This window comes from Mixophyes fleayi, chromosome 1, assembly GCF_038048845.1.
Source record: "Mixophyes fleayi isolate aMixFle1 chromosome 1, aMixFle1.hap1, whole genome shotgun sequence".
In the NCBI taxonomy this organism is placed as follows: Eukaryota; Metazoa; Chordata; class Amphibia; order Anura; family Limnodynastidae; genus Mixophyes; species Mixophyes fleayi.
The window spans coordinates 364,632,892-364,704,980 of record NC_134402.1 but is presented as its reverse complement, the minus strand read 5'-3'; positions in this window follow the sequence as shown (position 1 = coordinate 364,704,980).

The window sequence follows — 72,089 nt, the reverse complement described above, 5'->3', positions numbered from 1 at the left end:
CAAGATCCTTTGAGAGAAATCTAAAAACAACTCCAATTAGTGAGGAGGATGGAATCCAAATATATAAATGACAGTGTTTTGGCCCGAACTTTTCACATTTGAAAACATAAAAACAATGTAGTTGCAGAACACAATGTTCAGGGAATACAAAGTAGGATCAAACAAATAAGCATATACAGTACATATAAATAGATTTTCTTTTTAGACATATAAGCATTGTGGCAACTCTGACTTAAATTAATAGATGGAAATAAGAAAATAGATATGGTTCATTTAACTTTAAAAATTCCCTAGAAGACTCTACTTCTTTATAACAAAAAAGGCTGACAGAGTATTAATAAAAATGGATATTTTAGTCAATATATGATACATTAGGACAGTATTGGGGAACTGATATGGCAAATACCTGATAAATATTATATAGAGGTCACTGTTATCAACATGGGACACTCATTTTATAAAGCATTTGTTCATAGTAAGGTTTTCCTTGGAACTGAATACAGGACTGTTGCTTTTCAGGGTCATTCCTCAGCATCTAGTCTACAAGAGCAGATGCTGTTGCTGACTCTCTCCCTGCTTTCCTGCTTGTGTATATTGTTTTGTGTTGTGAACTTTTTTGTCTGTTAATAAGTTCAACTTCTATCAGTTCCCAGCTGGTGCATTTTGTGGTATTGCCTTTGTCACCAGCCTGTTTTTATTGCACTATGCTTTTGACCTTGTGTCTGACCTCTTTGTGCCTTCTGCCTTAGTCATAGTCTTGATCTCAGCCCTTGTCTGTCCCAATTAAGTCTGTCTTCTGTATACTGTTATCTTGCCCAATTGTGTATCAGGACGCCTTTCTTGCTTTGTAAGTTTTATTTGCTTTCTTTTGTCTCAATATTGGGCCATATTTGCCTGCACCGACAATTGGAAAGTGTACCTGGAGATAATCGTCAATGACTCTTGCACCAGGACAGTGCTTTATCGTGCTACTTTCCAGCCTCTCAGTTACCCCAATACAGTGGACATGGGAAACATTTTCTACATAAAGGCAAATATATGATAACAGTAATTGGAGTTTATTAACCCACCATTTCACAGCAGAGCTATGATGAACAATTAACCATCACACTTCAATAACGTAACACATTAATACAATCGAACAGAACCAGCTTAAATGCATACAACATATGGCCAATATCTTTCCAGGGTTCCATTGTTCACCAGTTTTTATCCTTCACTCAGGGATCTAGCCTAATAACACTCCCTTTTCAGTAGGCTCAAACTACAGTGTAGATCTGTAAAGTTCCTCCAGGTACAGAAGGCACAACAGTCCCGTTGACGTCCTCTTGGATTCTGGAGGCCAACTATCCACTTCTAATCATAACATAATCAAAGTTACCTTTTATTGCCCCTCTGGTTCCCACTCTGTGGGTACTGGGTAATGGGAAGGTAGCCTGTCTGAATGGTGCCTCTAATCTTATAGGGCTGGATAGGTGTTCAGTCTCTGCTCTTTGCTGTATGAAGACGGCTTCCAATCATCATCTGCTAATGCCTGACCTGCCACCTTAGCTTGCAGTCCCTGTTACTTGCTTCCATTTACAATAGTGTGTGCTTCAGACAGCTTTGGCTGGAAGAGTCTACCCCAGGGATGACAAGCTCTTTGCATAGCATTGCACACAGTTTAAACAATCACATTTACAACACCAGAGCCACATAGCTCTATTTCAAAACTGCATGGAAGTGCCACTGATATTCTTTAAGTATTAATTCGGTTCTCATGACATCTTGTTCTGTTTTTACCTTGTCAGCCTTTCTCCAGTCATGGAGCATTGCAGCAGTGGTGACAACACAATAATTCCCAGAGACTGGTCTGCAGCACAATAATTATTACCTATTTTCACAAATGCGCCTTATGGATTACCTAGTGCATTCATACAGTTGGTGCATGCTCCAATACCAATATTTCCAACATGCCTGCAAAATAAATCTGCTCTTAGTTATGTTGGATTGCAGACCTGAATGTAAATGATCATGGTGGAAAAAAATCTCTTCAAAGTCCTGCCCGCTTCCACTTTAGGACAACCGTCTTCATGAATTTCTTACACGTTTCTCTTAAAATAATATTTGGTTCTTATTTATGTTATTAATTATTCATTAAAGTGAGGGGGCATTAGAACTAGAGATGGGCGGGCTCAGTTCCTCGAGAACCGAACAAACCCGAACTTTGCCTATACGCTCGTTACTCTCCCGCCCGCTCGGAATCCAAATCGAGGCCGAACGTCATCGTGACTTCGTCGGTTCTCGGGGCTCAGTTCTCGCGATAATTGAAAACCATAAACACCTGCCTCCACAGCAATCCATCGCCATTTGACATAGGGACAGAGCAGGGTGTAGTCACAGGCCGATTAGAGCAGGGACAGAGAATATACCTTATTCTTCATCAAATTCTGATAACAATTCTGATAACAATTGATAGAGAAGAGAGGAGGATAGAGAAGTCTTTTTTTTCAATATATGGCACTCCAAGTGCTTTGGGGTGTCCCCCATTCTTTTGCATTAATATTTCTGGCTGTCAAAAGTCCTGTTTGTCAGCAGTCTCAAAAAATAATATTTAGCACTCCCAAGTGCTTTTGGTGTGCCCACCATTCTTTTGCATTAATATTTCTGGCTGTCGAAAGTCCTATTTGTCAGCAGTCTCCAAAAATAATATTTAGCACTCCCAAGTGCTTTTGGGGTGTCCCCCATTCTTTTGCATTAATATTTCTGGCTGTCAAAAGTCCTGTTTGTCAGCAGTCTGAAAAATAATTTTTAGCACTCCCAAGTGCTTTTGGGGTGTCCCCCATTATTTTGCATTAATATTTCTGGCTGTCAAAAGTACTATTTTTCAGCAGTCTCCAAAAATAATATTTAGCACTCCAAGTGCTTTTGGTGTGTCCACCATTCTTTTGCATTAATATTTCTGGCTGTCAAAAGTCCTATTTGTCAGCAGTCTCCAAAAATAATATTTAGTACTCCAAGTGCTTTTGGTGTGTCCACCATTAGTTTGCATTAATATTTCTGGCTGTCAAAAGTCCTATTTGTCAGCAGTCTCCAAAAATAATATTTAGCACTCCCAAGTGCTTTTGGGGTGTCCCCCATTCTTTTGCATTAATATTTCTGGCTGTCAAAAGTCCTATTTGTCAGCAGTATCTAAAACAATTTATAGCACTACAAGTGCGTTGGGCTCATAATGGATTCAAAGCAGTCCACATATGAGCAGAATGAGCAACCAGGTTCTGTCACCAGTCCTGATGGTAGTGTTTCCAGCACGTCATTTGGGAAAGGCGATGTCAAACTACACAGTCTTTTGAAATCAGTCAAAAAAACACTGTGTTGAAGGGAAAAAGAAGTGTAACTGAGAAAAAGTTAACTGACGATAAAAAAAAAATTGCCAACATGCCATTCTACACACACAGTGGCAAAGAAAGAATGAGGCCTTCGCCTTTCTCTATTAGTGGCAGATCAAAAAATGTAACTGAGCCTTCTTCTTGTACGGACACTCGTGACAAAACAAAAAGTAATTTGGAGTCTAAAAGTGGTGCACAAGTACTGTTACGCGTGAAAGCCAAGCTGCAAGAAAACAGTAAGGCATTAGAGGATAATGTATGCTCTGAATCAGAAATGACACCAATCCCTGTGGAGAGTCCATCCACCAGTGGTATGTCTAATCGTGAGCATTCTGTTAGTGACAGTGTACCCATAAAGAAGGTTCCTTACAGCAGTTCTGCTGATGTGGGCCTTAACAGCCCGAGTGTAGTCGGTGATACACCAATTGAGGATGCCACTTTGGAATTAGAAGAGGATGAGGGGGAGATTTGTGTAGGCGACGAGGGCACTAATGACGATGTTGATGATTATGATGCAGACAGATACCAAATTGCCTTTCACAATTTCTATTTATATTCTAGACTCTATAAAGTCTGAATAGTTTTCTAATTTACTCCTAGTGGAGAGGGGGTCTGATGCAGACAGATACCAAACTACCTTGGTCCATTTATTTTTACTTTCCAATTCCACAGTCTATGCAGGCTGCTTTTTTTCTATTCAATTTCAAGTGGAGGGGGGGGGGGGTGGGGGCATAGATAGCCACCAAACTACCTTGGTCCATTTATTTTTACTTTCTAATTCCACAGTCTATGCAGGCAGCTTTTTCTCTATTCAACTACAAGTGGAGGGTGTATTAAACACCCAAAGACGATGGCTACATTGCCAATAATCAAAGATGGAGGAGGTAGACAACCAGGTTTGTTTGTACAATTTGCAGGCAAGTGTTCGTGATAAGGACGGCCTACCAGGGATTAAACTACTTTTTTCATAATCTATTAGCTTTAGAATTACCTCACTTATCCAAGAAACTAGTGGAGCACTAAATTAGGTTATTTTAGACCAAAAAAATGTTATTTTTTTCAAAAATGGCAAAACAAAACCAAAACCAAAACACGCCAGTGCTGGTTTGGCAAAACCAAAACACGATGGTAATCCAGATCCAAAACCAAAACCAAAACACGGGGGTCAGTGAGCATCTCTAATTAGAACTCTTATAAAACCAGAGTACTTATAAAATTAAAGTCCTTTTGCAAACAGAGAAATGATCTGCGACTCCTGCTGAACGGATAAAATCTCCAAAATGTGTTCTCTCATTCCTTTGATCTAATAAAAAAAAAAAATTCTCACCAACCAAAATCTGCTTTGTGCATGTGAGTGCATAGGCATAGCCAACAATTAAAGGCAATGATTGCCTTTAATCATTTCAGCTTCTTCTATTAGAAGTAGCTAAATTTTGCACCCTCTATTGCCAAATACTTCCAAGTCCCCTCTCTTGTTAGTTTAGATGCCCACCAGTTATTGTGGATAACAAAAACTCTCTCTTAAAATCAGTTTTAACTGGATAAGACTCAACCTAAGTACAATTTACATTAGCTGTTCTGCATGACTAAGTCTGAACATTATTTTAACAATTTCTGTGATTTTCCAAGGGACTTTGATTCCTCAAAATGATAACTTACAGGAACTGAGATTCCACTGCAGCAGGGAACCAGCAACATAAAATAAATGTGTTTCCATCTGGAGAAAACTATTGATGAATAAGAACTGAATAGAAAAATCTATAAAGTGTGTTTGATCCTATAAGCACAACTTTATAAGACCCGCTATCAAGCTTTGAGTCTGCTGAGTGATCAAAGGTTAAGGAGAAAAGCTTTATTATGTTTTGAGTATCATAAGTGATTGAGGCAGAATGAATCAAATCATGTACAGCTCAACAATCATTTAACATTAGCTGGCGGCAAAGTTCTGACGCTTCTCATGTTATGGAAATTACTGGAATTTTGTCAGGGTGATCCAGGGTAGAGGATGCAAGGGAAACATACCTGCGGGTACAACAGCAGATTTGAACAAATGACAGTTGTAAATACTTGAACAAAAATTACATGGGGCATAAACCACCAATATTCAGCTTATATAACATAGAGTTGTGCTGTACTTCATAATTGGACTGATGTACATGTATAATATTAACCCTGTTTATGCTGAATAATACACTCCCTTCTATTGTTGTTTACAACGCTACACACACTCTCATTTGTACTGGACAATACTGGATTTGCAGCTGGTAACAATTGCAGATCTGAAGAGGAGTTGTGTTGAATGCATAAATATCAAACATTATAGAGACTAATAAGTTAATAGTCCAAAATATTTATCTCAGTGGAACAGAAGGTTATATAATGTAATAGTTTTGCCCTCCCAATAAACATGTTTGTGTCTATGCTTTGCCATTTAACACCTGTTTACTTAAAGCTGCACTACCAGGTAGTGTGAGAAAAATCACCCTACCCACTGCTCCTCTCACCTGAGCCCTGTGGGCTGCTCTAAGCAGCATTTTTCTCAGTGGCTCATCATTCATCTCACAGCCTTGACTGAAAGACAGAGATTGCAGCTTCTTATTGGCAGCAGGTAAGTAAAATTACTGATTAACTGGAAGTGTTGCTTTAAAGGTAGAGATTTTAATTGAGTGATATGTATAATGTATTTACCTATACATTTAGACTAAAAGGTGTTATTTATGAAGTGTTTTGCCAGTAACCACCTTCAGTATCACAAGCAAATGGAATTTAGTCACTCAAGGTGTAGCTGCTGGTCTTTGCCTCTATAATGATGAAGAACAGAACGTGAAACTAAAGGAGGTTAAAGGTGTATGTGTGCAGAAGAGGTTGGAATGTCTACAGTCACTACTGTTTGTGTAATGTGTGACATCTATCACTTAATCATACATAGAAAGTTATTTAAAGGGCCACTAAACCCCATCATAGAAATTTTCAGATTTTAACCATGAAGGTAAAGTACATTCCTAAGACATTCCACTGTAGCTATAGTAAAAAGTAAATTGTTATCTTCCCACTCCATTAAAGCTGCAATGGCTTTAATTGTTTTTAATAAGACATAAGCACAAATGCAGTAAACCAGTACAACTAATAAGACACTTGCTTTTATAGTCTAGCTTGCACTATTGATAAAAGCAAAGTGTTGTTTGTTTAATTGCACTGTTGCTTTTATATTAATAAATAACCTCCAAGTGTGTAATGTACACTTTGGGGTAGAGATGGTCACTGACCCCCGTGTTTTGGTTTTGGATTCGGTTTTGGATCTGGATTACCGTCGTGTTTTGGTTTTGGTTTTGGTTTTGCAAAACCGCCATTGCGTGTTTTGGTTTTGGTTTTGGTTTTGTTTGGTTTTGTTTTGCAATTTGTTATAAAAATTACATTTATTGGTGCTAAAATAACATAATTTAGGTATTATTTTGTAGCTACATTATTATTAACCTCAGTAACACTAATTTTCAGTCATTTTTTATTCAATTTTGAACACCTCCTATGTCACAATATGATTTTCATACACTTGAAAAGAAAAATTGCTGCAGTTCTTGCCAGTGATAACAAAAAGGCCATTGTCATGCCTGGGCATAAGACCAAAAATCCACCTCTTAAGTGTGGAATTATTTTTACACGAATCCTGGCAAGAGTTGTCTATCCATTTGTAACATTTTGAAAGCCACACTCAGTAGAGGTAGGGACCTTAACCATCTGGGATCCTCATCCATGTTTCGTCATTTTTCAGCGAGTTATTGGCAAACTGTTGGGAAAATCAGAAACTTTGGTTAAAAAAAAATTAACAACAAGCATTCCAGCATAATCTACCTCCCTTCTCTCATCTACATCCCAGCACCTGCAATCTTCCCCCCCAACAATTGGCAAGTAAACAATCCTCTGCAAGAGGAAGCAAGAATGAAACCTGTCACCCAGTCGCAAAGCGGATCACAGACGCCCTGGGTACTATGCTAGCGTTAGATCTGTGTCCAATGTCCACTATTAATACAGTTGGTTTAAGACATTTAATTGAGGTGTTATGTCCCTGTTAGCAAATGTCATCACTATACCATTTTACTAGAAAAGCTTATTCTCTCCTGTACCGGAAAGTTCCTAAAAATGTCATTATTGGGTGACAAAATGGTATTCTACCCACTGTACACTTAACCACAGATATGTGTACAAGCGGAACTGGGCAAACAAAAGATTATATGACTGTGAAAGCCCACTGGGTTGGTCTTTCGCCTTCCCCAGCATGGACAGCAGCAGCATGTACCCAGGTGCATCACATTTTTGAGAAGTAGGCTACTCTGTGTATCAGCAGCTTCACTAAGAGGCATACAGCTGACAAACTGTTCCAAAAACTAAGGGATGTCATTGAAAGATGGCTAATCCTGCTTGGAGTCTCCTGAGGATATGTCATTTCTGATTACGACCCCAATATTGGTCCAGCATTACAGCGGGGCTGAATTCCATCACATTTCCTGTTTTGCACACACTATCAACTTGGTGTTACAGAACTTTTGAAAAATGACATGCAGGAGATGCTGTTTGTGTCCATAAACATTTAGGGTCAATTTGTGGTTTCTGCAACAGCATGTAGGAGAATACAGCAGCTGCAAGAAGACTAGCATTTGAGGGGAATATACTTTAGTCCAGCGAAGTAGTTACCTGTGAAGAAAGTGCAGACACAGTTAGCTTGAGTCAAGTGATTGCCTTAATAATAGATTTTGAAAAGGTGCTACATAAAATTATAGTGTGCAATAAAACAAAGTAAATGTGCTAACTATATTTTAATTGTAGATGAAATACTTAATTTTCTTTGCAAGGATCCCAGACTTATCAACATCTTGTTGGGACGTCTTCTCCTTCAGTTTCTCTGGCAACTGCTTGTAATAAAAGAAATTGCTTTCCCAAGACACCCAGTGGTGATGCAGATGAGTCCGCTAAACATTTTGATATTTGCTGTGCTGTAAAAGAATTGCCCAAAAACCGTGACAGCTCTGCCCTAAAATCAACTAGTCATTCCCTTTGGAAGGCCATTATCAGCAATTACATCATACTACACAGACTTCTATGATATTGGGATATTGGGATGAATTAGTATTGTTGGAGGAAGATTATCACTAAACCCTGCCACCTCTCCAGTTTCGCAATGAGCTATGGTACAATAAAATGTAACTGCAGATTTAGACCAAGACTGTCAGCCCTATTATTTCTATTTCAGCAATTACAATTAGCAATGGAGCAATGGAGCTCTTCTCTTTGGGTGTTACCTATATAACGCAGCACAATTTGCCTGCAAATTCTACAGACAAGCCTGCTTGTCTTCCTCTCCATCAATGACTCTTAGCAATTGAGCACTCGTCTTTGGGTGTATATTACACCCAAACATTATTAGTGAAAATTATGAAAAATACAGTTTAATCCCTGATAGGCCCTCCACCATCCTTTGCATGTTAATAGTAGGATTGGTTGGAATTATGGTCAAGGTCACACATTTTTTTGACAAATCCTTCAAACCAGCCCAGATGTCAAACTGTTGTGGTCTGCCCCCTGCGTCATCCCTGCTTGTGTTTGGAAAGTGCATATTGGTGCCAGAACCTCACATGCCAGAACTGCTCCCACTGGTGCCACACTGCTGCAGGACTTACACAATCAACCGCATCCTCATCGTCGGATACCCAAATCTCCCCCACATCCTCTTCTAAAGACAAAGTGTCATCCTCACTTGGTGTATCACCGGCTACACTCGGGCTGTTCAGGCACACATCAGCAGAACTGCTGAAAGGGCCCTTCTTTATGGGTAGACTAACAGAATGGTCACGATTAGACATCCCACTGTTGGATGGACTCTCCACAGGGATTGTTGTCATTTGTGAATCAGAGCAAATATTCTCCTGTAATGCCTCACTGTTATCTTGCAGCTCGGCTTTGACGCGTAACAGTAGTTGTGCACCAATTGTAGGCTGGGTAACTTTTTGGGATCTGCCACTAATAGCCAAAGGTGAAGGCCTCATTCTCTCTTTGCCACTGCGTGTGTAGAATGGCATGCTTGCAATTTTTTTTTTATCGTCACTTAACTTTTGCTCAGTTACACTTCTTTTTCGCTTCAATACAGTAAAATTTTTTTGGGTTTTTGTTTTTTGCACTAATTTGAAAACACTCTGTTGTTTGACATCGCCTTGGCCAGATGACGTACTGGGAACACTAACATCAGGACTGGTGACAGAACCTGGTTGCTCATTTAGATCATATGTGGACTGCTTTGAATCCATTCTGAGCGCAAACCACTGGGGAGTGCTAAAAATTATTTAGTAGATTCTGCTGACAGTTATGACTTTTGACAGCCAGAAATATTAATGCACAATTAGGGAGGACACCCCAAAAACACTGAGGTGTGCTACAAATTATTTAGTAGATACTGCTGACAGATATGACTTTTGACAGCCAGAAATATTAATGCACAATTAGGGAGGACACCCCAAAAACACTGAGGTGTGCTACAAATTATTTAGTAGATACTGCTGACAGATATGACTTTTGACAGCCAGAAATATTAATGCACAATTAGGGAGGACACCCCAAAAACACTGAGGAGTGCTAAAAATTATTGAGTAGATACTGCTGACAGATATGACTTTTGACAGCCAGAAATATTAATGCACAATTAGGGAGGACACCCCAAAAACACTGAGGTGTGCTACAAATTATTTAGTAGATACTGCTGACAGATATGACTTTTGACAGCCAGAAATATTAATGCACAATTAGGGAGGACACCCCAAAAACACTGAGGTGTGCTACAAATTATTTAGTAGATACTGCTGACAGATATGACTTTTGACAGCCAGAAATATTAATGCACAATTAGGGAGGACACCCCAAAAACACTGAGGTGTGCTACAAATTATTGAGTAGATACTGCTGACAGATATGACTTTTGACAGCCAGAAATATTAATGCACAATTAGGGAGGACACCCCAAAAACACTGAGGAGTGCTAAAAATTATTGAGTAGATACTGCTGACAGATATGACTTTTGACAGCCAGAAATATTAATGCACAATTAGGGAGGACACCCCAAAAACACTGAGGAGTGCTACAAATTATTGAGTAGATACTGCTGACAGATATGACTTTTGACAGCCAGAAATATTAATGCACAATTAGGGAGGACACCCCAAAAACACTGAGGAGTGCTAAAAATTATTGAGTAGATACTGCTGACAGATATGACTTTTGACAGCCAGAAATATTAATGCACAATTAGGGAGGACACCCCAAAAACACTGAGGAGTGCTACAAATTATTGAGTAGATACTGCTGACAGATATGACTTTTGACAGCCAGAAATATTAATGCACAATTAGGGAGGACACCCCAAAAACACTGAGGAGTGCTAAAAATTATTGAGTAGATACTGCTGACAGATATGACTTTTGACAGCCAGAAATATTAATGCACAATTAGGGAGGACACCCCAAAAACACTGAGGTGTGCTACAAATTATTTAGTAGATAATGCTGACAGATATGACTTTTGACAGCCAGAAATATTAATGCACAATTATGGGGGACACCCCAAAAGCGCTGGGGAGTGCCAAATATGAAGAAAAAATAATAAACCTCTATCCTCCTCTCTGCACTAGCGATTTTGGTTAGAGCAATTGCAAGAACAATATGGTATTCTCTGTCCCTGCTCTAATTAGCCTATGACTACACCCTGCTCTCTCCCTCTGTCAAATGGCGATGGATTGCTGTGGAGGCGTGTATTTATAAAGTTGAAGTATCGCGAGAACCGAGTCCCGAGATCCGACGACGTCACAATGACGTTCGGCCTCGATTTGGATTCGGAATGGGCGGGAGAGTACCGAGCTGCTCAGCTCGGTACTCGGATACCCAAAGTTCGGGTGGGTTCGGTTCTCGGAGAACCGGACCCGCCCATCTCTACTTTGGGGTTCATATAGATTTGGATGTATTTGCTTGTCTCTATTCCCCTCTCCATATTATGATACTGCCCTTGTCACATGCAGCTGTGTCCTCATTTACACAATCACATGAATGCTCATAGCCTTCCATAAGATTAGCACAGTCATGCCCTGGTATAGTCAGTGCTGCTGTGAGCATTCTGAAGCTCTGATTGACTACAGTTTTTTTTCTATCCCCACTTCGAAACTGGGAACACAAATAGTTTCTAAGATCCTGAACAAATTCAACTGTGACATCATTATGGAGTCTATGGGGTAAATTTATCAAGCTGCAGGTTGGAAAAAGTGGAGATGTTGCCTATAGCAACCAATCAGGTTCTAGCTGTCATTTTGTGTACTGTACTAAATAAATAATTAGAGTCTGATTGGTTGCTATAGGCAACATCTTCACTTTTTCAAACTCGCAGCTTGATAAATTTACCCCTTGGAGTGGTACAAGCACACCCAGAGTTGAAGGAACAACTTCACAAAATGTGCTCTACATACATTTACTTATGTTTACTTCCCCCCACACAAAACACACATAATACACACACACACACACACACACACACACACACATTTAAGGTACCCATTATAGAAAGCATTCCTATATGTAAAATGACCTGTGGTAGCGCCTCACATGTGCACACTATCCTCTTATTCTGTTCTCAGATACACTCGTTATAAAACTCGCACTTTTATGCACTTTTCCTTACACAATGTTGCCTTACTCAGTCTTTTGATCACACTAAATAACACTTAAGCTTCACAGAATTATTTATCCAATAACTACTGTATCTCAGCAGTACATCACAGTATATATTCGTTATAAATAACAAATACTCACAACATATGTATGTATTTAAATCAAAGTATTTTACTGATAACACAGAAAGACTTGTATTCACAGTTCACACATATATCATAACTTTGTTCAACATAACATAGTATATCAATATACAATTAACCCTAGGTTCACCACCGTTATTTGCACTTTGAACAATGCATGAAATGGCTTGAGAATCATATCATAGGAGAAGATTCTTCAACACTATACTTCAAATATAATGCTATTTTAGGCTAAACTACAATACACCTATTGGGCCGGATTCATTGAAGAAAGTAAAGCCAAAAAAAAAAAAAAAGAGTAACTTTGCAACTTGGCAAAGTCATGTTGCATTGGAAGGGAGGAAAATTTAAAATGCGATGGCAGATTTATAGTTGGGGTAAAGCATGTTCTAGATCAACTTTAAATTTCAGTGTACTAATATAGCTACCAAGTATTTGTGTGCTACATGAAAAAGCAGCGATTATTTATTTTATGTGCAAAATATTAATCTAATTTGCACCCCTTGCATTGTAACATGGTTTGTCCAGGAGAAAACATACTCAATTTTTTGCCTTACTTTCCTTAATGAATCAGGCCCAATCAGTGTATTGTAGTCTAGCCTAAAATAGCATGTCCTTATCATATGAGCCAACTTTTGATTGGGGTGCTCAAGTTACCCCCCATATGGCTAAAAATGCCACGCACAAGCATGATTAGTGGCAACAGCAGCAGCACAATTTAGGGGGTGGTGTATTTAATATTAATGGAAATCAGTATAATTTACAACTTGGCCAAATAAAATTGAACATTTAATATCACCTGTACATGTTCTATCCAGTACATATAATGCTTTTATGTACTTTCAGTGTATCTAGCTTGTTTGACATATGTATTTCATATTAAATGGTTGTCTTCTAGAGTACATTGTGTTCAGCTTGCTTCTATTTCTGTTTATTCTGTAGATACACAATACAAAAGGGAGTCAATTGGACACAACTGTGTCTCTACTTGGAAAAAGGATAAAATAAATTCAGCACTCTGGATAGCTAGTTACATCTGTAATTATTTAGTTCAGTGCTGCCCTAGTATTTTCTGTAAAGTGGAATGCATCCTTGTTATAACTATTAGCTGCGAGCCAAAAACTATTTAATAATAAATGTCACCCAGCAGAGTGAATGGAGGATTCAAGGAAGCAAAAAACACTGTGACCCACAGACTGCCAGTTAGAGAACACTGCTTTAGACCATTGGTTTAGGTGGTACATTCGATCTACAGCAGGATGTTAATTAATACAGATTATATACAGTAAAGCCTACACCTAGGTTTGACTCACAGTTTAATCTATCCTCAGGAACTGTAGTTTAGCCTATTAAAGACTATGGAGGTCAATAACAAAGCGTAAAAGAGCCGAGAAACAGTGCAAGCTTCTTTTTGATCCCATATTAATCAACAAAATAACTGTAAGCAATACATGTGAACACTACAAAAGTATTTTGCATTGAGTGTCAAATTAATGTTTTAGGATTGTCATAATGAATATGATTTTATATGAAGAATACATTGTAAATGCTTTTAACTCCATTGGTAAATTTCCCCTTTTAGTGGATATGACAAAGCAGAGCACAGAAAATTGAATTTAGTAGAAAGCTTATGTAAATTGTTTGGTTTTGCGACACCATTTATTAACATTTATTGCTAAGTAAAAATGTATTTATCACATTCACATTTGAGAATGTGCTGCCATCTGGTTATCATATGTTTATGTTATATATTAATGGTATCTCCACTGGTAAAATTATATGTTTTTAGTACTACACAGAAGGTGTCAGACAGATTTCTAACTAACCAAATATTACTGATACTACTTTTTCTCATCCTGTAACTCACCAAACACAAATGTTTACGTGTGTGCAACACAAAGACCCATGTGTAGTGTAGCTGATTGTAGCTTACAATTATTATACGTTGCAGCTTTCTCTTTGTCACTCCACAGAGCCATTGGTGTAGCACATATATATGTATATATATATATATGTATATAGATATAGATATAAATATAGATATAGATATCCATTTTGTTTGCCAGTAGTTGCTGCCATATTGATTTCTGGCAAAGAAGTGCTTCTGTAAGGCATATATAATAATACTTATTTTGTCTGGGCGAAGTGAAAGGAACTACTCTAGTTGGTATTTGCAGGTGATATAGACAAATCCACTGCTATTCAAAAAGCAGCAATGATGTTCATATGCATAGGGCAAGCAGCGTGATATATATAGGTCATTGTGTGCTCGTGGAGAGATGTCTGCTGCAAACAAAGAGAAAGCAGGCATCTTAATAGACAGATTTGAAATGAATTGCTGATACAATTCACGCAGCAAAAAGCTCTAGGTCTTACAGTTTGTAAATAAACTCAACCTTTGAGGGCGATGAACCATACCTGACAATGGAGAGAATCCGGGAACATTATGAAAATTGCATGTCCAGTTGTACATTCATTGAGAAGAGATTGTATTGCTCTTTGAGAAAGAATTCCAAAGGAATTACAAACTCATTGTAGTTGTTGAGTTAGGGTAAATGGTACCATTGTCAATAAAGTAAAGTATAGTGGTGAGAATCTGCATAGGTGCTGGAATCTTAAATGAAGTTATGATGAGAGAGCACAATATACTACCAACATTGGATGACATTTCATACACACTGGCATTAGCAAAGATCTTGCTGCTCCCAATCTGGATACTAAAACCTAGTACAGGATGGTTAGAGCATTAAATGAAGCATTTTCAAACATCATTTGGGAGGTACAGATTTACATGCATACCATTTGGAATTACATCTGCACAACATGGGGTAGAAGCGATCATTGATGATAAATTGTTGCATAAAAAGACAAGTGCTGAACATGATGCTAGCCTGTATGCACTGCTAGAATGCTGCAGAGAGTAACAACTCAAATTTAGTCCTGCCAAAATGAAAATAGGATTACTGTTGGTATTATATTTTGGGCACATAAAAAGCAGTGAGAGTATAAAATTAGATTTAATGAAAATAGAAGCAGTCATGGAGAAGTCTATACCAATAAACCAAACTTTTAACCAAGCAGAAAGGAATAATATTACATTTATTTTATATTGATAAAGGAGTTTTGATTAAAGTTGATGCATCACAATCAGATCTAGAAAGCAGTCCATGCATCGTGCCATGACACCAACACAGATAAACTATGGAACTGAAAACAATAAAGAGAAATACAATAGTGTACACTGTGTAATTTGCAGGTTTCTTTAAATGTTGAAAAAAACACTAACCTATGGTTAATGATGCACAAACTTTGGGCATTCTTGTACCGATGTATGCTGGTGAAAATTAGAAGGTGTTGATTGGGTGTCCATCTATATATTAAGGGCTGCTTTAACCTCCGTTTTACCACTTCTCTGAATACTGTGTGTCCCCAAAACAGAAAGATGTACACTGTGGGATAAGCAGGGTAATGCAAAATTCTATGATGAAGCACTCACCTATTCTAAAGAAAATTTGCAATTTGGACATTCATTATACTGATGTTCATTGGTAGCTTAAAATCTATTTCTTCGATGGAAAAATCTCCTATAAAACTTTCTTAAAGATATGTAAATGAATATTTCTTTACCAAGAAAATAACTTTCTTAATTAAGTAGTTTCTTAATAACTTAAGTTTATTAATATCTCCAACAGAGCTTTAATGAGAGGGTTAAAGTCAATCATTCTAAAACAGTTGTAATATAATACTCATGACAACCCTTCGCTCGGGCTCAGTCCTTTATAGCAGTGGTCCCACTTCACTGTCACCCTGCTGTAAGCACACACATAGAATCGGAACTGTCCCCAAAATAGGAACTCTTGGGAGATATGCCAATACACCTAGTACTTTTTTCACTTACTTTTTCAGAAACATATTCTTACGTCAAACAATTAAATTTTCGCTGGGACAATAGTGGTTAAGTTTTAAAGTAGTATACTTGTTACATTGAGCAGAGGCAGTGGCAAATTACAACTACAATGGGACCTAAGCGGTGCTGATGTCAAAGGTAGAGATGTTCACTAACCCCCGTGTTCTGGTTTTGTTTTTGTTTTTGGATCTGGAATAACTTTGTGTTTTGGTTTTGGCAAAACCGCCCTTGCGTGTTTTGGTTTAGGTTTTGGATCCCGATTTTTTTTTTTTCTAAATCTTGATTTTTTTTCTACATTATTATTAACCTCAATAGCACTAATTTCAAGTCATTTGCAGTCAATTTTGACCACCTCACAGGTTACAATATTATTTTCATCCATTTTCAAACAAAGACTGCAGCGACCTGGCTGGATGCTAAATGATAGAGCAATGACTCAAACACACAGCAGTTCCTAGCACATCTAGGAAACATTGCCACACAGCAGTGTCAAGAAAAAAAAGTGGTGCAATTAGCAATGGAGCAATGGAGCTCTCCTCTTTCTATGTTACCTATATAACACAGTACAATGTGACTGCAGATTTTTAAGACCAAGCCTGCCAGACCTATTATTTCTATTCAAGCAATGACAATTAGCAATGGAGCAATGGAGCTCTCCTGAATGTCACTGGAGACATTGAAGAACACTGCTAACCCTCCTCTTTCTATTCTACTTATGATGCTGCCCAACTGCATTAGAGACTGCCAAGAACTGTGCTACCCCTTCTGTGTCCCTCTGTGAAATGGCGCTGGATTGCCGTGGAGGGAGGTACTTATCCAAAGCTCATGAGATCTGAGCTCCAACGACATAGCGATGACATTTTGCCTCGTCTTCAATTCCGAGGGTGCGCGAAAGTACCGAGCCGACTCGGATCTTCAAAGTTCGGGTGTGTTTGGTTCTCGGGTAACCAAGCCTGAGCATCTCTAGTCAAAGCAACTGATTCCATACTTTTTCAGGCCTGATCCCACTCTGAGGCACTCATAACTCTTTTATATCTACTCTGAATCACTTAGAGCTTACTTTAGTTGTCTCATACTGTATGCAATTCCAATAAAAAGTAACAAAATCTCATCTTATTTATTCATATTTATAATATTCAGTAATCTCTCCATCTCAAATTTATGTTATCTTTTGTCGAGATTATCTTACCACAGGTTAGTTCAAAGAGGGTTGTCCACTTTTGGACAACCCCTTCTTAAGCTATCCTTAGTTAGAGATGTCTGCACTTTGCATTGTCTGTGTGCCTACCTCCCACATATGCAATGGGAAATTACAAGGTGTGCCGAGGAGTGACATAACACAAAGGAAAGGGTAGTTTTGAAAATCTACTGGAATAGTATCTCAATTCAGCTACTGGACATTGTTGTTGCCATCTTTGATGCTCATTTGGTAACCTCTGCCATCTCCATGGTGACTACAACGTCTGTCAATAAAGGGTGCAAGTGTCCTGGCCCTTTGTGGTAGTGAGCATGATGACAAACAAATATATACGGGGCACATAGTTACTTTGAGCCGATTGATAACCACCAGAGCAGAACAATAGTGAAAAGTTTCTAAAGATCTAAGAAGAAGGTTTTATTAAAGTAAAAGGTGAAAGACAGTCATTGTTCTTAGCAGTTGATGACCTTAATATGTCTCTCCTCATTCCAATCATACCATACCACCTGTAGCGTGGTGGCATTAAAATCATTGGATGAGACATTATTGTAGATGTGACATTATGTCTCTCATTCAGTGACATAATTAGGTCCCCCCTAACCATTGTCACAATAGGCAACTAGGTTCAAAAACCAAACAATAAAAAGTGTGGGGCTGTTGTGAACAAATAACAATGGTGTTACAACAAAGTGTCAAGTTCATAGCTGAGAAGAATTCTAGTTATGCAAGAGCAATTTATCCTTTTCCTTTAGTCTATTTCTATTTTTCACTGTTGATATTTAAACAAGAACAAACAATGCATACATAGTGCATTAACCTAATTAGGTTCACCTAATGGTAGCGTGGGCCATGATTACTCCATGATAAGTGAAGCACTGGTCATGATTCTCCTCCAGTTATGCTCCTGGCTCCCTAAGAGTGTTCTTATAGGGGCACTTCAACACATCATCCTAACTTACCTACTCTCCACCAATCAGTCTTCTCTCGCCCTCCACCATCTCCAGACCGCTACATCTTATTGAAACCTACTTTACCAGATAACACACATATTCTCATCTGGTCAGTTAGATCCATAAAAATATCCATTGTTGCATAATATGTCTATTTCCTTCTATCTCCAGTCCGATCTAATTTTGCAGTATATCCACTCTGTTATTCATCTGTATTAACAATACACTGACTACTTTCCATGTGTCCAAACCATAACCACTATCAAGACCTATCACATAACCATTATGCAAACACACATACACTACATTTAAATAGAGCTATAATTTGTATGGTGGTAAAAGACACGTTACCTGAGCTGCCTCCCATTCAATGCGAGTGCCCGTATTACTGTCTGGGAGACAAGATTCAGAGTCCCTTCCACCCCACTATCAGATTAATGTGGAAGTGTGAATGGACTGACCTGTATATCAGATGAAAGTAACTGGTTTTCGTTCTATTGGTTGATGATTGTTGCCTATATATGCCTCTTAGTGGCCCACTGTTTAAACAGTACCACCTCATTCATCTTTTCTCCCCTTATTTTTTTAAACATTTTACACCCCTCGCAACACAATTGCTTTCTGTACTTGTCATTAGGGTCATTAGTATCTAGGTGTAAAATGAGATTTCAACAAGTGTATTATTAAAATATTGGAAATATGTCACTGAATAAATGCTTTTATTTGTGTTTACTAAAACCTCATGCCAGTGGGAATGAACAAAATAATTAAATTGTCTCAAAAACTCCCTTGCAGGGAAAAAGAAAATCTATTAAGAATAAAAAAAAAATCTATTTTAATGGGAATGATGCAGATGTTATTTAAAAAAAAAGAGGATGAATAGCCACCCAATTTGACAATTTTTGAACAGAAGATAGTGAAAATTTCCCTGAATGACCCTATAGTACTTCCACCTGATGGGCCGGAATATTATGATTATGATAGGCTGGAATATTGAAAGAAAATTTTTACTATTGGCTAGAATTAGCACAATGTGTAACTAAAATCATTTCCTGTTTATGTTCTAATACTGTGGTGGCACCTTGCACCGATGTTATAGCTGGAATCTCCACTTATTTTTCCATGCAGCCCATAGAGATGCGAGGAAAAATGAGCAAAGATTCCTTCAATAATTGTCGGCCAATTGAATCTCTCCCTCAGACCCCCTCTTTCCTCCCTTCCACCTCCATCTTCTTTCAACCACAGCGCTCCTCCTCCTGTTAGTATTATTAACATTAGCAGCCACACATATAATCGGCCACCAAGGGGAGCCCACAGTACCAAGGACCTTAGTATTGGTACACAGTGGCCATTAACCCCTCCATTGCCATCACGTAACTTGGTTAGCCAGGATTAAAAAAAACCAGCCCCTCATCAACTTTTCTTTCCCCCCAGCCCCTTCTCAGCGCAGAACATACGGGGTTCTACTTGGGGGGCACAATTTTATAGGGATGACCCACCGACTAGGAGATCTCTTTATGAGCCAGCTTTTAGCTCAGATCATGACATCATTTCTCTGAGCCCCACCACAGATCGCGAGCGACAGTTACTTGGCAGTGCGGCCACGGACACTTCCGTTTTCCATAGACACTTGGCACTGGGAGAAATGTCTGTGAGGCTTTCCCATAACCACCAAAACTTATTTCCATCACCACCTAGTACAGTGGTTCCCAAACTTTTGCAGTTCGCGGCACCCTTAGAGTCTCCAAATTTTTTCAAGGCACCCTTCCTGTTTTAGAAGTAGTTGGGTCAAAAAATTGTAATAAGTATTTAGGTCACGACAAAAATACTTATTTAGTTGTATGCAAAAATGGCCCTCTGCATCCAGACACTCTGCCCCCTCTGCAACCAGGCACACTGCCCCCTCTGCAACCAGGCACACTGCCCCCTCTGTCACACTGCCCCCTCCTCTGCCCTCTGTCACGCTGTCCCCTCCTCTGCCCTCTGTCACGCTGTCCCCTCCTCTGCCCTCTGTCACGCTGTCCCCCTCCTCTGCCCTGCTGTCCTCCTCCTCTGCCCTCTCTCACGCAGTCCCCCTCCTCTGCCCTCTGTCACACTGTCTCCCTCTGCTGTCACACTGTCCCCCTCTGCTGTCACAATGTCCCCCTTTGCTGCCCCACTGTCACCCTCTGCTGCCCGCTGTCCCCCTCTGCTGTCACACTGTCCCCCTCTGCTGTCACAATGTCCCCCTCTGCTGCCCCGCTGTCACCCTCTGCTGTCACACTGTCCCCCTCTGCTGCCCCACTGTCCCCCTCTGCTGTCACAATGTCCCCCTCTGCTGCCCCGCTGTCACCCTCTGCTGTCACACTGCCCCCCTCTGCTGCCCCACTGTCCCTCTCTGCTGTCCGCTGTCCCCCTCTGCTGTCACAATGTCCCCCTCTGCTGTCACAATGTCCCCCTCTGCTGCCCACTGTTCCCCTCCGCTGTCACACTGTCCCCCTCTGCTGCCCCACTGTCCCCCTCCGCTGTCACACTGTCCCCCTCTGCTGCCCGCTGTCACACTGTCCCCCTCTGCTGCCCCACTGTCCCCCTCTGCTGCCCCACTGTCCCCCTCCGCTGTCACACTGTCCCCCTCCGCTGTCCACTGTCCCCCTCTGCTGCCCACTGTCCCCCTCCGCTGTCACACTGTCCCCCTCCGGTGTCACACTGTCCCCCTCTGCTGCCCCACTGTCCCCCTCCGCTATCACACTGTCCCCCTCCGCTGCCCACTGTCCCCCTCCGCTGCCCACTGTCCCCCTCTGCTGTCCCACTGTCCCCCTCTGCTGTCCCACTGTCCCCCTCTGCTGCCCGCTGTCATACTGTCCCCCTCTGCTGCCCCACTGTCCCCATCTGCTGTCACACTGTCCCCCTCTGCTGTCACGATCCTTTTCACTCTGCCCCGCGCTAGCCATAAAAAAAAAGAGAACAGAGAAACTTACCAATCCGCGCGGCGCCGGGACCCAGCAGCCTCCTCTCTCCCGCAGCTGTCACTGAATATCGACGTCATTGACAGCTGCTGTGGGAGAGAGGAGTCTGCTGGGTCCCGGCGCCGCGCAGATTGGTAAGTTTCTGTGTTCTCTTTTTTTTATGGTTGGCCCACGGCACCACAGTGACAGCGCCGCGGCACCCCTGGGAGCCGCGGCGCACACTTTGGGAACCGCCGACCTAGTAGAATGGTCCTCAGTCAGAGGCGATTACAGCGCATGCAGCTCTCCCCTGTTAACATCACCCAGTGCGATGGGCATGACGGGAGGTTCTCTTCGTATACATTTAGGTCACAATCTATTCATTCCCCATACCATGCAGAGTCCACCGGGCCGTACATGAGCCACTATGTTACCCCAGCAAATCTCGTCATGGATTACAACCACTCTAGCGCCGACAATCCGTCTCAATAGCCCTTCCCGCCTTTAGACTTCGTTTCCCTATCTGGGCAGAATGTGACCCATTCCTGAACGCACTGCGTCAATGCCGTTTGAACAGCCTCGTCCTGTCCATGGTAGGAGTAGTTCTTAAGAAAACAGAGGGCAAGTTCATATTGATTCAGCACCTGTCTTACCCCGCTGGTTGATCTATTAATAACGCCGTTGACACCTCCTATAGCACGGTCACCTACCAGTCGTTTGAGTCCGCCCTCGACCTCGTTCAAAAGGTGTGAAAGGGTCCCTGTTGGCCAAAATCAATATAGTCAGCTTTCTGCCAGTCCCTCTTCACCCTGAGTTGTACCAATATATGGGGTTTAGGCACTGCGGCGGTTACTACATAGATCGCTACTTACCCATGGGCTGCTCAATATCCTGCGCGCTCTTAGAGAAGTTTAACGGCTTCTTACACTGGCGGATTCAGGTTGGAACAAGCTGCAGGGGTATTGCTCACTATCTCGACGACTTCCTAGTCATTGGCCAGCTCAACTCACCCATATGCCAGAATACCTTATACTCTATCCAAGCGTTGTTTACCGTATTAGGTGTGCCCATAGCCACAGATAAAATGGAAGGTCCTACGGTTTGATTATCATTCTTGGGCATAGAAATAGATTCTGCGTCCGGTTATTGTAGACTCCCCGCAGACAAAGTGCTTAAACTTTCAGACGCGAAAGCAATGGCGTTAGGGACCACTTCCTGCCGGGTGATTACTATGGGGAGAGTTTTTTGTAGAATATTGCAGAGAGCCACAGCAGGAAAGAATAGACCGCATGCACCTTTTCGCATATCCCGAGAGATCAGGGAGGGTTTACAAGTGTGGCTCGTCATCCTGCAGGAATTTAATGACAGGAGAATTTGGCCCACACCGCCCATAGAGAAATTCAAGATTAACTTGTTCACCGATGCTTCCGGCGTACATGGTTTTTGACGGTCACTGGTGCGCCGACTTTGGCCGGATAGCTGGCATCAGGCCAGAATAACAAAAAACCTCCTTGTGTTTGAGCTATTCCCTGTTGTTGTTGCCATGGAGCTGTGGGCGCCCTCATTGCAGGGCAAGCACATAGTTTTTTGGAGCGACAATTTGGGCATGGTTCAATCCATAAATAAACAGAGTGCTTCTACATACCATGCCATAGCCCTTTTGCGACACCTCATTTTATGCTGCCTTCCACATGACATCTCGTTCAATACACGACACGTCCCCGGGGTACAGAACAACTTAGCTGACGCCCTATCCCGCTTCCAATGGCGTAGGTTTCGTGAGTTCGCTCCTCAAACTAATGGTTTTGGCATTCCATGTCCCTCTTGTGTTTGGCAGATCATCAAGCCGGTATAAAGGGACTTGTTGAACGTTCGCTACCACCCTCGACCCTGCAGGCCAATCCAACAGATTGGAGCCAGTGGTCCCACTTCCTCTGCCACATAGAAGAGTCGGAGGCAGGTCAGAGAGAAGCCATCATGGCATTTATGTGGGATAAGTACTCCCGATGGACTGCTAAAACCAATATGGCCTCCACACTGGCCGGTATTTAATTCATGTTTATGATTTCCAAGGCCCTCAAAGGTTGGGCTAAAGTGGGACCCACACCAACCGACTCCCGTCTCCCCATCACGTTTCCAATTCTTATTAAGCTACTGGAGAATCTTAGTCAGGTCACCTCAGATGGATATGACATGTTACTGTTCTGTACAGCCTTCTCCCTGGCGTTTATTGGCGCTTTTCACATGTCGGAGTTAGTAACTAGGTCCAGGGTGCATACTGATTCGGGTTTACAGGCAAAACATATTATCTCGCAGGACGGCATCCTATCTTGTAAATTCAGTAGATCTAAAACGGACCAGTATGGTAAAGGGTAATAGGTTCACATAACTCCACATCACAACAAGGGGACCCTAACCACCCAATTTAGCTTAATAAGACTGGACGTCCCTCAATTTCTTGTTCACCAGAATAGTCTACCGCTGACGAGGTACCAGTTTGCGGCCATATTAAAGCGGTCTCTACATTTTCTAGATCTAGACAGTTCACTTTACAGCACCCATTCATTTAGGATTGGGGCAGCTAAGTCCGCAGCCATGGCCAGAGCATCCATTGATTCCATCAAGGCTTTGGGCCGCTGAAAGTCTACTGCCTACAAAACATTAGACCCAATTGTCCTGCGTGATAATTGCTATTGTGAATTTAATGATGTTGTTTTCTCTGACATGTTTTTTCTTCTTGTTTTCAATTTCTCGTTGCTTCCTTACTTCATCCCCCCCTCTCCTCACCCCATCCCTCTCGTTTCCTCTCCGCCCGGGCTACCCAGGGCTCCTCTGCTCCTCACTTTTACGCGAAGGTGCAAAGGGATTTTCTCCCGTTGTTTCCCTGCTGTAAGTCCTGATTAGTGGTGAGCTTCCATGGTTTTCCTCTGGTTTTTACCTTCGTCTGGGTGGCATGCCCCATTCAATACAATCCCTACCTTCCCCTCATATCTTGCAACAGTCCCTCTGATCTGTCTTATTGGTTGTTCAGTATCCTGCTTCTCTAACACTATTTTTACCTGCAGGTGGTTATACGACGCCTAAACGTGTATGGCTATTGAGGCACTCCTATGTGTTCTGGGCAGCCGGCCACACCAGGGCCAAAGCAGATCCTGCATTTCCTGCTAGCGTTTATATTTTATGGTTTGGTAGACAGGGCTTGAACGGCATGGCAAACCCGACATCATTATAATCCACGCGGGGGGTAACGATTTAGGAAAATCTCTTGACTTTATATTTCAAATTAGGGATGATTTGCGTCAGATTCATTCCAGATGGCCAACCATTACTATCGGCTGGTCTGCCCTAATTTCCCGCTTAGTATGGAGAACAGCTATCCCTCTTAAGACCATGTCTACAATGGCGAGGAAGCTGAATAGCGCAATTAGGAAGATTACCAGGTCATTAGGGGGTGTAGTGATAGATCACCCAGGGATAGGGACAGGGTCACCTCACCTATTTAGATGGGATGGGGTTCACTTGACGGAGGAGGGTATGGGTCTCTTTGCTGACAAAATTTTCAAGGGGGTGGGGTCTGTGTTTAGTTAGGTGGTTGCAGGCTGCGGCATCTGTGAGGCGCAGAGTGGTAGGAAGGCACTGAGATCAGTGGCTGATAATTTATGCGCTAGTGTTTTTTGGCCACATGTCACTGTTGCCTTCGAGTTAGCAGTAACTCTTTGGTCCTTGGGTGAGAAGGGTCCTGTTAAGTGGATCCATGTTTATTTGTTTGCATCAGCTTGGTAGCTGTCCCACAGTGCTCTTTCTCCGCCACCATAAAGGTAATTTAAGTTAACAAACTGTGACCTCCATTTTAGCCAACTTATACATGTCTCCATGTCTTTATTTTAGATAAGTTAGATAAGCTAAGTAAAGGTATAGTGGAAGGAAAGGGGGACATACACAGTGAGCGATTTATGGTTTTATTTAAATAATGATGTGTCATCCTAATAAACAAAAAAGCTAGTGAAATATGAAGACAAAACAAAAATCAACTGCAAAAAAACTCTGTGGTTGTGTTGATTTATTATGATAATTCTGACAATGAGACTTAGTTAGATCATATCATATATGTAGGTGCAGAAATCTGATAGGAATGGATTTATCACCACCTCTAAATAGAGGGATTAGCATAGAGTTTAAGACTGATACCCCAGATTATTGGTATACTGGAGAAAATGTTTGACTAATATCTAACCATCATAGTTTTATATAGTTTTATAATACAAACATAAGTGTCCATTTGTCTCTGATTATATAATCAGTCTACTATGGTCTTTTGTGAAATTCAATAAGTCCCAAACAATAAATAAAAGGTTTGTTTCCTATCTGGTATCCATACAATAATGGATTATGTATTTTCAAAGAAACATTATAAAGTTGTGTCACATAGTGATATCCTATAGATCCCATCAGACTAAATCAGTGGCAGGGATCCAAATAGGCACTGTTATTTATTATGATCTCCACATAGTAATGGGTTAACAAAGCTGAGTTCAATTTTAGCTGATCGATCATCAAAAGTGCTACTATGCTCATATCCTAATATCTCCAAATGGAAGGAGGATTAGTTATTATTACAAAGGTGTATATCCCCACTTAATGCATGATGATTAGGAGAGAGTAGTAGCGTAAGAATCCCCTACATAATGGTTGTAAACAAACACACAGAGCGACCGCCAACGCGCGTTTTGCTAGTACAGTTTTTACAAGGCAAACCAGAGCCTCGATATCGTGAGCATTAAATAGTCTAAAGTCCAGCCCCTGTTCTGAGGTCACGCCCCTGGCCCACTCTCATCGTTTTTCCACTTTCAGTAATAGACATCTTAGCAGTCCAATAGAAAACAAATAAGTCAATTCAGTCCCGCCTATCACCTCTCATGATTGGCTACAGGAATGCAGGAGAGAAAATAAAAATATAGACGGATTCAATGTTTATGTTCAAGTAAAAATAGTGGAACTATCTCATCAGACTTGGTAAGTATAATAGGTAGATAAGTATCTTATCGTCTATCCTATAGCAAAGAGGAGGAATTGCGACCAAAATGGGAGTGGGCTAATAATATTATAAGGTCCGACCAAAAGTTCATGTGTTGCTCTTATTTAATATGGAGTCACTATGTGAAAATCAGCATATACTGACTGTCTGAAAAATTGATCGCTCAAACATTTATTCAGACATTATTCCAAAATAAACTGATCAGAGGGATGGAATTTCTGAAAGAATATTAATTTAGTTATGCTATTTATATTTATTTCAAAACGTGTAAGAAGTGTGTATCAAAAATATTGAATATTAAAGTGTTTGCAAAATTGAAGGTGTTGTGATGAATAGTTTAGGAATAAAAAATTTGAAACAGCGATAATGTGAGAGAAATATAATGATAACAAGACAAATCATAACTAGTCAGCCAGACAAGAATGATAAATATAGATCATGAAGTGAGTCAAGTGTCAAATAAAATAATGTGAAACAAATATGTGTAATCGGTCTAGGAGGTATAATACCATACAACAAGTGATGTGACAAAAGAAAACATAAACGTAGTGAATAATTGTCACCCAACAAAAAGAACTGTAATACATAGTGACATTAATTCAAATACAAAAAATTTGTGAATTGGAACCCGAAATATATCAAATTAGTGTAAACAATTAGTGTTTGTTTGGTTAATAAAATAATAAAAACATCAGAATAAAAAAATATATTATAGAAATGCAGAATACTAATTATTCAACCCATTAAAGGACATACTACCCATTAGGAAAAAAATTGTGTTCTCTTTTTTTCAATAGTTGTCCTTGTAAATCACCTCCTCTGAGATTTAGTGTAGTTTTCTCCATGCCAAAGGCCTTCACATATTTAGGATCGCTATTATGATCATAAAGTGTCTTGCCTCCGCTGTTATAGTTTTGAAATTATTTTGAACTCTTAAGGCAGGTTACCAATGTGTTCTAATAATCGTTTCTTAAAAGGCTGACTTCTCATGCCTATATATTTCAATCCACATGGACAAGTCAAACAATAAATGACTCCACTGGAGTTACAATTTAGGATTTCTGCAAATCTTCAAACTTTGCCACATTTGTCCACATATTCTTTTGTGGGAATAGTAAATTGGCACGCCTTGCAAGTACCGCATTTGTAGAATCCCTTTAGTTTGTTGTCATTTCCTTTTGAGTCTTGGAGAAGGCTATGAACCAGTCTATCTCTAAGGTTTTTTGCCCTTCTCCAACTAAAAGCCAATTCCTTCCTCAGATACTCATCGGAAAGCAGAACATGTGAAAGTTTTTGAAAAATGGTAGACAATTCACACAATTCGGCAAAGAATGAGCCCACCATCCTCAATTTAGACTTGTCATTAATAGGACCAGAAACAGGATAGATTAAGGTTTCTCTATCTCTTTGGTCTGCAAAGTCTTTGGCCTCTGTATGGTTTTTTTTCTATAACATCTCCTCCTTAACCGGTGGGTCAATTCTTCCGATCTTTTCTGATATACCTTGATCTCAATTTCACTTCATACGTAGGAATACCCCTTTCGGGACACCCCTAAGAACTGGAGGAAAATGGGTGCTTGAATGGTGTAAGATACCATTCGTCATCGTAGGTTTTCTGAAAATATCACATACATATCTATGAACCAAATTTAGGATTTATGGTTTTTGGTAGACCTAGTGTGGTTACATTCTCTCTTTACTTGACTATGATATAAAGTTGGTCAGACCACACAGTGCATTGCAGCTTGCTGCATCTGGGGCTGCGTAGTTCATGCTGACACTTGTCTACTGCCAAAAACTCCTTCACCAGGCATGTGAGCACCAAAATTGGACCATGAAGCAGTGGAAGAGGGTAGCCTGGTCTGATCAATCACGTTTTCTTCTACACCATGTGGCCGGGTGCGTGTGCATTATTTACCTGTGGAGATGGCACCAAGATGCACTATGGAACGAAGGCAAGCCAGGGGAGGCTGTGTGATGCTCTTGACAATGTTCTTCTGGGAAACCTTAGGTCCTGGCATTCATGTGGATGTTACTTTGACACATACCACCTACCTAAACATTGTTGAAGACCAAGTACACCCCTTCATGGCAAAGATATTCCCTGATGGCAGTGGCCTCTTTAAACAGGATAATGCACCCTACCTCACTGCAAATATTGGTTTTAAAAACATGACAAAGATTTCAAGGTGTTGAATTGGCCTCCATATTCCCCATATCTCAATCCAATTGAGCATCTATGGGATGTCCTGGAAAAACAAGTCCAGGTCATGGAGTCCCCACCTCAAAACTTACAGGACTTAAAGGATCTGCTGCGAACGTCTTGGTGCACAGGACATCTTCAGACGTCTCGTAAAGTCCATGCCTCAATGGGTGAAAGCTGATTTGGTGGCACCTACACAATATTAGGCAGGTGGTTTTAATGTTGTGACTCATTGTGTATATTGTTCTTAGTAAAAATTGACAATACATTTGTTTGACTTTAAAAATATATGCTGCATGGTGAAATCTGTGTTGAGTCCATCAACAATTCTGGATATATTTTTGGAAAATAACATGTGTCAAAATTAGTTACAAACACATCTCAGCAAAATGTTCATGCAGCATATATTATATCCTCATGGTTACATAATTTATCCAAATTTAGCAAGGATGGAGGACACAGTGCACTTCTTCTTCTTCCAGGTATGCCGCAGCCCCTATTCTGATTAGATCAGAAGCAGCCAACTGTGAGAACTCAGACAAAGGCTTGATGAACCGATGGTAACTATAGTGATATATATACATTAATATTTACAGGACCAAAATGATTTACACTAATTTCCTTAAAAAAAATGACGTAACAGCCACACGTATTCACCTTACCTCTCATATAATACACTATGTTACTGATTGCTTCATGACAAAGGAGTCATGGGCACTGCCTAGAAATTTGGCAACCATGCTATAGAAGAGGAGAGATGCATCATATATAGCCTGGATATTTACATAACAAAATGTTTTCTGTTCCAAAAATCAAATTAATATCTTCCCAGTGTTATTAGAGCTACATGACATCCACTTCCTCTATGACATGAGGAAAATGAGCAATGAAATTAAGAGTGCCCATAGTACCTATTCTAGTACCCAAGTAAATGCAGCCTGTGACATCCCTGCTACCACAGCTACTATTGTCTGGAATGAGTCAGGTGCACAAAAATGTACCACAGCTAACAATTCAGTCAGAGGTGGTATTGCTGTGCAGATTACGATCATAGGCTCTAAATCATTCTACACAATCTTCAGAGCTCCCAAGATGACATTGGGTGGGAACCTAAATTGGCTTTTCACCTCTGTGTCAGGCATTCCAAAGAAGCCTACACATGACCCTGTTTTTCATTGTTGTTCTTGCTGCTGGTGATGGTGACATAGGTGACAATGTTGAAGTAAAATGTTAAATGCAATTAGACCAAGAATATTCTATATAACAGACAATGGAAAAGCAAACAAATTTTGTAATTTAAAACATTACCAATAAATAAGCCAAAGTTAATTTCCAAATAAAACATATTTAATCTTGTTTAATGTTAGCTAAAAATAATGTAAATAGTTACATAGATATGCGTTTCCAAAAACACATATGATACATAGAAATATTAAATAAGATTTGCTTGGTAATTAGAATCAGATAAAATAAAAGTGTAATTACTTGTAGGAAGCCTGGTATTTTTTGTTTCCTAAGCACAAGATATAAAGGCAGAAAAAAACAAACAATTTAAAGAGTTTTGACAATGGTTCAAGATAGAGTACTGTGTTTGCTAATTGTAAAAGTGTCAATCGCAGTACATTAACCATATACAATCCCATAAACTTAGACAAATCTAATTGTAATATGAATGGCCAAAGCAAAAACAATTGTTTACATTTGTTTTGATAGTGTGATGCCTCTTCGCTTTTCAGTGTTTTAAAAATAAATATTAACATACCTCTAGTATGAAGTCCAGTGCTAATCTTCTTTTTTTGTGTGCTATGACTGCAAATGGCAAAAAAAGTCAACTGCCAGATGCGGACAAACCAACACATGTAAACCTGCAATCTCTGAGGAAACTACAAGGGACTGCGGAGAAACGCATCAGTAATTTATGATTATTTGGAGTTAAAAGCCTATCTGCGCTCATTGTTTTTTCTGTGGAGTAAGCAAGGCAGGTTTGGATTAAGTCATTTGATTTGATTGCTGCGCCTTATAAAGAACAATTACCCACATCACTGACATTTGATCAAGGATCTTACCATATACCTTCTACTCCCAGGCGGGGGGTGTAACAAGCCGCTGTCTTCTTCTGCTATGAGATCGGAGGATACGTCACTCACAAAGCTGGGAAACAGGACGGCTGTTTCGGTGAGTACAATCTAAGATAGGAGGCGGTTTGTGGACTGCTAAACTCATGTCGGCCAGTTTACACAAACTCTTTCAGTTCCGTAATTATCATAATTTATCGTTTGTCCATAGGATAGAAGTTTCATGTGACACAGAAAAATAATTCATCTGTATCGGATTGTTGTCAAGGTCAAAGAAGTTTTAATATATTCTACTGATTACTACGGTAATAGATATATTTTTGTTTATATAATTTTATCTAATGTTCTACAATCAGAGACTGTCATAAACACCCTGTTTTCTCTCTTTTTATATTTGAGCTCTCAATTGAACAACAGCTTTTTTCTCCATTATTTTTAGAGTTACCCATAATATGAGTTATGGTTATATTATATTATGTATAATTGTTCTTAATAAAATGTTTTATTTTTTAATAGGATATTTTGTTGGTGGTATATAATTGTCGAGGAGAGGATTTGTTTGCACTTCCATCTTTTAGTCTATCTACTTTGCAATAAGATTGATCACACAACAATCTTTATAGGAAGCTGCATAAATTCTTCTCCCCGTTAATAGAGTGGTGGCTACATATTTTATATGATTTATGGTATTATTATAAGGATTATTTTGTTTCAAATTATTTATGTCAGCGCCCAGGGATATCCTCTTTTGTGTGAATATAGTGTTATTTGTTTACAATTTTTTTTTTATAGTGTGACGCCTCTTCGCTATTCAGTGTTTTAAAAATAAATATTAACATACCTCTAGTATGAAGTCTGGTGCTAATCTAAACTAAAACACATGTAAACCTGCAACTTCTTCTGTATGCATGCATGGCAAGGAAAAGAGTATTTTATGCTAAACAAATGAGCTTACACCCAACTCAGCATGAGTATCCTTGTATGTATTTATGACATTAAAATAAAATAATTTTGTATAAATGTGTCTTCACTGTGGTCGGTATTGTGGAATTGTAATCGACAAGGGTAGGTAGTTATCCACAATGGATAACCACTAAATTAACTCGCTCGATAACCACCACATTAGCCCTGCCCACAAGGTTCACAAGAACAGTAAGGTCACAATATAAAAATGTACTTAGCTCCGTATTTCAGCAGAACCCTCTTGATATATTGACTGAAACACGTAGAAGGCCATCTACGACACACAAAGCTGACAAAATTATCTTTGATAACATAACGTGCCTTGATTTGCATCGTTATGCCTAGTTTTCAGCATGGGTTTATGAGGCAAGAAAGAGGCAAGTCCACTGACCAATGGGGGGAGTTGGTCAGATAAAGGGTGCTCCTTACTAACTGTGGGTATGTGCATAGCAGACCAGTGCATGAGGTTTGAGTTTCTTTTGTTATTACTTAGAATGAGGTAATGGGGTAAATTGGGAATATCAATTCTGGGGTTTTATTTCTCTCTTTAATACCATAGTCATTAAAAGGGCAAAAAGACGTGCAATGATTTATGTGTAATGAGCTCTGAATGGACAGACAGGTGGGCATAAGGTATACTTGTATTGCATGCTTGATCAGTAGTTCTGAAGATGTTTATGTTCTGTGTTTATAAACACCTTTCTGATGATTGGTGTCCTGATATTTTAATGAAACTCTACTTTTTTATGTAAAGCACAACCCTGCAGACTCATCAAAAAGAGTAAGCTATTTATTTACTCCAAAGCAAAAGCTGGGGAAGTCTTTTGATCTGGGTCTTATCTTCTATCTTCTCGGCTCATAACTCCTTTTCATTGAAGCTTTAACAGTGGCATGCACTGCTATCTCTTATTATGTCCCTCTCCCTGTAAAGACACATACATCACTTTATTCTGCCTTTCCAATATACAAACAGTGATCTTTCATCTATTCCTCTCAAGTTGTATAAATATTTCACATTTCACCTAGATATTTGCACAAAGTGGCTACACCGGCTTCCAGTTCTTTAGATGATTTTTAGCATGGTTACGTCTGTCACTTAGATTAACTAGTGAATGTCCAGAATTCGATGTGGTCTAGATATGTGACTCACAAATAAAGACAGTAATTTCGGTGACATGCACACACTCACGCACACAATACACAATCGTATTTGCATTGATTTTAAAAATTACTATAATTGCCGTTTTTTTGTATGTATGTATCTATGGTTGCATATGGTAAAACAATGTTTTAAATAAAAAAAATATATATTTAAATCTCTTCAGTTATCTGTCAAACATTTTCCTGCCAATGTCAAATAGCCTAAACTTTAATAGAACAGTTGTCAATTGAGATAAAAAGATATATGTGATATTCTAAGGTATTATTATACTGACTTTCTTTCAATTGCACCTCGGATACTGTAGCACCTTCCACCACAGCAGACATTGTTTTACCCTGCATTAAATACATTAAATAAATATTGCCCCATTAAAAGAGATGTAGTATACCCAGAAACAAAAAACTGAGGATCCTTATTTCTATATGAAACATATTTCCATCTGCAGTTTATGGAAATCCACTTAATAAAAGGAAAGCTTATACAATTTTTTGTAGTGTTTAATCACAGCTTTAGTTTAAAGGGGGTTCTACTTTAGGTAAGATTTCTACTAAATCCCCTCCCTTTCCAGTACTAGTACTTTGGTCTGGGTCATAGGGGAAGAGAAAATCCTTTGAGGCACTCATAATTTTCCTAGGTTTATGGGGGATTGTGCTTTTTATGCAACCTACAGTATTTGCAGCTAGATTAAGAAAAGAACTTTATTGGAAAAGTATTGGTTGTCTGAACCTCTAATGTGTTAAGTGTTTAAGATCTAAAATGCCCTGCTGTACAGTGGTGAAACTACCGTGGGTGCAGGTGGTGCGGCCATTATAGGGCGATGAGTGAGTGGAGCCCAGACCCCCCGCAGGTCCCATTACACACCACTCAGAGGCTGCTTGTCTGTTCTGAAAAGAGCATTGCGTGCATGTGCTGGCCACACATGCACAGAAAAGGACCCTCTCTGCTCTTTTCAGGGAAGTGGGCCTGGGAAGTTACAACAGCTTCACCAAGCCCCAATCCAAGCTTTAACTCTGGTTTTACTACTCACATCTTGTTGCTCTCATAAATCCTGTCTCCTGCACCTTTAAATTATAGCTATAATTAGTTCTTTTCTTACCCAAGATGCAATCAGAACTCTTATCCTTTTACATAGAAGTGGCAAAAACAAGACTTTATTCCGACCTGTATCGATTTAACTACTCCCTCTTGATTGCCCAAATTGGTCGAGACCTAAACAAATGACAAACTCTATATATTTCTTGAACTGGGCGGATTAACGCAGTAAAGATGAACATTCTACCACAGCTGCTATATTTAGTTTAGACTTTACCGGTCCCTGTCCCTGCCTCCACTCTGGCAGCACTACAGACAGCATGTAGCAAATTTATATGGGAAGGCAAGAGGCCCAGACTCAAACGTGTCACCCTGGCGAAGCCTGCTGATGAAGGAGGATTTGGTCTACGTCTTCTTTTTAATTAATACTATGCACACCACATGATATCTTGGCATCCTAATCCAGACTTGAAAAAATGGGTGGATATTGAGAAAGGGTGGGGTACATATTGCCAAAAAGTACAATAATGACAAGAATGACAACGACATAAAAATCACAATGACCATCAGTGCGACAGTGAATAAATATGTACATACCATTATTTATATGTACTGTATCTCCGGCACCGGTTATACCCGTCACCTGTAAATTGTGAATAGAGAAAATCCGGTGACTGTTAGGCTAGTCATTTACAGTGGTCACAGTGCGATTGCCGTTTTAAGGCGGTAATGGGTGGACTAAAATACATTATAGAGGAACTTCCTGCTCATGCAGAAATGCCTCACTGTCTCTGCAGTGCTCTGATTGGCTGAGTGACTGTGTCAGCCATTCAGAGCAGCTGTACTATGATTAGCTGGCACATTCACTCAGCCAATCAGAAAACAGATACGCCCCATACTCATTCTGCCATGGAGGAAGCTGGAGGAAGCACTGCAGATGAGATTATGGGAGTGTGTGTATGAGAGAGTGAATGTAAATCAGTTTATATGTATAAGAGTGTGAGTCAGTATGTATGAGACCTGCCTTTGTGTGTGTCAGTATGTATGAGACCTGCATTAGTGTGTGTCAGTATGTATGAGAACTACATTAGTGTGTACCAGTGTGTGTGAAACCTGCATTAGTGTGTGCCAGTGTGTATGAGATCTTGATTAGTGTGTATCAGTGTGTGCATTAGTGTGTGTCAGTGTGTACGTACATTCACATGCTTGTGGGACATTGACCTGTTTACACACCAACACTGTGGGGACCTGAGTCGTAGTGGGGACAAAATCTAGACTAATCAATGCAGGGGGCCTTGTTGATATGCTCAGCATAAAAATCTGGTATGTCCCTACGAGTCACATTTGTCGGAACAAAAGTGAGCAGGTGTCCGATGGGAAGGGGACAAAGTGTGGGTGCCTCCCACCGCTATAGGCCAGTATTCCGTCTTAATGTATAGCAGGAGCAGGAAATGGAAGTGACTGCATCCTGTGGCCCATTGTACACCAAGAGTAAAGACACAGTCAAATCCGTCTGCTGCTGGAGGTAAAGCGGGGACGCTGAAGCATGACAGAACCCTCCAACTATAGCCCCGAGAGCAGTGAAGACGAGTATGCCCCTGACACTTTGGAGGAGAGTGGTTCAGACACCAGCGGTGATGCCCTGTTGCCCACCAGCGCAGCAGAGTGCAGGTACCCAGAGATGAGTTCTATGTACGACCATTCTCGACTTTCTGCTAGCTGTGTTTTAAACACAAAGGGTCGGAGAGACGACGCAGTGTCTGTCCTAACGCTATCCAGAAACAGTGATGGCTCCAGGGCATATAACAAAAAGCAGTACTGCCTGTTCTGTGAGAAGCCCCTCTTAAAAATTGCTTGGCACATGGAGCATGTTTACCACAATGAGACTGAAGTAGCACTCGAAAAAAAGGTGCATGCAACTGACACATCTTCACAATAGGGGCAACTTTGCACACAATGCTGAGGTAATGAGGGCAGGCCATGGCGTTCTGGTCCCGGGCAAACTTCCAGACAAAGAGATGAATGCTGAAGGCTCCATGCACTGTATAGCCTGCCAGGGCTTGTTTGCAAGGAAATACCTGTGGCGACACATGAAGAGATGTAGGCTAAACCAAAGGGGCAAGAAGCTCACACCTGGCAAGATCAGAGTCCAGTCACTGTGCGCCTTTGCTCAGCCTGTTCCACCTGACATCAGTGATTGCTTTTGGAAGCTCTTGAGTGACATGACCCAGGATGAAGTCTTACTCTCAGTCAAAAATGATTGATGAATCATGCAGATGGGACAGCATCTGTTCAACCGGGTCAGAGCAGATGTTGGCAGGCACGAGTACATCCTTCAGAAGCTTAGAGAAATGGGCAGGCTACTTCTACAGGCCAGAAGATCTACCACTTTGGAGAGGATAGAAGACTTTACTGGCCCATCAAACTTTCTGCACGTAGTAGACGCTGTGAAGCTGGTAGCTGGCTATGACGAGGAGACAGGTACATTTAAGAAGCCCTCGCTGGCACTCAAGATCGGGCACGGCCTGCAAAAGATAACAAGCATTGTGGAGTGCCGAGCCATGATAGAGGACTGCACTTCTGCGGTTGAAAACACACAGAATTTCAGAAGGTTATATGAGGCGAGATGGAACGAGTTGATCTCATTGGCTGCCTTGAAAACACTTAAGGATTCCAAGTGGAACATGCCTCAGCTCTTACATTTCACGGAAGATGTGAAAAAGATGCAGTTGTACCTCGATGAGAAGCAGCAAGCCTACCAAAGTGGGCTATCCACTGAGCCTACGTTTAACCACTTGGCACTACTTGCAAAAGTCACCCTGGCACAGGTGATCTTGTTCAATCGAAGATGGGAAGGGGAAGTTTCAAAAATGTTGCTGACTACCTTCTCCTCAAGAGATACTTAGGATCTCCACGAAGATGTGTCACTAGCACATTCCGAGGTTGAGAGGAAGCTCTGCCGGCACTTCACTCGCATTGAAATCCGAGAAAAATGAGGGAGAACAGTCCCCATCCTGCTGACACCAGCCATGCAAGCTGCAATGGAATAGCTCACAGAAAAGCGAGACAGATGTGAAGTGGATAGCCAAAATGTTTACATGTTCGCCAGACCAGCTGTCTAGTCACACTTCAGAGACTCCGATTGCATATGACTGTTTGCCCGAGAGTGTGGTGCCAAGCATCTCCACAAGCTATCTTCCACGAAGCTCTGAAAGCACATAGCCACTCTCTCGAAGGTGCTCAACCTAAACGACACAGAACTGGATCAGTTGGCAGAATTCCTTGTGCACGACATCAGGGTGCACCGGCAGTATTACCGCCTCCCAGAAGGTACCCTCCAACTCGCCAAGATCAGCAAACAGTTAATGTCCCTCTAGAGTGACAGACTGGCTGAATTCAAAGGCAAAAATTTGGACGAGATACACATTGATCCGGACAGTAAGTGGAAAATCTGGTGTCTGATGTATGCTTTGACTTTTACCTCTGTCATTTACATATCTGTTTCTTTTCAGAACCGGTCCAGCTACAGGGAGACATATCAGATGATGAGCAATCCCCCGTGACAGGGGGACAAGTGGCCAAGTCTTTAGTCGACATTTCCACATCAGAAGAGAGGCAGTATATGGACCTGGCAACACGGGACCAGTGCCCAGTCTTGGCTTCCATAGTTAGGTGTAGCACACAGTTTTGCAAGACAAAAGAACTTTGCCTTCTCTGTATTTTGCAGAGCCATAATGGACCACTCTACTTCCTTTCAGGTTGCAAAGAAGTGCAGAGAAAATCCTGGGACAGAGAGGAGGTACAGGCTGTGGAGAAACACCTGATGAGGTTTATACAGACATGCCAGGTGCCCTTAAAGTGATACTGTGTTGTGTGCCTCATGGCTGAACCATCCATACTCAAAGATCAGAACTGGTCGGGGTGAACTTCTACATAAAGAACCGTATAACAGCTTTAAAGAGGGATCAAACTTGTTGAAATGATGCAAAGTGGTTGAACAGGACTATAGCCTCCATGGCCGAGTGTCAGTCTAAGCGGGCATGTGGATGTCCTCAGACGGCCAGGATACGCAAAACTTTCCCTACCATTGTTATTATTTATTTATTTATGTATGCGGGAATGTGGATGTCCTCAGACAGTCAAAATACATGACACTTTCCCTCTTCTTGCAGTCCGTGTCAGTACTTTATGCAAAGTCAAAGTGCAAATCTCATGTGGTAACTCTGGTGACAAACTGATTCTACACATACCCAGGCCCGGCGCTCCCATTAGGCAAGGTTAGGCACTTGCCTAGGGCGCCGGGCTCTGGAGGGCGCCTGGAGGGCACAGAACTGGAAATTAATTTTAAAACTGTGCGGCGACCGCTGACCATACCTGTCACGGCCGCCGCACAGCATGCAGATGCACGGGGGAGGGGGGAGAGGCTACTGCTCACCACCGCCGCCTCTCTGCTCCGCCTCCTCCCCTCCACTCACTAGTGTCAGTGAGTGGAGGGGAGGAGACGGAGCAGAGAGGCGGCGGTGGTGAGACAAGGTAAGAAAAGACAGGGTGAGGGGGGAGGAGGGAGGAGGGCGCCGATTTTTGCGGGGGAAGGGGGGGGAGAGGGCGCCGATTTTGCCTAGGGCACCATGGACCCTAGCACCGGCCCTGCACATACCCCTATGATTGTTCTGTCCACAGGGCTTTAGGAAAGGGGGATCCCTATACGCCATGTTATAGACATGGGTCCTCAAGATGCAATAAAAACAAGTATGTGTATATGAGACCTGCATTAGTGTGTGCCAGTGTGTGTGAGATCTGTATTAGTGTGTGCTAGTGTGTGTGAGACCTGTATTAGTGTGTGTCAGTGTGTGTGAGACCTGCATTAGTTTGTGCCAGTGTGTGTGAGATCTGCATTAGTGTGTGCTGGTGTGTATGAGATCTGCATTAGTGTGTGCTAGTGTGTGTGAGATCTGCATTAGTATGTGCTAGTGTGTGTGAGATCTGCATTAGTGTGTGCCAGTATGTGTGAGACCTGCTTTAGTGTATGCCATTGTGTGTGAGACCTGCTTTAGTGTATGCCAGTGTGTGTGAGACCTGCATTAGTGTGTGTGTCAGTGTGTGTGAGACCTGCATTAGTGTGTGTGTCAGTGTGTGTGAGACCTGCATTAGTGTGTGTGTCAGTGTGTGTGAGACCTGCATTAGTGTGTCTGTCAGTGTGTGTAAGACCTGCATTAGTATGTGCCAGTGAGAAATTATAATATAGAAGTCATCTAATAATGTGTTTTGTGCCTTAATGATTGTTTCAAATATAGTATAGAAGTCATCTGATTATGAGCATTATACCTTTAAGGGTGCTTCACATTTTAATTATAGTTTAAATCAAAGAAATACTGTATGTGTTGAAAAATAATAGGCTTTAGTTTTATTCACAAATTTCAAGGACATGCAAGAACTGCAACTAACATATAAATGTAGAATTTGACGGCAGATAAGAACCACTTGGCCCATCTAGTCTGCCCATTGTTTTATTGACCTTAAACCTTATTTGAACCCTTATTCTTTAAAAGGATATTCTTATGTCTATCCCTAGCATATTTAGCCTGCTCTACTCTATTAGCCTCTACCACATCTGATCATAGTCTATTCCACTTATCCACTACCCTTTCTGTGAAGTAGTTTTTCCTCAAATTTCCTCTGAACCTACTTCCCTCCAGTTTCAGTGCATGTCTTTTTTTCAAGTACTTCTCATCCCGTGAAGAATGTTTCCCTCGTGTACCTTGTTCAAACCCTTGATATATCTGAAAGTTTCTATAATGTCCCCCCTTTCCCTTCTCTGTTCCAAACTATACATACTAAGTTATTTTAGTCTTTCCGGGTAAGTTTTGTGCTGTAGGCCATGCACCATTTTAGTTGCCCTTCTTTGTACAGTTTTTAATGTATTTATATCCTTCTGGAGATATGGCCTCCAGAATTGAACACAGTATTCTAGATGAGGCCGTACCAATGACTTATACAGTGGCATTATTACTTCTTTCTTTCTGCTACTGATTCCTCACCCTGTAAAACCAAGCATCTGACTTGCCTAGCTCATTGCTTTGCTGCATTGCTTACCTGCCTTAAAGTCACTTGAAATTGTGACTCCTAGATCCCTTTCCTCCTCAGTATTTTCCATTATAGTGCTATTAATACTATATTTAGCCTTTGGGTTTTTGAGACCCAAGTGCATGATTTTGCATTTTTTGGACATTAAACTGTAGTTGCCACTCTCTTGACCATTCCGCTAGTCTACCTAGATCATCAATCATTTGTTTTACCCCTCCTGGTGTGTCTACCTTGTTGCATATCTTTGTGTCATCTGCAAAAAGGCATACTTTCCCTTCAATACCATTTGTAATGTATCCAGTAAATATATTACCAAGCACTGGTCCAAGTACAGATCCTTGGGTTACTTCACTGGTAACCTTTCCCTCCTGTGAATGTACTACATTTACTATAACTCTGTTTTCTATCCTGCACCAAGATCTTATCCATTCCACCATCTTTGAATACAATCTCAAGCTTTCAAGTTTATTTAACAGTCTGCGATGTGGGACAGTGTCGAAAGCCTTTCTAAAATCTAGATAAGCTATATTTACAGCCCCTCCTTGATCTATTATTTTAGTCACCCAGTCAAAAAAGTCAATAAGATTTGTTTAACATGATCTCCCCTCAGTAAATTCATGCTGTTTGGGATTCTGTAAGTTACTGAATCTGAGATATTCTACAACTCTTTATTTTAAGAGTGTTTCCATCAATTTTCCTACTACTGTTCTGTAGTTGCTCGCCTCTTCCTTGCTTCCACTTTTGTGTAGTGGGACTACTTTTCCTCTTTTCCAGTCCTCTGGAATTACTCCGGTAGCAAGTGACTGTTTAAATAATTCTGTTAATGGTATTACCAACACCCCTTTAGTATCCTTGGATGTATCCCATCTGGCCCCATTGATTTATCCACTTTCAGTTTTGAGAACTCTGTTAAGACCTTCTCCTCTGTAAACGTACTTGTATCTACCTCATTTTTATAAGTATACTTGCAACTTAACTGTGGTCCCTTCCCCACTCTTTCTGTGGTGAACACTGAGCAAAAATACTTAATTAAATGATCTGCTATTACCTTGTCTCCCTCAACAAGACTCTCACTCTCTGTCTTTAGTCTCATCATTCCTCCTTTTGCTTTTCTGCTTTCTCTTATATACCGAAAAAAGTTTTGCCCCCTCTACCTACTGATTGGGCCATATTCTCTTCAGCTTGTGCCTTTGCACATCTGATTACCTTCTTAGCCTCCTTCTGTCTAGCAAGATATACCTCTTTGTCTTCATTATTATGAGTCTGCTTATATTTCCTAAAGTCCATCTTTTTTTCTTTCACAATACTTGCTACTTCTTTTGCAAACCACACTGGCTTCCTTTTCCTTATATTTTTCTTAACCCTTTTGATACAAAGGTCTTGTGCTTTAAGTATTGCACTTTTTAATTTTTTCCACCTCTCCTGCACTCCTTCCAAGTTCTTCCACTCTGCCAAAGAGTCACTTTCACAATTTCCCATCTCTACAAAGTCACCCTTTGACCTGATCTACCGGCTGGGGCCCAGACTGTGCACTTCACTGTTATATGCTACAATATGGCACTAGTCTTGTTCTCTGTGGCCTGGACCTCTAGTCATTCACTCAAGCGGCTGGCCACCACACCCCCTCTGGTGGGCCCCTACCATTGCAACCCCGGTGGGCCCCTTATGCCCCATTCTAACACTGTCATCATCTGCACATATCTTTACAGCAGCCATTTGGGAGCAGCGATAGTTATGCTTCCTAACAAGTTCCAAATAGGCCACAACTTTGAGGGCATGCTACATTTACATTACTCACGCACTGTGTAAGTAACTTGTGCTTGTCATCCCAATGCCTCTCCAAGTGTAGGGGGTGGCAAGTCCAAGTTAAGTGTTACTCAAAATTTCACTTTGTTTTGCTGCACATGCTTAGTATAACATAATGGAATTTGGTGTCCTACAGTTGTGCATACATCCAACTCTAAATCAGGCCCATAAAGTCTAATAAATGTGAACTTATCCTTTAAAAACACTAATAATGTTTTTTATTTAAGCTGGTTTTATGTGTACTTTCCCACCTGTTCTTGTTGTATTCAAAGTGATTGCATTACTGACATGTGATTGAATATGATGCATATATTCTCATACCTGGGTTCTTGTCCTTTTTTTCTGTAACCCCCCTTCCAACCCCCTCTTTGTCTATATGTAACAATCTCAGTGACATTTATTTAAAGAAAACAAAACACTAAATTATGATTCACTATATTTCTGCTTTCTTACTGGCTGTGGGTCAAATATTATTATGTTATTTTACATAAGAACCTGCCTGCCAGCATGTAATTGTAGCCTATATACCATCAATATTGGAAGATCAGAATAAATCATATCAGAGAAAATAATAACAGAATTAAACACATTAAATTAAATTAAATTAAATTAAAACGGTCAGCATGACTGCAGGTAAAATCCTACCTATATGTGTAAGTCATCATGGATGATGGGACGTTAGCAGAATGAAATGGGGAAAGATGCATCCCAGGATGCATTAGTAGTCTCTGCTTCTTGTTGGGTAGTGAGTTTTGTGCACTTCTGTCTTTTCTGTTCATTTATGGAGTTATATTTTAGAGAGCCTTTGACAGCCCTGTGTACCTTTGTTAGATGGGTGAGAAGTTTACTATTTCTTCAAAGTATCACACTCTGCGAAATACATAAACAGCTATTTGTGTCACCAAGTGATTTATACATGCATAATTCCTCATTATCTTTCTGTATCACCTTAATTTATATGACTTACATTGCTATATCTCATTATCTAGCAGCACCTGTGCTCTTGTTAAAGAGATATGGGAAAATTATACATAAAAACAATGGGAATTATGCATAAGGTTCAGGAAAGTGCTCCTCAGATGAGTTGTTGCCAAGAGACTAACTTTCAAACAAGATATTTGGATGCAATTATTCTGATATGTCGACATTGTGGCCAGAAAACTTTTCTAGAATTGTGTAAATACTACTCTGTGATATTGTTATAATGATGAATATGTATTAGCATCTGGGGTACACATAATGGTAGGATCAGGATTATTTTGTATACAGTAACTTTGATACTTTCAAATACCGTAATTGAAAGGTGAAGTAAAATAAAATCCATTTTACACTGCAAACTGCAATTATGTTTTATGTGGAGAGGATGTAACTGCAACAATATGGTTAGAACTACATTTCCAGTCAAGGTAGAAATGCCTCTGAATATTTTTGAATGTAATTCCCCTAATGCTGGTTTCTTAGAATAAATGCATCAAATGATTATGTTCCATATAATTGCTTGTAGTCTGCATTATTACAAACCCCCAAACGGATGCTCATTTGAAAAGAACTGAGGTATTAAAACAATTGAAAATTAATATGATGTGTTTTTCTTTAATTTTTGAATGGATTCCAAACAAGTTTCCCTTTTTCAGATTTCAACATAAAATGGGGTGTGGTGGATTATTGTAGACTGTAATTAATTCCTCCATAATAATGAATACATGATGAAGAATTAAGCAAGAAGAACGCATATCTAAAATAATCACTTTCAGCTGTTCCAAACCTACATCTTCCAGAATCTTCAACTAAGTCAATGCACAAGTTGTGGAGTCTGGGAACTTAAGCTCAACAATATCTGGATGTCTGGGTTGGTCAAATCAATTGTATAGTGAAGTATATTATCACAAAAGTGTATTACAAGTAAGGAGAGGTGTTTTAATGGCATAAGGTAGTTTTGGAAGGAGGGTTTGTCAAAGAATGGGATGTGTATGAGAGTGTATTCAGCATTGCCAATATTTAAAAATAATTTTGTACACTTTGCTGCTATTGTCTAGGAGGACCTTTGTGCAATGCAATATCCATAATTACATATTTACCGAGTTTGATTATAGTATTTTGCATTTATAAATATGTCTGCGCAAGGAATAAGTGGGTAAGATTTAATAAGAAAGGCATATTGGATGGTAAATAGTGAAGATTGGTGGAGGTAGCTAGGGGGTGAACTTAGGATCATAGCAGGGATGTGTATAGTAGAAAGAGTAGGTTCTCAGATGGTATTTTGCATATCCCACTCTATTGTCCAGCAGGAATACCATGGCGTGGAGTAAAAATAGGTTCACACAGAGTTATATGTGCAGAATGTGGTCTTCCCATCAGGTCTTGGTAAACTAGAGAAAACCCCTGAAGTTCTCAAATATATAAATTCTATCATTAATTAGCAAGTTTAAAAAAAGTATATATGGTGTTAAGTTTGAAGTTTTACATTATCAGCAGATCTATAATAATTCTCATTTGAATTCATAGTACAACAATTTGGCTGCTTTAAATGTGAGTAATATAAATGTGCTGATTAAGGAAATAATAATACAAAAGGACACATTATATATGGACAATGTATTCATCTAATAGATCTGTGGTTTCCAACATATTCACTACCAGCTACAGTGTGGTTATACGCATGAAACTGATCTGCTGGACTGTTGGACTGTCAGAGGAAATAACCATTAGCAAATTCACTGTGGAGCTAGCCCAAAGTGTGTCTGTTGCTAGGGACAGGAGCAGCTGCCTTGCTAAGAATGGCAGCAGCCACCCTGTTCCTTGAAAGAAGCTATGAACAGTGACATTACTAAAATGCCCTTTCCTGTCAGTGTCAGGAAAGAGGCAGTCTTGGGGGGTCTAGCCTTTTACCTGTGTAGAGGCACTGGCATCATCAGTAGCACCTCAAATTAAAATATTCAATTTCCCTATCCTGTTGATATAGGCAGTCTGGCGGTACATAACATCTCGGCACAGGAAATGACATCACCGGCAGATTCAGAATGATGATGGTGATGGAAAAGAGCCAGGTAAGCTATTGCAATATTATTTTATAATGTAACATTTTAAAACTTTTTTTTTAAAGTTGCAATTGTTACATTTTTTGCAGCAAGTGTGGTTAGCATGAAATGCCTTTTGGAAATGTCTGTTGGACATCATCACTTTATGGTCACTAATGTCTGTATAAATCTGTCCAAGCTTGCCCTGCCAGCCAGTTCCACAAGAGCTGAGTACATCTGGTACAGATCAAGCAATTACTTCACACAACAATACAACGTGCACAGCCTTAATGAACTGGCAAATACTGTATTCATCGACTCCACTCGTTACCTATTTTTTTTTTTAAATCAAAGCACATGGAACAAATATTACAGGCTTCAAGTTGCCATATTATATAACATCAGGTGGTGGGTCTTTTGCCAAGGAGAGCAGCTGGCACCACCAGGCTTGACATATGCCATCATGCTGTGCCAAGAAAACCCTAAGGCCCCTAACTTGTCAGTGTTGATCACTTAGAAACACAGACTGTGGACATAGGCACCATGACAAAAACCAATAAAGCACTTCAAGTCCTCAACAGGCAAATACATTTTACACAGTTACAGTGTAGGATCTGGTTGTCCTAAATGTATCCGGGTTGCATGTCTATTTGATTCCTGATTTTTGAAGGACCACTAAGCTTAAAATGCAAGTTTCCATATACAAAACTGATAATAATATTACCAAATATGAAGGACGGAAGTTATCAAACTCTGTCAGATGTTGAGATGTTTGGAATTATATTTACCATTTATATGCAGAAGCATTTTTTAGATTGAGCCCTTTAGTAGACCTGTGACCGGATGGACTTGTTACGAGCCGCTGCAGCCCGTCTCCTGGTTCTGCTAGCGTCCCGGCCGTCACCTTGATGACCGGGACGTCACTTCCGCTTCCTGGTCGGCCGTTGCCAAGGCAACGGTCCGACGCTGATAATCTAGCGCTGCGTCCCGGCGGTACTAGTGGCCGGGCGCATGCGCGTAATTTGACACAGCCTGTGGGCTGATTAACGCAATTATCATGGGGGCTGTGTGAGACTCAGAGCTAGGCTCTGATTGGTGGCTTGTGGTATTTAGGGCAGTGAGGTCTGCAGCCTCACTGCCGGTTATAGCGTTCTGTCCTCAGTTCTGCTGCCTGCTTGTGCTATCTAGTTTGGTTCCTGCTACCTTGGATTTGACTACCCGTGTTTTGACCCCTGCTTGTTATTGGACCTGTGACCCTTCTCTTCTGACCTTGACCTTTTGCCTGGAATTCGGATTTCGCTTCTCTGCCTGTGAGTTTGACCCTTCGCTTGCCCTTGGATATTGCATCCGTGCCTGTGATCCTTTGACCTAGGATTCTTCTTATACTACAGTCCACCAATCACTCCACTCCTGGGAACTCCTTTAAGTCAGTATACGTTACTCGACCCTCGGTCGGCCCGCAGCCCAGTCTGTCCCCACCACTAAGTGCTCCAGTGAACACCTGGCCTTCAGAGTAGTTCCCGAGTTTCACTGTACTGACTTGGGAGTTCCTAACAGGACTTACTTCACTACCTGGTATGTAGGGGGGTAGGAAGTACAGAGGGATGTCCATCCTGCACAGTTTATCTTGGTTTCCTTCTCACAGTCAGCAACCAACTGCTACTGGCCACTCCTACCGGTGTCACCTTGCCACCAGACACTCGCCAACTGCGCACTAGTTGTAGGATAATTCAGCTGCCACCACTGGACTCCTTTCCAGTGTCCAGAACTATGTACTTCTGGTGTAGCTGGTATAGCTGCTGTAATGCCTCTTTGCTGTGGGCTGGCTGGTACTTCCTGACCGTTTACAATGGATCAGGACTGCTGAATAGCAGGTAGAGTGTTGACACAGAGAAGCTGGTTTCAACACAGGACAGCCGGGAAATGGATTGTAAGCACTTTTATTTTGGTCACAGGATACAGGAGGCAATAGTTGCAGGCAGAATTAACAAGGAGTGATGATTGCGTCCTGACAAGGACTTTTACACACCAGTATAGGGTACTGGTGATCACCTAGAAGTCAGATGTAAAATGATACATTACATGGTCAAGCATTGCTTCTTTTATACACATTCTGACACACATGATAGCAGGGGGTAACCTAGCCCCCTGATCATAGATGGCTCCGCAAAGACTGAGATACTACATCAGATATTTTAGTATCAGGATGCAAAATGTTTTCCAAACTTGGATTTAAATGCAATGCAAAGTTATCAAAATTCCCACCAATCTGATATATCCTAAAACTTTCTGGTTGCATTATTCAGACAGGTTCTAAAATACAGGATGAAAACTACAAGTGAAAGGAAGGAAATGACCTCCTGCATGAAAAAGATATAATTAGCCTTAATGAGGCTTTCCTCTTGAAGCTACACAACAGATTTCCTCAAACAAATGCCTGGCATAATAAATGAGTAATCAGTGCATTTCCTATACCAAAATACAGACAATATAAAAAAAATTCAGTACATTTGCAATATTAATTAGCACACTGCACTAATAATTTAAATATAATAAGTTATTTATAAGTGATCCAGCCAAGCTTTATAGTGCCGAAAATTAGGAAATTTCTTAGAAAAGTATGTAAAATTTACTTGTTGGATGCTCTAAATAGTGATTCCCAAATCCAGTCCTCAGGGACCCCTGACAGTACTTGTTTTCTATATCTCCTTGCTGGAGCACAGGTGTAGTAGTTACTCACTGGCACATTGTAAAAGTACAAGTGGTAATAATTATTTCACTTGTGATACTGGGAGATCTGGAAAACGTGAGTAAAATAGAACCACTACATTTAATGACAACTGCTACCTCTCCCTTTAAGATGGGGCCCTAACCAGTGTCGGACTGGGGCATGAAGGGCCCACCGGGGGACTGCAATGCTAGGGGCCCACCAGAGGGGGTGTGGCCAGCCATCATAGAGGCGAGACCAGACACTAAAGGGAGAGTGGTCAGCCCACGAAGGACAGCTAGCACCATAGTGTAGTATATAAAGAATGTAGTGTGCTCATGCTTCTCTTTTAAAATGACAGGCTGACTGCACACTTAGTTACTAACCTGCTCATGCTCCTCTGGGCGGTTGGATATCCGGAACTCCTACTCTCATCTGCCCTGCTCAAAGTGAAAAACACACTACCGCGCAGGTTCAGAGAGCCCAGACGCGACTCTCTGCACCTGTGTGGTAGTGTGTTTAACGGGAGTGTTTGGCAAAAACGGGGAGGGGGGAGGAGGAGTTGCGCTCTACCCCTACTGTTGCAAGAGCAGCATTAACACAGGTTATCCCTCTCTATGAACTAATAATATACTGAAAGTTAAGCGCTCATTGACTTATGTATTATTCCAAGTGTAATGCTAATAATAAAATTTGTATTCTTTTATCTTGAATACAATTCGTATTTTTCTATATCTTGTATTAGGCTGTGAGCAAGAGGCTCGGTTCAATTAGTGGGATAACATTTAATGTTAGTTTTATCACAATTTATTGAATCCTGGTTAAAATACATAAAAATACATTAATATAGACAAATAAAATACTCCAATTAAACCACAGTATTTATATTATGAGGCATTGATTTCTATATACATACATATGGTATGGCATCAATTGAACATACATAAAAAATCAGACAAACCTAGGTATATAGACCTGGACTAGTCTAGCTACTGGAGGCAAATGGCAGTGGGTATAAATGCTGCATTGATCCAGATATAACACAGTCACTGATATCTCAATAAAATAATGTTCATAGCATACAAGTCCAGTAGATGGGAATTGGTATTTCTTTAAGTCTCTGCTAGTGCAATATAAATATTCAGATCACTGTCCACATATATCACATGGTTATTGTTGCGATGCTTTCAAATTTAACTTTGTTTACTTGCAGTTTCGATGTATATAGAGATGGTGGCCGGGTACCCAGTGTGCTGAAATCAGAGGATGTTTCTCGTGGTCCGTGCTTGTTACTGTTGGAGAGGAAGGTGCCTGCGTTCCACTGTGGAACGCATCTGTCCCTTCCTGTTCTCGCGTATGTCCAAAAGATGAATTGTATGCAAGTCGGGAGTCAGCTGTTTTCTTAGCTCCTCCCTAACAATGGAGGGGGCATGGCTATAATGTGGCAGGGCCTACCGGTGGATAGTCCTGCTGCCCTGCAGGCCAGTCCGAGCCTGGCCCTAACAGTACATATGTTGAGGTCACAAGTGAAATAATTAGACCACCTGTGGATCTTTTAAAATGTGTAAGTCAGTAATGAATACGCCTGTGCTCAAACAAGGAGATATGGAAAACAAGAACTATTAGGGCTCCATGAGGATTGAATTTGGGAAATACTGACATAGCGCAAGGTGTTCCCTAAATGCTTTTCTAGGTTTTCCAGATAGATAATATTGCACACTCTGCAGTATGTCTTGGTCTTTCACTTTGTTAGAGTCATGTACAAAGCAAATAAAACATTCAGTAATTGCTACTCATTTCTCTGGGCTGATTTTATAATTAAATTCAACATATGTTGAATCAATTTCTAAAGCATGGCATATATGATCTTAAACAGTGTAACTTACACACCTGCAGCATCTCATTTACAAAAGCAGAGGTTTAAGTAGACCTGTCACCTTGGTCCTGCTTCATTAGTACCACTAAGAGCTACAGATGGAGTGTTTTAGACAAATGGCAAGCTCCCATGCTTGTCTAATTGACATAAATGCCCTAGAGCATGTCACGTTAGTCCCATGCACAGACATTGCGCTTTTTGCCCAAAATGATCACCTCTATTTATATATCTACTGTGTATACCTATATACTAGTTATTTACTCCAGAAAGAAAATACTTTTTTATTTTAACTTTTTATCTGTCTCTACCTCTTTGCCACTGTTATTGCATGACAATTGGAACGAGTGGACAAAACAGCTTCAACAATCATTCTAGCACTTTAAAAAGAAAGACGGTTCCTGATTTATCAAGGGAAAGTGATAAATATATATTTACAAATGTGGGATATACCAAGCGCGGGCTTATTTTTCTCTGGTTTGTTTCAAAATATTGCCTTTTTGTCATAGCAGCTGTCCATCAAGCCTATTTAAGGCACATTTGGGTGTGGTTCACAAGCCAGTCTTTGCTAGACGTAAACCCCTATACCTGGGAGGTGAGTGCATCTGATTTTAACTGCATTTTAATAGTGTTTAGAGCATATAGGTCAGTGTAGGACCTGCATATAATGAGGTACCCTTGACGTTGGGATGCAGGCTTAAGTCTTTTGATCAAAATATGAACTAATACCTCATGTTTTCATTTTGCTAGACACACACAGATATGCAGTTTAAAGGATAAGCGCTGACAACTTTCTTTTTGTTTTGTATATATTTACAAAAGTTTATTTCGTTTTTGAGCACTCAAAGAAATCAAAACCTTAATTCATTTTTAGGACACTGAAACGGTCTCGAACTGGCCACAGGCATCTTTACTTGATTTCAAACAAACTAATGTATTTCTGTATAATCACATTGATGTACAATTAACACACATTACAATAATATTTTTAGCAGTTTGTTCATTTTTAATCAGTTTTGTCAAAAAACAAGTGATGATTTAGAGCAGAAAAATTTTAGAGCATGCACTATTTAGGGCAGTTGCAGTATTGTGGTGTATGTAGTTTTGAACAAACAAGTTGACCTCTTGGATATATTAGGAACAGCAGACGATTAGCCGTTTACTTCTGAGCTCATGCGCATAATACAAAAGATGACAGTTGGGCATATGATGTATATAAATTTCCTAGAACACACTATTAATGTTTACCTCTGCAGAACTATAATAGTCCTTTGTGAACTCTGGGACTCTTTCACGTACAATTAAAGATCCATATTCTTGTTGGGTAGCTGATGTAGCTACTAAAGCCTCTGGTGTTACATGTTGAATAAACATGTGGAAGCAACTTTGAGGTTGTATAACAGATATTACATTTGGCTCTTGAATTGATTCAATAACATTTGCTCTTTTGAATTGGTTCAATGTTGGAGCTTGCAACCTCCCTCTTGTGCATAAAGGCTTTGAACTACATGACGACTCCATGTGCCTTCTCCAACATCACCAGTATAGATTAATGATTTTCCCTGATTGCCATTTGTCCTCTTTATAATCTTTTGATTACATTTTTTGACCAACAACAAAATTTCTAGTCGGGTTTTGATATATATATTTTGAATTGTTTGTTATGGACTTCTTTACATACACCTGGTTTCAATAAGTACCAAAAATATTTCATGTTCCTGCTGAAGAACATCAATGGTAGAGTTTGGCCTGTAGCAGCATGTTAAGAATTTTGATAATCAAATAAGAACTGATTTTGTGTTTGCTCATGACTCATGGCCATCTTTTTCAGCTAATACATTTGTGACTGGGTGGTACGGTGCTGAAATGAAGTGCTTTATGCAATTACTTTTCTGGAATCTCTGGAATTACTTTGAAATTAACTGATATCCATTATAAGTACAGATTTGTTCAGGTAACCTATTTCTAGAGACTATATTTCTCAAACCGCAATAGTTTTTTATCAGATGGCGTTTTGTGGTCTTCAGGCCACTTAGTATGTGTATTCACTGCAATCAGAAACATGTGATCCATGAATGAACCTGTGAAATCAATATGAATTCTTTGCCATGATAGAGGAGGGCTATTCCCAGTGGTATAATTGAGCTGGTGGATGTGCATTTGATTCTTATGACATCCTTCACAATTTTTAGTTAATGGTTCAATCTGACCATTGATTCCAGATACATAACTTCTAGATAAGAGCTTCATTTTCATTCATGCAGTTCCTGTACAAAGCTTGGTGTGCACTACGTCTCTGTACTCACACATTGCCTCACATACAGGCAGTTGGCCTCTCCTTACTGAGACTCCTGGATACAATGTAACTGTAATACCATAGACAAGATCATTTCTGGTTTCTTGCTTGATAACAGTATTAGTTATGGGAAGCAATTACACCAAAATGAGAGATATAGAATACAGAGTCATCAGCTTGTTGTAAAGGGGATTTACATGAATTTTTGTTCCTTTAAATTCAATATCATAAGTGTGAGCTGCCAAGAATAATGACCTTTTTTTGTAATCTGGCAAATGTCATTGTTGGAAACTTCCTTCTGAGGATTGAATATAGACACAAGAGGTTGGTGTCTGTAACCAATATGAACTTCTGTCCATAAAGATACTGGTGGAACTTCTTTACTCCCTATAAAAGACTTAAAGAGAGCTTCACAGTAACAATTTGTGTGGAATTACTTTCAGCACAGTCAAAGATCTCATTGCAAATGTGATTAGTTGCTCATCGCCATCCGGTAGAGTATGTGATAAAACTTCCCCTATGCCACAAGGTGAGCCATCACATGCCAATTTGACAGGTAGTGACCGGTTAAATTGCATGAGGACCTTGTCTGATGTGATCAACTTCTTTGTCTCTTGAAATGCCTATTCAAATCTCCATAATGCTCCATTCTAAGGGTGTAACATTGTTGATATTTGAGGCAGAAATGTGTGATAATAATTCACTAGACCTAGATAAGATCTCAACTAGGCCCTGGAGAGTGATCATGGTGCTTGCAGCCCTGCTTTAGCTTTGTCTTCAGACGTGTGTAGACTGTTTATGTTCATTAACACCATAAGATGTTTTCCTTAATGAATTTATATTTCATATTTATGTCATCTTTTTTGAGTACGCTTTTAAGATTGTTTAAACGATCATCATCATCTTTTCCTGCAAGGATAATATCATTGAGGTAGCATTGAGTACTGGGTATTTCTTGTAAAACTTCATCCATGGCTCTTTGCCAAATTACTCTCGCTAACCTCTTCCAAAGACAAGACAGTTGTTTTGAAATAAACCTTAGTGCGTGTTGATCGTCAAGTATTTCTTGATGCATATTCAACTTCGATTTGTATATACACTTGTGCCACATCTATTTTTGTAAAGTGATTTCCTCCCTACAGAGCTGCAAAGATTTCCTCAGTCTTTGGTAATGGATATTGTACTGTGTGCAGCGCTAGATTAACTGTTGTTTTAAATTCTCTGCATTTGCAAATGTTTCCTACTTTACCTTTCTTCAATACTGGAACTATGGGCATGGCCCACTCGCTTAGTTCTACAGGTGACAAAATTCTCCAATTATCTAGCTTCAGCACTATCTCAACTCTCAAACACCACTGCTAATATGAAATTAAAACCAACACATATTAGAGCCCAAAAGACACTGCAAAATGGTAATAGCAGCCGCTGTTAGCTTGATCCTGTCAAACTGCTATAATTGAGCAGTACATATGTACCTGTCTGCAGGGATTAATTAGCCCCCATGACTATTGACTCCCTAATGTGACCAGCTTAATACTAACTAGCTAATTAACAAATGATGCTGAACTGTCTAGTCTAACTGTATGCTTAAAATATCCGCGGTTGTATATCACATGGCAAGGCGAATGCCAACGCACATTTCGCTGCTTGCTTTATCAAGGTAAAAACCTGATGGTACACACTGACGTTTCTTATTTAGTATGAGGACTCTCCCCTTTGCTGACATATTCTCCCCAACAATCAATCACATACCACCAAATGGGAGGCACCATCTTCTATGATTGATATTAGGGTATTTTATGATATGATATATGGGTATCTGTGGTAGTTCTTGGAACTCAGACCTCTTGATATTCCTTTTTACCCAATAAAGCAAGATAAGAGGCTATTTTCATACATCCAGTTTAATAATAAAACACATATAAAATGCGCAAACAGTAAAGTAGGGCTCACCTGGGTTTCTTTAGGAGCTATGCATGCTGTAATGTTTCCATGCAATCATGCAGAATGAGATCCACAATGAAAGTCAGAATAGCCCAGAACGATATAATGCATGTATCATACCACCTGTAATTTTTTTGGCTACAGTTCCAGAAATACTACACTATTAGGCGCTTTGCTTTCCTTTTTCTCCTAGAATGAATATATATATATATATATATATATATATATATATATATATATATATATATATATATATATATATATATATATATATATATATAAGCTATATTTGTCTTCTATCTGGTATACATAAACACATCCTCTGGATGTTTTGGGGCTGGGAATTATCCTGAAGCAATATCACACTAATGTTGTTTTCCATATGTTTCTTATATACTGTGTGGAGTCTTGGATAGCATCCGGGTGCAGATTGTGAGGATCACAACTTTGATACACCGAATTAAAAATATATCTGGTACGCATATATCATGCCACCTTTAATTTTTTGGCTACAGTTCCAGAAATACTACACTATAAGTGTGATATTTATATATATCAATATATATCACACTTATTATGTATTTTAAGCACTTACCGTATTTCCCCATGTATAAGACGCACCTTTTTCCCCAAAATGTTGGGTCTAATAACTGGGTGCGTCTTATACAGGGGTAGTAGCACTTACCCTGTCAGATGACTCCTCTGTCCGGTACAGTCTTCTATCTGTCTGATCCTGATGCTGGAAACCCGATTAAGGTCCTCTCTGCGATGTCCGGATGTCCTTTCAGGACCTCGAGGTCCTGAAAGGATTGTCAAGGTCCTGAAAGGACATTCGGACATCGCAGAGAGGACCTTAATCGGGTTTCCAGCATCAGGATCAGAGAGAGAGAAGACAGAAGACTTTACCAGACAGAGGAATCATCTGACAGGGTAAGTCAGAATTCACTATAGCGTTGTCTCTCCTCTGTATAAGCTGCACAAATACTCTGTGAAAAAATTGAGGATAATGTTTATCCTCAATTTTTTCACATGATTTATATAGGTGCGTCTTATACAGTGGAGCGTCCTATACATGGGGAAATACGGTACATTATTTTTCACCACATTAAAATAGCACTAGGTCATTATCTATTATTTGCCTCATCTGGCTCCCCTTGTGTCTTTCTGTTTTCCCTCCCTTAGGATGTAAGCTCAAATGAGCAGGGCCCTCTTCCATCCGGTCTCCTTACCCATTCTTCTGCTCCATGTTTATTGCTTTAACCTGCCTGGAGTTTCTGAAGTACTGGTATTTTTGTTTATTGTTTTGTGCTGTTTCATCCTGTATAGTGTACTGTTTGTATGGTGTACGGCACCGCGAAAATCTTGTGGAGCCTAACAAATAAAAGATAATAATAATAATAATAATAATAATATCTTGTCATTTCAATTTAGCACTATATCATCATGTTGTCATTTCAGCACTTATATTAAATTTGTGTAATAACTATATCAGACCTCAGTTATTAGTATGTTAGGATTTTTTAATGCACCTCTAATTTTGTTATCCTTTCACGGTTTATTTCATACATACTCACTTTACTAATTATCATTACATATATTCACTATTGTTTTGCACCTAATTTTGTGTAACTTATTATTATACACTTAAATGGTTGAATTAGTTGGAAGATTGATCGCATATGGACACAATACTGTACATTTAGCTCCATAGGAGTAAAACTAAGACAGTGAGTTTAAATGGTTATATAAGGCGCTTTGCTTTCCTTTCTCTCCTAGATTATCGTTGCCTAACCTACCATGTGGGTGACTACAGCACAGCTGCCGCTTGTGCATGAGAAGTGTTTTGGGTACAATATATAAACCATATTGGGACTTGATTTGGCGCCCACTTATGTGTATGTATGTGTATATATATATATATATATATATATATATATATATATATATATATATATATATATATAATTAATCTATACTATACCCTCAAAGAAAATATGTAATATAGATTTCCAAAATTGATTAAGTAAAATTCCAATTATCCTGTATATTAATATTAAATAGAAATTGTAAAGTTATTCTGATCATTTAGGCCATTGGGAATCAGGCTGTCCATTAACAAAATCATTTTTAACCCCCTTTTCAGAGGTTCTTGCTGATGGTCACCCCTCACCTCCCTGGGGTAACTTTTTCCATTATAAAGACCCGCAGGGTATTGAGATTACCTCATTACCTATTGAGATTCAGAAAATGTCGTGCCACAGTGGTCAGTGGTTTGAAATTCACTTTATCCCTTAACATTTCTTATTTTCCCCACATGTTTAAGAAGTCTTCTCTTGAATGATTTTTTTGGTCATGCTGATATACTTGAGACTACAGGGACACGTCAAGCAGTAGATGACAACTGCTGAATTACAATGAACAAAATCAATAATTTTCCAGATCTAAGAATATCTGTCCAAATATTGGTCCTCACGAATTGTATATTGGCAGGCCTTGCATCTACCACACTTGTGGAGACCAGAGGTGGTTTTTTGTATTTTTGGATGGGTAATAAAGTGACTGTGAACCAGTCTATTTCTTAAATTGCGAACCCTGCACCAAGTTATAGATACCTTAGGATCCAGTTCTATTTTAAATTGTTATCCATTAAAAGGATGGGCCAGTGCCTCTGGAAAATGTTAGTCCTTTCTCTCCATTTAGAGCAAAATGTATCAATCATCCTCACTTTGTCATTATAATCGGATGTTTTGGGAGGTGGGAAAATCTATGACCCCCTTGTTCTTTTACTAACTGAAGAGACTGCCCTATGGATGGATTTCATGCTATAGCCTCTTCGCTTCAATCTACTCTGCAATCCGACTGATCTCTTGTGAAAGTTATTATTGTGTGAACAATTACATTTAGTTCTTAGGAGTTCCCCTTCAGGGACTCCCTTAATCACAGATGCAAAATGCGCACTCATATAGTTTAGAAGGCTACTAGTGGCCATTTGTTTCCTAATTATATTAGTCTTAAGTCTGCCTTCCATGTCAATCTGAATTGAGAGATCCAAAAAATTGATCTCATCAGTCTGAATTTCCAAGGTCAATTTTAAATTCAGATAATTTGTATTCAATTTCTCAGTAAATTCATAAAAAAGGGTCTCATCACCTTCTCATAATACCAAAATGTCATCAATGTATCTCAGTCATAAAACTATATGGTTGGTATACATGTCTTGGAGTTCACTAAAATCTAACTCCTTCTCCCACCATCCTAAAAATAGGTTGGTATACATGGGTGCACAGGCTGTGCCTATTGCAGTCCCACAGATCAGCAAATAGAGTTTTTCATTAAAGGTAAAGTAGCTCTTAGTGAGAATGAATTCCAAATTTGTTAATATAAATTTGTTGGATGATTCCTGGTTCCCATGTTAGATATTTCTGTACAGGGACTCCCCGTTGTACAATGCCAGTTTGGCATCTTTGTTGACGATTATGTTATTTATTTTAGAAAGCACACCTAAAGTGTCCCTGGTATACAATGATAGGTTGGTCACAAATTGTCTAAGATGTAAATCAACAAATTGGCTGCAAGGCTCCCTACCCCAGAGACATTCGGTCTTTCCGAATTTCTAATTTTTGTGAACTGGATTCTCCGTTCCAGTTCATCCCAAAGGTGTTCGATAAAGTTGAGGTCAGGGTTCTGTGTGGGCCTATCAAGTTCTTCCACACCAAACTCATCAGACCATGTTTTTGTAGTGCTTGCTTTGTGCACCGGGGCACAGTCATGTTAGAATAGTAAAGAGCCTTCCCCAAACTGTTGCCAAAAACTTGGAAGCATAGCATTGTACAAAATGACTTGGTATGCTGAAACACTAAGATTGCCTTTCACTGGGGATAAGGGGCTTAGCCCAAACCCTGAAAAACAGCACCATACCATTATTCCTCCACCAAACTTCACACTTTTCATAATGCAGTCAGGCAGGTAATGTTCTCTCAGCATCCGCCAAACCCAGACTCGCCCATCTGACTGCCAATACATATTTGTGTGATTTGTTACTCCACAGAACACGTTTCCACTGCTCCACAGTCCAATGTCGGTGTGCTTTACACCATTCCATCTGGCGCTTGGCATTGGTCTTGGTGATGTAAGGCTGCTCGGCCATAAAAACTAGAAATGTTCACAGGCCACCATGTTTTGGTGTTGGCTTTGGTTTTGGATCTGGATTAACTTTGTGTTTTGGTTTTGGCTATGGTTTTGGCAAAACCACCCTTGCGAGTTTTGGTTTTGGATCGGTATTTTCTAAAAAAATTAGATAAAAAATAAGATAAAATCACATAATTTTGCTCTTTTATTGTTCCTACATTATAATTCACCTCAAAAACACTAATTTCCAGTCATTTTTGACCACCTCACAGGTCACAATATTATTTTCATCCACTCTCGGACAAAGACTGCAGCGAGCTGGCTGGATGCTAAGCGAAAGAGCAACGACACAAACACACGGCAGCTCATAGCACATCTAGGAAACATTGCTACACAGCAGTGGCTGAAAAGAAAAGTAGTGCAAGATGGAATTGTCCTTGGGACCTCCCACCCGCCCTTATGTAAGATATTGAAAAGGACATGTACAGTTTAGCAAACCAAGCAGTGCCACTTTTGTTACTGAAGTGCTTGGTTTGTTTGGGCCCTCACAAAACAAGCTACCAATAGCTTAGCTGCCTTAAGCCTAACAGTGCTGACAATGAACGCTACATTATTAAACCATGTCTGCTCATGCTGTATATTTAATCTCCTTCTCCTCTTTGGATACCTCCCTCTCATTTCTAAAGAACTGACAAACTTAACTTATGTAGACACAGGAATGGATATTCAGCTGGAGTGGCATTAGACCTGCTTCAGACAGACTGTGATACGGAGCATGTGGGCAGTATGGAATCTGTCGTGTTGGAATACAGTGCATTGAACAGAGATTTAAACCAATATATAGAGGCGGTTGAAGAGACCATACTTAAGTTAAAACTTGACCCACAGGATGAGATCCCCGATTTAAGAGAGCTTGTACACTAGAGATACACTGCGCTTCAGAAGAATAATACAGAGGAGAACCTGAGGCAGGATGACAAATATGTCCAGTTTGAAGAACAGCTTAGAGACCTGAGAATACAAATGGTTGTGTCACCAGCCAATGCAGACTAAGCTTTGGAAGATGAAGACGAGGAGAGCACCGTCACATGAGCACACGGCCGGTACAGTGAAACTGAGAATGGCTCATGAAATCAGTTATGGTTCATTTGATTGCTCCACCTGTTCATTGGATAACTGTGGTAATTCTACAGCTAATATAAACTTGCCTTTACAAGCCAGCGCTGCTTTAAATTTTACATGCAAAGTCGCCGATCTCCCGCTAGATGAAATAACCGGAGCATAATACATTTACCCCCAGATGTCAAAATGTTGTGCTGAGTCATCTGCATCATCACTGGGTCTCTTGGAAAAATTTTTTTTTTCCTATCAGCAGTTGGCTGAGAAACTGAATAAGGAGACGACGTCCTGTCACATAACACTTGAGCTGTCATCTTGCTCACCAGGAGCTCCTTGCATCTCTTCAGATCTGGGTCAGTTGAAAACAAAGGGAAGACATAGCTCTTAAACCTAGGATCAAGCACAGTCGCCAAAATGTAGTGATCCGATTTCAAGATTTTGATGACTCTTGGATCCTGGCGAAGCAAATAAAGTACTTGATCTACATGTCCGACATACTTAGCATATTTGCTTTGTTTAATCTCCTCCTTCAGGTTCTCAAGCTGCTTTTCCAAATGTCTAAATAAGGGAATCACTTGGCTCAAGCTAGCAGTGTCTGAACTCACTTCACAGGTGACTACTTCGAATGGTTTCAGCACCTTGAGTAAAATAAATCGCCCCTACTTTCCCAATGTCATGGCTTGTGGAGTAAGCGTGGATGGCTCTTCGCTGTTCCTCCATCCTCAGAAGCATATACGGGGTTGAATTCCACCTTGTTACCACCTCTTGCTTCAGTTGGTGGCAGGACAAATTAAATTGCTCTTGTAGCTGATGCAATCTCCTACATGCTGTTCTGGAAATGTCCAGATATTTTAAGGGCCACAGACAGCATCTCCTGCATGTCCCTGTAATTTTTAAAAAGCTCTGCACCACCAAGTTTATTGTGTGAGCAAAACAGGGAGTGTGATGGAATTCACCCAGATGTAATGCTCTCACAATATTGGTGGCGTTATCAGAAATGACATATCCTGAGGAGAGTCCAAGCGGGATAAACCATGTTGCAATGACATCCCATAGTTTCTGTAACAGATTGTCAGCTGTATGCCTCTTAGTGAAGCCAGTGATACACAGTGTAGCCTGCCTATGAAAAATGTGACGTTCTTGGGTACATGCTGCTGCTGTTCCTGCTGGTGAAGGCGAATCACCAACCCAGTGGGCTGTCACAGTCATATAATCTTTAGTTTGCCCAGTTCTGCTTGCCCCCATATCTGTGGTTAAGTGTACAGTGCGTAGAAATGCATTTTGTAGCCCAATAATTAAATTTTTACAAATTTTCTGGTAGAGGTGAGGAATAGCTTTTCTAGCAAAATGGTGACGTGATGAAATTTGGTAATAGGGACAGAAGACCTCAAGTAACTGTATAAAACCAGCTGCATTAATAGTGGATATTGGATGCAGATCTAATACTTGCATAGTCCCCATGGCGTCTGAGATCCGCTTTATGACTGGGTTAAAGCTTTTTTTACTTTCTTCTTCTAGCAAAGGATTGTTTAACAGTCAATTGTTGTAAACTACTAGTAGTATTCTTCTGGGTTGAAGATCGACCCCCAGCAGCAGCAGCAGCGGGAATCACGCTCAATAATTCTTCAGAGGAATCACGGTTAGTGGAGGAGTCATCTAGCCTTAGCAATTTGGATGCAGGACTAACTCCCATCACTTGTGAGGATATTGATGATGAAGGTGTTAGGGCTGTTGGGGGTGTAGATTGCAGGTGCTGGGATCTAGATAAGAGAAGGGATGATGCTGGACTGGTTGTTGTTTTTTTTTAACATAAGTTTCTGATTTTCCCAACAGCTTTCCATGAACTCTCTTCAAATGCCGTAACATGAATGAGGATCCTAGATGGTTAAGGTCCCTACCTCTACTGAGTGTGGCTTTACAAATGCTAAAAATTGCTAGACAACTGTTGTCAGGATTTGTGTAAAAATAATTCCACACATACAAAGTGGATTTTGGTCTTATGCCCAGGCATGACAATGGCCTTTTTTTTTGACACTGGCAAAAACGGTTGCAATCTTTGTTTGAAAGTGTATGAAAATAATTAGAGATGTGCACCGGCGACTTTTGGTGTCTCGTGTTTTGTGTTTTGGATTCGGATTTCCGCGATGTTTTGGGTTTGGATTTGTTTCGAAAAAAACACCTGCCGAAAGGTTTTGGTTCGGATTTAAGGTTTTGGATTCGGATTTTTTTTTGAAAAAAGCATAAAAAGTATAAAAATCAAGTTTTGGGGCTTATTTTCACTCCTACGCTATTATTAACCTCAATAACATTCAATAACAAGCATTTCCACTAATTTACCGTGTATTCTGAACACCTCACAATATAGTTATTAGTCCAAAACATTGCAACGAGGTATCTTTCTGGACTGCGTAGTGGAGTGGTCCCCACAATATAATAAGAAAACCATCAACTGGTCTTAATCGCACCAAAAAATGTACCTGGACTTCGTAGAGGAGTGGTCACCATATTATAAATTAAAAACCCTGAACTTGTATGATTCGCACCAATAATGTACCTGGACTGCGTAGAGGAGTGGGTCACCACAATATAAATTAAAAACCCTGAATTTGTATGATTCGCACCAATAATGTACCTGGACTGCGTAGAGGAGTGGGTCACCACAATATATATAATAAGAAAACCATCAACTGGTATGAATCGCACCGAATAATGTACCTGGACTGCGTAGAGGAGTGGGTCACCACAATATAAATTAAAAACCCTGAACTTGTATGATTCGCACCAATAATGTACCTGGACTGCGTAGAGGAGTGGGTCACCACAATATAAATTAAAAACCCTGAACTTGTATGATTCGCACCAATAATGTACCTGGACTGCGTAGAGGAGTGGGTCACCACAATATAAATTAAAAACCCTGAACTTGTATGATTCGCACCAATAAATGTATCTGGACTGTGTAGAGGAGTGGTCACCACAATATAATTAAAAAACCCTCCACGGGTCTGAATTCCCAAAAAAAAGGTTCTGGACTGCGTAGTGGGGTGGCCCCGGTACACAATTTTTTACCGGGGCCACAATATTAAAAAACCCTACACGGGTCTGAATTCCACCCAAAAAGTTAATGGACTGCGTAGTGTAGTGTTCCCCACAATATTATTTAATAATTTTGCAGCAACAGTCAACGTTGTTTAATATCTGATACACCTCTATCTGGACTGCATAGTGGAGTGGCCCCGGTACCCAATTTGGTACCGGGGCCACAATACCTCCTCCAACCATGGTACAGACCATTCATCATTGAGATCCCATCAAGTATGTTAAAGACAGACAGGGTCGAAGTGTTATTGGTTGACTTTGTAAACCAATAAACTGTCCCTGTTCACATAGTCGTGCAATGAAGACTGACTTTTTCATTTAAAGGCACCATCTTTCAAGTGTAGTGTTTGTAAGTCATATTATACTTTTGGTAAAAATTTGTTTAATTTGTCCCTCTTTATGGTAACTACTAATAGAATTAAAGTATCAAATAGAAGCGATAGTTCCTCTTTATGGGAATTAGTAATAGAATTAAAGTATTAAATAGAATTAAAGTATTAAATAGAGTGGTATAGAGTGGTAGTGTGGTATAGAGTGGTCCCCACAATATAATAATAAAACCCTCAACTGGTCAGAATTCCACCAAACAAGTATCTGGACTGCGTAGTGGGGTGGCCCCGGTACCCAATTTGATACCGGGGCCACAATACCTCCTCCAAATTCCAAGTGTAATGTTTATAACATCTTAACACTACACTAATTCTAGCACGTCAAAACCTCTTGTTTTAAATAATTACAGGGCCTTTAACTTTTAATTTAATTTATTGAATTTGTTGCTATTTTCTTTTAATTTTTGAACATGGCAAACGACTGTTGAATGGTCACATAATGCCAAAAAAATAGTTGCAAGATGGAATTGTCCTTGGGCCCTCCCACCCACCCTTATGTTGTTGAAATAGGACATGCACACTTTAACAAACCAATCATTTCTGTTTAGAAGGCAGAGTTCTTTGCTGTTTTGTTGTTGTTGCTGACAGCATAACTCTCTTAAATTTTTTTAAGGGGGCGAGGAGGAGGGCTTAGATCCTTGGGTGAAGCTGGACCACTAGTCATGAACACGGGCCAGGGCCTAAGCCGTTCCTTGCCACTACGTGTCGTAAATGGCATATTGCCAACTTTACGTTTCTCCTCAGATGATTTTAAGTTTCTCTTTTTGCTATTTTTTGAGAACTTGGGCTTTTTGGATTTTACATGCCCTGTACTAGGAGATTGGGCATCGGGCTTGCCAGACGACGTTGATGGCATTTTATCGTCTATGTCATGACTAGTGGCATCAGCTTCAGCATTAGGAGGAAGTGGGTCTTGATCTTTCCCTACTTTATCCTCCAAATTTTGGTTTTCCATTATATGTAGCACAAGAGAGTGTACCCCTAAGCCACACACACTCGGCAAAGCCTTTAAAAATTATATGCGGCACAGGAGAGTAGCACTGGACTTATACTGCTGAATCAGTGAACTTTGTAGTAGCAGTACCACTGGACTTATACTGCTGAATGAGTGAACTTTGTAATAGCAGTACCACTGGACTTATACACTGCTGAATCAGTGAACTTTGTAATAGCAGTACCACTGGACTTATACTGCTGAATCAGTGAACTTTGTAATAGCAGTACCACTGGACTTATACACTGCTGAATCAGTGAACTTTGTAATAGCAGTACCACTGGACTTATACTGCTGAATCAGGGAACTTTGTAATAGCAGTACCACTGGACTTATACACTGCTGAATCAGTGAACTTTGTAATAGCAGTACCACTGGACTTATACTGCTGAATCAGTGAACTTTGTAATAGCAGTACCACTGGACTTATACTGCTGAATCAGTGAACTTTGTAATAGCAGTACCACTGGACTTATACTGCTGAATCAGTGAACTTTGTAATAGCAGTACCACTGGACTTATACACTGCTGAATCAGTGAACTTTGTAATATATCAGTACCACTGGACTTATACTGCTGAATCAGTGAACTTTGTAATATCAGTACCACTGGACTTATACTGCTGAATCAGTGAACTTGGTAATATAATATTGCAGTACCAATGGGCATATACTGCAGGATTGTTTTTGCAAATTTTGTTGTAATAAATATTTTTTTTAATTATTTTTTTGTATTTTTTTTTATAACTTTTTTTTATTTTTTAAAACACTTGGGAATAATGGGGAAATAACTATGCCCTTAGAAGCACAGAGCACAGGACACAGCACCACTGGACTGAACAGGACACAGCACAGGACCCAGCAGCACCACTGAACTCAAAATTGACAGAGCACAGCACACAGCACCACTGGACTGCTACTGCAGAACACAGCACAGCACTGCACAGCACAGCACAAAACTAAACAGCACAGCACAGAACTAAACAGCACAGCACGAGATCTACCAGGACAGAGGACCACCTAACACACTCTCCCTCTACCCTGTTCAATGCACGAGTGAAGATGGCGGCGACTAGCGGGGAATTTATAGGATCCGAGTATCGCGAGATCCGACAGCGGGATTATGACTCAGAGACTCGGTTTCAAGTTTTCATTTGGCGCCAATACCCGGATCTGTCTCGGATCCGACTCGGATCAGAAAGGTTCGGGTGGGCTCGGATTCACAAAATCCGAGTGCGCTCATCTCTAAAAATAATATTGTGACCTGTGAGGTGGTCAAAATTTACTGTAAATGACTTTAAATTAGTGTTAGTGAGGTTAATAATAATGTAGGATAAAAAAAAGAGCAACATTATGTGATTTTAGCATCTTTTAGCAATTTTTCTTAAAAAATACAGATCCAAAACCAAAATACACGAGGGTGGTTTTGTCAAAACCAAAAACAAAGCACGTAGCTAATCCAGATCCAAAGCCAACACCACTTCACGGGGGTCAGTGAGCATCTCTACCATTAATACGATTACCACCGATCAGAAAGGTCAGGCTCACACATAGCACTCGTGGATAGACTATCCTCAGGGATTTGTGTCATTTCTGAATCTAAACATACATTTTCCTCTAATGCCTTACCGTTTTCTTCCAGCTCGGCTTTTACATGTAAAAGTTTTTGGATACCACTTTTGGAGTCAGCATGACAAGGTCTTGCTTGGTCATGACTGACCTTACAAGAAGATCTCTCATTGACAGTTGCAGAACTAGCACTCATAGTGAAAGGTGAAGGCCTCATTCTTTCCTTGCCACTGCATGTGTAGAATGGCATGTTGGCAATTTTATTTTTTTCTACAGATAACTTTGCCTGGATTACAGGTTTATTTTTCTTTGCTAAGGTAAAAGCTGTTTTTTTACATTTTTGTTTCCCTGACTTAAAAACACTATGTACTTTAACATAAGCTTTAGCAGATGACGTAGAGGGATTATTATCATCATGACTGGTGCCAGCAACTGCTTGGTGCTCCTGGTCTTCTGTGTACTGCTGTGTATCCATTTTGATAACACAGTAAAATGTGACTGCAGATTTTGAAAAACACTGCCAGCCCTATTATTTCTATTTCAGCAATGACAATTAGCAATGGAGCAATGGAGCTCTTGTGTTTGTGTGTTATCTATATAACACAGTACAATGTGACTGCAGATTTAGAACAAGACTGCCATCCCTATTATTTCTATTTCAGCAATGACAATTACCAAAGGAGCAATGGAGCTCTCCTGTTTCTGTCTGAGCTATAACTCAGTAAAACTGGAGACCTTGAAGAACACTGCTACCCCTCATGTTTCTTTTCTAGCTATGACGCTGCCCAACTGCAGTAGAGACTCCGTCACCCCTTCTGTGTCTCTCTGTGAAATGGTGCTGGATTGTCGTGGAGGGCGGTACTTATAGAATCCAAAACTCACGACATCCGACAACGCAACAATGACATTTTGCCTCGTTTTCAATTCCGAGGGCCAGGGCTAGATTTATCGCTAGGCAACCTAGGCACCTGCCTAGGGCCCAGCAGTTCTCAGGGGACCCCGCAGCTGTGACAGCAAGTAACAAACTCTCCCCCAACTCACTGCTAGCAGTGGGTTGCCCAGGGGGGTGCAGTGAATCATGCAGGGGGGGGATGCAGCGAGTCAGGAGAGGGGCTAGTGTTATAGCTAGGTGGCTGGTCTCCTCCCTTCCCTATGTGTGGCCTGCTCCGTGTCACATGGGACGTGCACCACATGAAAGGTGCCGTCCCATGTCTGAAGAGAAAGAAGACTGCACAGCACGCACGGATGGAAAAAGGTAAGTTTGGGGGGATAGTATATTAATATAATATTTGAGTGTGAGGGGCCAGTGTATGTATATTATGTGTGTGTGAGGGGCCAGTGTATGTACATTATGTGTGTGTTAGGGGCCTGTGTATGTATATAATGTGTGTGTGTGGGGGGCCAGTGTATGTACATTATGTGTGTGTGAGGGGCCAGTGAATGTACATTATGTGTGTGTGAGGGGCCAGTGTATGTATATTATGTGTGTGTGAGAGGCCAGTGTATGTACATTATGTTTGTGTGTGAGGGCCAGTGCATGTATATTTTGTGTGTGTGAGGGGCCAGTTTATGTATATTATGTGTGTGTGACAGGCCAGTGTATGTACAGTATGTGTGTGTGAGGGGCCAGTGTATGTATATTATGTGTGTGTGACGTGTCAGTGTATGTACATTACGTATGTGTGTGAGGGGCCAGTGTATTTATATTATGTGTGCGCAGAGCCGGACTGGGACTAAAAATCAGCCCTGGCATTTCAAGTATACAGGCCCAACTCAGTACCAGCATGAAAGAAACTGTGTACCGCCGCGCAGCGGCGGTGCCGAAAAGGGCGTGACCACATTGTGTTGTGGGTGTGGCCAACACGGGGCATTGATACATACATTATATTAAAACATTACATTTATCACACCCTCCCAGCCACATCACGCCATCCCCATCCCACTGGGGATGCTTCTGGTGGTGCTGACATCCATAAGGGTGGGAACTTCCTGTAGAGTGAGCAGGGAAGCTCTTTATCTCACGAGATTACCAGATCTTGAGATCCACGGCTTTCTCTGCAGGCTGTGTCTTGTCCGGGAACTGAGAGCAGCTATCAGTTCCCTTCCCCTAACCAGAGCTGGATTAAGGCTCAGGGGGCCCGGGGTATTTAAGACAGCAGGTCCCCTATTATGTAACATGGTTATCATTTTAGACAAATACATAGGCAATACTGTGCGCACTACTGTTAGAAGCACACAGCTCTGCCTTCACAAGCAGTACATTGTGAAGCGGGACATACCTCCCAACTGTCCTTGCAGTCATACCAAATCCTGACTAAGTGAGACAGTCACCCAAATTCAGGACTGCCCCACCAGATTCAGGACAGTTGGGAGACTGTCCTACTCTCTCCTACCTGTCTTGGTCACTTTCACCACTTGTAGCAGCTGGTTTCTTTAGCTCAGTTCTATCTTGTCTTGATCCTGGAATATTGGATGCCCAATTCTGAAAAAATGGGGTACATGAGATTTAGAAAACTCCAACCAGCCCAGGAGTTAAAACAATAGCACTCACGTTTTATAATTAGGCCTCCCTCCAGTCCTCACAATACAAATATTCACATTTAATAAGTAGACCTATTTCCCTTCAACCAGCCCCAACATTAAATTAACAATATACCCATTTACTCAAAACACATTTCCCTCCCTGCAGACAGTCCCAGCAATAAATTAAATAGCATTAAAGTTTAATAAATATAGCCATTTTCCACAACCATCCCCAGCAATATATAATTCATATTCACATTTAATAAATAGCCCTCCTCCCCAAAATCAGCCCCATATTCAACTGATAGCCATAAACCACCCCAGCATGAAATTAAAGGTTGCTTCACCTCACCTTAAATAATTAGCCCCATCTACTCTCCACCATTAAATAGCCTACCTCCCACCTCCCATCCCTCACATATTATATTAAAATACTGTGCACACACACCACCACACACAATATATACATGGCCCCGCACACACAATATATACATGGCCCTCCCCCCCCCCACACACGCACAATATATACATGGCCCCACACACACACACACACACAATATATACATGGCCCCACACACACACACACAAACACAATATATACATGGCCACACATACACACACACACACACACACTATATACATGGCCCCACACACACACACACACACACACACACACACACACACACACACAATATATACATGGCCCCACACACATACTATATATACATGGCCCCACACATATACATGGCCCCACACATATACATGGCCCCACATATATACTATATACACATGGCCCCACACATATACTATATACACATGGCCCCACACACATACATGGCCCCACACACATACATGGCCCCACACACATACATGGCCCCACACACATACATGGCCCCACACATATACATGTCCCCACACATATACTATATATACATGGCCCCACACATATACTATATATACATGGCGCCACACATATACTATATATATAACCCCCCCCCCTCTCACACATTGGATGTGCTATAGGCAGTTACACCCCTTATGAAAGAACATAACAACTAGAGTCCATTAGAGATGTTCAATATACAGTATGAAACTCAATACATAAAATATTACTACAATATTTTTGGCAGTCGGTAATAGTTTCTGGGTTGAAACTTTCAAAAGACTTGAAGTGCTATGATAATGAGGAGGGCACAGGTTAGAGAAAGGAACAGGGAGGAATTATGATATTTTCAACATAGCGCCAGCCCCACTGAGAGACACACTTACCTTGTAACCTCGCTGCTCGGCGGACAGTTTCAATGTGATGTGCGGGTAGTAATCACATGGGACGCGCACCATGTGACAGGTGCCGTCCCATGTGATTACTGGCCGGATATCACATTGAAACTGTCCACTGAGCAGCGCACAGTGAGCTGCGTTGCTCGGTCGGGCATCCTGCCTCGCTGGATCGGCCCAACTAGCCATCGGCCCTTCTGGCATTTGCCAGAAGTGCCCCGATGGCCAGTCTGGCCCTGTGTGTGTGTGTGTGTGTGTGTGTGTGAGGGGCTGTTTGTGGGAGGGAAATAGGTTTACTTTTTAAATGGTAATACTATTCATTTAATGTTGGAGCTGGTTGGAGGGAAATAGGTCTATTTATTAAATGTGTACGCTATTAATTTAATGTTTTGCTTGGAGGGAGGCCTACTTATAAAATGTGGGTGCTATATTGATTTAACACTGGGGCTGGTTGGAGGTTACTACATTTCATGTACCCATTTTTTTTTTCCAAATAGGGCCTCAACATTCCAGGATCCAGACAAGCAGCAACTGATCTGAAGACACAGCAGCCACAAGTGGTGAAAGTGACAAGAACAGGTAGGAGAGAGCCGGATAGTCTGCCAACTATCCTGAATCTGGTGGGATTTTTATTATGAGGAGGTCTGACTTGTTTAACTGTTGCACTATGGGATTCAAGCAGAAGACTGACATGAAAAAGTGCTGGAATGATGATACAGGAGGAGCAGCAGCACATAGCTTACCCTTCTACCTAACTATAGGAGTGTATGCTATGCTAAACAAATATAGTTCTATGGATTGTTTCAGGGAGGGGGAAGAAAACGAATATGTTGCCTAGGGCTCATGAGGTCTAAGTACGGCTCTGCCGAGGGCGCGTGAAAGTACTGATCCGACTCTCAGTTCTGCTAAGTTCGGGTGAGCATCTCTAATAGAAACCCATTCCTTTAAGCTCCCACAGCACACTTTTTGTGCTTACATTAATGCCAGTGGAAGTTTGGAACTCTTCAGTTATGGAATCAGCAGTGCATTGGCAACTTTTACAAACCATGTACTTTAGCAGTCGTTGACCCCGCTTTGTGATTTTATGTGGTGTTTCACTTTGTGGCTGAGTTGCTGTTGTTTCTAAACTCTTTCACTTTCTAATAATATAACTTACAGTTGATAAGCAGCAGGGATGATATTTCATGAATTGACTTATTGCAAAGGTGGTTTCCTATCACAGTGCCACGCTTGGAGTCACTGAGCTCTTCAGAACGACCCTTTTTGTATAACAAATATTTGCAAATGGAGACTGCATGGCTAGGTGCTTGATTTTGTACACCTCTGGCAACGGGTTTGATTTAAACACCTCAATTCAATTATTAACAGGTGTGGCCAAATACTTCTGTCCATATAGTGTATATATCTCAGATTAATTAATTTTCTATTTTTCCTTATTTATTTAGTAATGTTAATTTAATTATTTGTTAGGTTGTCTTTTCATTTAATATGAAGTTCATATTGTAATCACACTTGTCTTATATTTTAAGAACTTATATTATTTTCCCTACATTAATATGAATTTAATATTAACCACACTTATGTATTTTAAGCACTTACATTATTTTTCACCACATTAGATAAGCACTAGATCATTATGTTGTCATTTCAATTAAGCACTATACTATCATGATGTAATTTCAGCACTTATATTAAATTTGTGTAATAATTATATCACATCTCAACTATTAGCATGTTAGGATTTTTTTCGTGCACCTTTAATTCACTTTGTGGTTTGTGCATACTCACTTTATTAATCATCATTATGTACATTCACCATTGTTTTGCACATAATTTTGTGTTACTTATGTACACTTAAATGGTTGAATTAGTTGGGAGACTAATCACATATAGAGACAATACTGTACATTCAGCTCTCTAGGGGTAAAACTATAACAATGAGTTTGAATAGTTATATTAGATCAGAATATTCTAATTTACATGAAAATTATTATTATTATTATTATTATTATTATTATTATTATTATTATCGTTTATTTGTTATGCGTCAGAAGATTTCCGCTGCGCCGTACACAGTACAAACAGTAGACTATACAGGTTGAAACAGTACAGAACAATAAACATAAAGTACCAATACTTCAGAAACTCCAGGCACGCAAATGCAGTAAAGACGGAGCGGAAGAACAGGTATGGAGACAGGAGGGAAGAGGGCCTTGCTCATACAAGCTTACATCCTAAGGGAGGGTAAACAAAATCAGGCACAAAGGGGAGCCAGTGAAGCAAGGGGGAGAGTAAAGAGGGGGAGAGAGGAGAGAGGGGAGAATGAGTGGAGGAGATGAGGGGTTAAGTGGATGGTTGGTAGGCTTTGAGAAACAGGTGAGTTGAGTTTCAAGTGCCCATTTGAAGGAGCACAGATTGGGAGAGAGACGGATGGAGCGTGGAAGGTCATTCCAGTGAGGGGGGGCGGCACGGGAGAAGTCTTGGATTCTGGAGAGGGAAGAGGTGATAAGAGTGGAGGAGAGGCGACGATCATTGGCCGAGCGCAGGGAGCGAGCAGGAATGTGAATGGTGAGAGGTTTAGAGATATAGGGGGCAGTAGACTGGGAGAGAGCTTTGTAATTGGTGGTAAGGAGTTTGAAAAGGATTCTGTAGGGGAGCCAGTGTAAGGCAAGGCAGAGAGGGGAGGCAGAGGAGAAGCGGCATGAGAGAAAGCTGAGTCTTGCAGCCGCATTGAGTACAGAGCGGAGTGGGGAGAGATGGGAGAGGGGGATGTCTATATCTATAGAGGGATGAATTCATAGATTTTTGAGGGATAGAGCATTATTTTATTCTTATTTCCTCTATACTACTTAGTTTTTTATTCTATCACTCTATAACAAATGTAATTTATAAGCCCGATATTGAATATTACATTGAATATTAATGTCAAATATGAATTATATTCATTTACCCTTGATTAGGTAGCAACAGTAACTACTGGCCAACAGAATCAGTATTACTTATATTCCTTCATATGCTTGCTTGCATAAAGTACCATTTCTGAGCTTAGACCAATCAGGAATAAGGTGGGAGGATATATGAGGAATCGAGGTCAATCATTGGTTGAACTAGTATCAATCATAGAAGATGGTGCCTCCCATTTGGTAGTATGTGATTGATTGTTGGGGAGAATATGTCAGCAAAGGGGAGAGTCCTCATACTATATAAGAAACGTCAGTGTGTACTATTGAGTTTTTACCTTGATAAAGCGAGCAGTGAAATGCGCGTCGGCGGTCGCCCTGCCATGTGATATACATCCACGGATATTTTATTCATACAGTTAGACTAGACAGTTCAACATCATTTATTAATTAGCCAGTTAGTATTAAGCTGGTAAGATTAGGGAGTCAATAGTCACGGAAAACAAGGGGGCTAATTAATCCCCGCAGACAGGTACATATGTACTGCTGAATTATAGCAGTTTGACAGGATCAAGCTAACAGCGGCTGCTTTTACCATTTTGCAGTCAACAAACTAAATCTCTTGGGGCAAATATGGAAGAGGGTGAATATCTACGGCACAGGGTCTGCATCCCCGTCAGAAATTAAATACAACAAACAGCAATGCA